We start from the raw sequence: 69,938 nt of genomic DNA on the forward strand, positions 1-69,938 counted from the left end.
GCCAGTACGTTTCTGTACGTGTGCGTTTGGTTCCATAAGGAACCTTGGGGAAGCCTGTGGAAAAATAGCTGAAGAAAACCAAAATGCCAAATGTTGGGTGTTTCTTTCCTTTCTTCTTTCCTTTTCTTCCTTTGGTTGTTTTAATTGTTCTGTGGTGGTTTTAATGGATTTGAGACAGTGGAGCAGCAGCTGCCTTTCTGATTTTTGGCTGCTTTTTGTGAATAATTTAAAAAGAAAATTTACATTTTGGAGACAAACCTGTGGGCTTTTTTATTGGTACAAACATTGTATTTAACACTAGGGGTTTTGTACAGTTTTTTGCCTTTTCTACTAGAAAACAATGTAAAGTGATTCACAATGTGATGAGAAAACAAATTGCCACTATGACCAAATGTAGAGTCTGTTCTGCAGTTAACGGGATTTAATCAACTCGAAGTCGTGGTTCAGTCGTAGAAATGCTTTTCTTTACCTTGTTTGAGCTGTTCCTTTTTTTTCTTGTTTTGATTTGCAAAACAAAATGTCTTTTTGTGTGAAATTGTGTTGTACTCTGTAGAGAATTACAGATTTTACTTTAATGGTTTAAAAAGCAGAGGAGCGCGTGTTGCTTTTCTGATCTGATCACAGAGTTTGTGTAGTGGATTTAAAAATGAAAAGATTTGTTACAGGTTTGGAACAAGCGAGTATGTGTTAAAGGAATTTTCTTCCTTTTGTGTGTGTGTTTTTTTTTTTCTTTTTGTCCCAAAGGGCAACTTAAAGCTGTTTTAATTGCACAGACACACCGACAACAAGTCATTTTGTATATGCCAAGTGTGGTACCTTCCTATGTTTATTTGCTATTAAACTGTTTGAGAAGAGTCCTTGTGTGTTGTATTTGTGTCTTAAGCTTGAGGTTCTTTTTGGGGTTCAAGTGTGAGAAGATGAAGATGAGAGACTTATTTTACAGTTTCTTAGCTGTGAGACACAAAAATATTCATGGCCCAGTACCACTTGTTCTGGATGTACAATATCACACTGGACTTTTGTTTCTGTGTAAATGAGCTACTTTGAGTGGAAATGGAAAATGTTTTCAGGTTGATATATGTCCATTTTGGATCATTTGAAAGTCAAGTCCTCCTTAGATACAGAAAAGCCGAGGATCTTGGATAATGCAAATATGTTCAACACTTAGGAGTGAGGAGTGGGCATATCCAGCCTCACAGAACTGGTGCCAAGCAATGACGTGCCTGTCCATGCACTTGTGCTTCAGGGTGTTTCAGGGGCTCAATACTTTGGGCAGAGCAGCAGCCCTCAGCTCTGCAGGAGCAGCACCAGTGCATGGTGTTGTGTGGGGTTAGAGAGGCACCAACTTATGCCACTCCCACAAGCTGCACACTTGCCACTGCCTTCTTCCCCTTCTAGGAGCACAGCCAAGCTGGCTGAATCTGTCCTGGTTCTGCAGCATCAGGTACCTGCAGCCCTCAGCGCTCCTCATCCTGGAAACACTACACAGGGAAACTGCAACTGGATTTGGATTACTTACTAGTGATAAGCAAAGGCTCCCTGCTTTGCTCTTAGAACTAAGATATATTTTATGATTTCTCATTTCAAATTAATAAAAAGTATTTGGCATAGCCAAAGCATTTAGAAACCTGCCACAATTTTGACATAATTATTGCCTCTCTCAGAAGGAAAGTACCACGATGGCCATGATTTTGCTGCATTTCTGAAAGCTCCTAAAATTCCCTGATGTTATTCCTTCCTTCTGCTGTCTTGCATCTTGGAGACTTGCAAGCGTTATTAGGACAGCTATGTTTCTCCTCCTTGTCCTTTTCCTGTGTTATCTGGGATACTCTGTTTCACCCCATCACTTCCTACATGATTGTAAATCTGAGAGCACTTGCAAAGCATCAGGATTCAGTGCTGCATTCCTTGCCCTGAGCACACCAACTGGGGCACGAGGCACAGAGCCACCTGTTACAGACTGCCCTGCCATCCCTGCAGTTAATTTGCAGCTGTTGAGGAGAGAGGCTGCAGGGGTTTCAATTTAGATACAACTTGAGGCCAAGGATGGAGAGAAACAATTGAATCAGGAAAAAAGGGTTTGTTTAGGCTGGATGGAAGATTCTAACTTGTGCAGAAAGTTTACTTACCTTGTCTTACACAATCAAAGCTTTGCCAGCTACATCTTACAGAACTGACACCAGATCTCTCTTGGGTCAGAGGGCTTTTTTTTTATTTTTTTAAGGCTTTTTATTCAATTTAAAAGGCCACCACCAATCTGTGTACAATCAAACTGCACCTAAGAGCCAGTATAATAATCTCTGAAAATAATCAGCATTTTCACATGAGTTGTTACATTTATCAGCATTTGTAGGAAATACATGAAGTTGTAGATGAAATCCTGATGCTGAATGTTCTAGGAGAAACCTTTTTCCTCTCACATCCACCTCCACCTTTCACTATTTGTTTTGGCTCCAGTCTTCCTGATTTTACCTGCCACATTCTGCTCTCTTCATGTGGCCAGGAGAACCTGAGGGCATTATGGAGAGCAGGGGGAGGAGGAGAAGCAGGTCAGTGTGGTCACTCTGAAGAAGTGAGTGCATGAGCCACTGCATGTATGACAGGTAAGATTCCCTAATTTGCTGTTGCCAAGCACCATTCAGGCTCATTTATTTGCACTTCTAAGGATAAACTATGGATCATTGACTGTAGAAGCTGTACCTGAATCTTCAATGAATTACAGCTATCTTGAGTCACAGACAGGTGCCATTTTTTTTTTTTTGAAGTAGCACAGGCAGGCAATGTTGATCTTTTATCCCTCCTTATTTAGGCAGCTGCAGCTGGGCTCAGAGTGGTATGTTCCATATCAGAGCATGTTCCTGGTTTTTTTGAAAATGACCCATTTGAACTTGATGGATTTAGCCCTTACTTTACTAGGGTGTTTTTATCTCAATAGGTGAGTTGCAAATTGATTCCTAAGAAACTAAGCACTGTTTCATAGTGCTCAAAAGCAAGGAGCTAAAGTGAGGTTAACAAAATGCAGGGCAGATCACCTCCTGTTAGATGGGTTTTGTCAGACTGCAAGGCACCCTCTTCATTTTGGCTATGCTGTGTGGGGAAGGGAACAGTTCTTCGTTGACCTGGTCCAAAAGAATCTCAGGATGAGTTTGTGTTACAGGCAGCTCACCTGTGGAAGGTTAATTTTGCAAAGTAGTCTGATCTACCAAGAATGATAAAATTTTTGTTTTCCCCATTCCTGAGTCCTGGCTTGATCTGTTACATGGCAGGCTCCAGTGGCTGCTTTCCTGGCCGCTTCTCCAAGTGTAGAAATCTGAATGACCTAACCATTGTCATTTTCTTCCATGGGGACTGATCTGCATCTTGTTTCCATCCCACGACCTACATCTAGAGAGACGTAGAAGAATTACTGCAAGGAGAGATTTTTTAATATTATGAATCAGACTTTTATGCAAATCCTAAAATCTATAAAGTACCTAGCTAATAATTTCAACAGTGATGCTGAAGTGCACATTAACCAGCAGTGCCTCACCATTAGTTTTCTTCAGGTTCTGTAGATTTTTCCATAATTTCTACTTCCAGAGTTTGAGACTACATATAATCTATGCTGAAATATCATCTAGCACATTACATCTCTGAAAAACAAAGCTAAGTTAAATAATGCAAATATCATACTGTTTATGAGCTCCCAAAAGAGAATCAGTCTTATTGTAGCAAAACCCTTCTACAATTTAAAACATTTTTCTTTTTGAAATATTTTTCTGAGGGAGTTTTGGATAAAGGACAGATGTAACCCCTTAAAATCATGAGTGCTATGATGTAAAGATTCTGGGTAGACTATTGTTCTTTATTTTGTGTCCTGCTTTCTTTAAGGATATTACCTCAGGAAGGCTCCCTTGGGTTTTTGTTGACAGACCGGGATAGTCTGATTGGTACCCTTTGAGGTGATTCTGTGGGTATTTACCTTTGCTTGGGGAAGAATTGTAGCCAAATTCACCAAGAATCAGGGAAGCAGCTGGAGACATGACTGGTTTTGCAGGCAGATCTGTTAAAACTTCAGATTGCTTCTCTTTGCCCAGTAAAAGAATCTCAAAACTGGTTCCTGGAACGTCTGCATCTGAAAAACATTCAATATCCCTGTAGCATTCTCCACCTGCCCCCCTCCTCCCAGGTTTGGTGTATCTTCTTAAGAAGGACTGAATAAATCTCTGGACCGCCAAGGCTGCAGCACGTAGGTGAGAGTATTAAACTGACTCCTAGAGGAACCAGTCTGATTTTTTCAACAGAGTGTGGGAGACATAAAGCTATCTTTTAATAGGGCTAACGCCTCTCCTGCAACCAAAAAGTGCAGATACCTGTTGTTCTGTGTCTTTATTGTTTTTATTTTATTTATTTTATTATTATCTTTTATTCATCATAAAAGATCATCAAGTTCTGGATGCAGAACTTAAGCAGTGCCATTGACAACTTCTTTTGGAAACTTTTGGAGGACTGCCACACTCATCTGATGACAGGGAGCAACATTCAGTCAAGAACAAAGGTTTTCAGCATGGTTAGCTCCTTGTCCCTAAAATTAGGAAGTCAGAGGTGTATTTGCAGCAAATCTGTGACAGAGCCAACCTATGTCCATAAAAACAGTCCATGATGCCAACTGAGGTCCTCAAAAGGGAGACTAATTTCATACCTAGCAAAGTATCAAGTACATTGTTGCAAGTGTAACACTGCATGTGTGTACACACTGAAGTTGCCTTGTTCACACCTGACTTTTAAGTCATGTATTTTTCCTAAAGCTATTATTCTACCTGAGTCTGCTTCCTCCCAAGCTAGCCCACCACCAGCAGTGCTTGTCTAAGGAGATGGCCAGAGAGGAAAGAGACAGCCGAGGCATCCCGAGGCTGTGACTGCAGCCAATTGTCTCTCCCTGGGGTATTTATAAGCTACATACCAGCAGGCAGGGGTGGGCAGTTGGCACCATGACCTTGGGAGCTGGGGAGCCTGACTAGAATTCCTGGGAGCCACGTGAGCTGGACTGGCAGGAGCAGCTGCAGCCAATGGGGAGGAGACCAGCACTGGCTGTTCAGATTGAGTTTCACTCCTGTGGCTTGAGATTTTTCTCTTTCTCTCCCTGTGGTGCTTTTGCTCTTTGTTTACGGGATTGGACAGATGAATGCACTGATGAAGCCCTAGCAAGCAAGATGTTTGCCTAGTGGATTTGGGATTCTGCCTTCAGTGCTGAGCAACCACTTCTTGCCATTGCCTACCACAGCTCCAGCCCCATGACATGGCTGGGCTCTCATGGCTCTGGGCCCGCTGAGCACACAACCCGCCCTCTTCTAGTGGGGCATTTTATGTTGTGCTCTCTTGTAAGCACATCCTTTTTGCTATCCTTAGAGGTCAGTGTATGAGGCTTTTTAATCCATGGGAGATGGGTCAGGACCAGACAAAGCAACAGATAGAGAAAGGACTCCATCTTTACCAGTCTAATCAGACCGAAAAGGCCCTGCGAGTCTGGATGAGGGTTTTGGAGAAGTCTGCGGATCCTGCTGGCAGGTTTCGGGTTTTGGGTTGCCTCATCACTGCTCATGCAGAGATGGGCAGATACAAAGACATGCTGAAGGTAAGGTGAACTGGAGATGAATGCATGCCATTGTGTCGCACCGCGATGGAACGTGGCTGGAGATCAGAACCTGAAGTGGGGGGTGTTCTGTGTGTAACAGAAAATACCAGCTATTGAGTGCATGTTCTGGGCTGCTGTGATCGCTGTGCTCACCAAGAGCTCCAGCCCACAAGATACACAGAATATGATTTTTCACTGGGTCTGGTTCAGGATTCCTGGGTTATTTACATTCTCTAGTTTACATCATTTACATTATTTACATTCTCTAGTTTTTCATGGGAAGCTGTCTTGATTATTTCCCACATACAGGCACACCATGTTATCAGGCTTCAGGAGCAGGTATGAGAACAGAGCCTTTGTCCACTACAAGCTGTTTATATTCTGTATGTCAGCATAAAAGGAGAAATCTAAGTGGATTCTGTAGAATAAGTATCATTCTTGTGGAGACATGTCTGTTATCTTGTTCAGCTTCTGGCTGATATCTAAAATAGATCTTATATTGGGGTTTTCTAATTGCAATTATTTGTTTGCCAGGGGGCTGAACAAGAGGGAAAAGAAGATGCTGTTTTGGTGAGGTAATTGAGACATCCCAGATGTCTCACAATTGAGGTCAGAGAGCAGCTTCTAGTTGCCAGGACAGTATAGAAGAAAGGAGGAAGGATATGGGGCTTGATGGAAGAGTGATAAAAAGCAGCTGAAGTTACATTTCAAGCACATGAGGATAAACAGTTTAATTAAATGAACAAAAAGAAGCTGGTATGTGGATCTGAGAAGTAAGAGGATGTGTACAGAGAGCAGCAGGCAGCATTTGGGAGGGCAGCTCAAGAATCTGTAAGACAAGAGAGTGTTGTAATAGTCTTAAGAAGCCATCCCAGCCTGAAATAAGGTCTTACTAAAGGGCTTTGATATCCTCGTCCTGATGTTTTGGGTTGTCTCTTACTAGACTGGCCATCATTCAGCATTTAGAACAAAATGTGAAAGGGGTGTCTACATCTCATTGAAAAGATTTTGGTAGCTCTGTTTGGATTTGGAGCGAGGAGAGGGGAGCACCTCACTGATAAAGCCATGCACACGTCAAAGCCCTATATTGAAACCAAATACTTAAGATGAAGAAGGAAGGAGGGATATTAATACACCTTGAAAACATTTGAAGACAAACAATTTTGTTAAGTGGTATGAAATTAGGTGCTGGCAAAAACAACAGACTGACTGGGGAAGAAAGAAGAAAAAAAAGGGTAAGATGTAGCTACCTGAAGGAAGTACTGAAAACTTCATGGGAAAAAAAAAAGGCAAAGGAGTGAGCTTAGTATACCCAAACATAATTCCTTCCCTGAGAAAAGAACAGAAAGTGGGATCAGAGTAGGTGAATTTTAGTTCTTCACAGCATTAGGAAGGAAAAATGGCTTCAGTCAAACTGAAGATTTTACAGAGCAACTGGTCAAAGGATAGAGAAAGGAGAACTTTAGCAATAAGCCATTGAGAGAGGAAATATCAGGAGAAAATGAGTCAAAATTAAATGCATGAAATAAAAAGTAATTTAAGAAGGGCTGTGATGCTCAACCTCTTCTGGAGAGGAAAAATTACTACACACCAAGAGAAGAGGCTGTGGCAACCAGGAAATACTGAAGAACTTTTGCAAAATTAAGGGAATGTGGAGAAGCATGAGCTAGCGTGCACCACTGAGTCCACATAGGAGCTTTCCTAAACTGTAATGGAAATGAGAAGATGATTACAAACCCAACATACACAGTTTATGGTTGGTGATGTTTGGGGGTTTTGTTTGGGTTTTTTGTGGGTTTGTTTTGTTGTTTTTTGGGGGGTGGTGGTTGTGTGTGTTTTGTTGTTGTTGTTTTTGGGGTTTTTTGTTTTGGTTTGGGTTTTTTTGTTGTTGTTTTGGTTTTGTTTCCAAAGAATGTAAAATATTCTAGTAGCCTAAATTATTATGTGTAGCCACTATATAAAAAGGAAGTAATTGATTCCTTTGGAATTTGCCATCCATAATCCTGATAATGTCTAATGAAAATTGCTAACTATTTACCTTTGCTAGTGATACTAATTCAAGCCAGCTTGAATGCTTGTGCTTGCTTCATCACAGAACATAAAGAGTTACTGCTTAGAAGAGTTTGCAGCTGGAAAGAGACTTCATTTAAGAAAACAGTATGCAACAAATCCTGGAGGTTATAGAACCAAGACTGTCAAGATCAAGACTGCAATTTATTAGCAGAAAATTCCTTAAAGAAGTAGCTTACTTTTTTCTATTAATAGAAAAAAGTATATTTTATATATACTAATAGATACTATTATAGATATTAATATATATACTAATAGATACATTCGATATATAATAGATATACTAATAGATATATTAAGAGATATAATAGATATTATTATATATACTAATATATACTATTAATATACTACAGTATATTAATAGAAAAAAGAATATTTTAATAGCTTAGGAATTCCAGAGAAAGTGGGATACATTACAATGAGTGGAAGAAAACAGAACTGCATTGTGTCAGATGTTTCCTGCTTCACCAGCTTCCCTTTAGGGCCATTTAACAGCTGTTTTCCCCTTACAGCCAGCCTAGTTCATCTTCCCTGCCCTGAGACTGTATGAAGAGAGGGAGAGGTTTCTTCTAAGTCATCATAGGCCTTTTAAACCACCAGATAACTGCTCAGTGCATACAATGCTTCTCCATGTGCTGATGGCCTTGTCTGCCCTGCTCAGAGATGAGACTCTTTCTCCAGTACAGGGTGCTACTCTGTGGGTGCTTGAGCTGTATTTAAATAAACTACACACTTTTGTAAACACTATCTTCTCTACTTAAAGTTTGCAGTGGTCCAGATTGACACAGCACGGGAGCTGGAAGACCCAGATTTCCTTACAGAGAGCTACCTAAACCTGGCTCGCAGCAATGAGAAACTCTGTGAATTCCAGAAAACAATCTCTTACTGTAAGACGTGCCTCAACATGCAGGGTACCACTGTGAGCATGCAGCTGAATGGCCAGGTGAGCCTCAGCATGGGGAATGCCTTCTTGGGCCTCAGCATTTTCCAGAAGGCTTTGGAGTGCTTTGAGAAAGCTTTACGCTACGCACACAACAACGATGACAAGATGCTGGAGTGTAGAGTCTGCTGCAGCCTTGGGAACTTCTACACCCAGATAAAGGTACAGTAACCTAAGGGACAGGAGGATGGTTGCCCCACAGATTCAGGGAAGCACTGGAAATCACGTGAATTTCAGCCTTTGTCTTTCCTATAGGAAGTGCTGAGAGAGCACTGTAAGCTAAAATCCCTTTGTAAACTCCAAATGGGGTACTCTCCTCCACAGTAAGGATGGGAGGATTAGTGTCATGTTTACACAGCACAGCAGAAGCAGCTGTGAATATGTGTGTTGAAAAGATCAAACTTAGCTTCAAAGAAGATCACATCAGAGACACAGGGCTGGCAGCCAAAACTCATGGACTCTCTATTTCTACCGCTATTGTAGGCAAATAGCTGCCAGCAAGCTGTAGGTAAAATCAGACAGGGACTGAGCACAGGGGTGATTTGCCAGTTCTAACTTCTAGTACAAACAGCAAAAAATAGGTTTTTCTCACAAAGTCCTGATTTCTTCACTTATAGAAGATCATCACATGAAGTGTGGTGACCAAAAATAAAGAAAATAACATTGTGCTGAACACTTTTCAGGTGTGAAATAAGAAGGGAGAAAGGAAATTTGAGAATCTGTGGTTTCCTTTCTGCATTGTGGAGAATAAAAAAAAATATGAGGACTTTTTCACTTCTGCAGTCTTATATAACTTACTTGAAAATGGTTTTAGATATTAAGATAAGTTTTACATAATTATTGTAAAATAAGATTTATTTCTAACATGCTTTTAATGTAAAAAAAAAAGATGTTTAAAATGTATTATTACTTTTTGTGAATTTGATGAGGCCAGGAGTCTTAGTTCCTCTTTCCTGCAATGATGGATAAAGAGCTTCTTGGAGATCCAAACTCACCGTTTAGAGAAAATGAAGGCTACATGTAGATGTTACAAGTAGAGATGATGTAAGAGCAGAGAAAGTTTTCAGCCTTTGCTTATAGAGGAGGGTAAATGGTTCCTGCAGAATAAAGTTGTGGCATACTACATAAAATTCATTTGCTGGGTCATTGCCCCAGTGTCTTGAACCCAGAGAATAATAAGGATTCAGTATATGGCAATTCCATCTTTCACAATTTGATATCCACCAAAATACTGCACACATGGAAGAGGAGCAGCATGAGTTTAAAGATGTGCAGAAATCTGGTAACTGTTGCAATGTTAGTAAATGAAAAATAGCTGGTCTTTTTCCTTCTCTCCTTTTTGCTTTATTTTTGCTGTGACTGCTGTCTGCGTGCTTGTTGCCTTACAGGACTATGAGAAAGCCCTGTTTTTCCCATGTAAAGCAGCTGAGCTGGTGAGTGACTACGGGAAGGGCTGGAGCCTGAAGTACCGTGCCATGAGCCAGTACCACATGGCCGTGGCCTATCAGAAGCTGGGGCGCCTGGCAGACGCCATGGATTGCTGCGAGGTATGGGGCACGGGCACGGCTGGGGGCTCTGCCAGGGCATCCTGCCATGCCCCTGCAGCAAGAGAGATACCCTGCCATCCACACTGCAGATCTTCCTGATGCCTTCCAGTCTTAGAGCTGTAGTTTCTGTAGCCAGAGGGCTTCAAAATTTGGGTCTATGAATGGTCCTTGGTTAGGAACATGTGAAAAATATTTTCTTTGCCTTAAAAGATGGTGCCATTTCTTCAGAGCTGAGCTTTTAGTGGCTGGAGTCCAAAGTCCCAGCCTTGCTGTTTTGAACCAGGAACAGGCTGTTCTACTGACCAGAGGCAATTTCTTGCAGGAGTCCATGAAGATTGCCCTGCAGCATGGTGACCGGCCACTGCAAGCACTGTGTCTGCTCTGCTTTGCAGATATCCATCGCAGTCGCAGGGACGTGCAGGTACAGCTCCTTCCTGCCAGGAAGGATGGGAAGAATAGCAAGAGGGCATGAAAAGAGTTCATAGCAAAACATGTGCTTTCCTCCCTGTGTCTGCAGACAGCCTTTCCTCGGTATGATTCTTCCATGAGCATCATGACAGAGATTGGGAACCGCCTGGGCCTGGTGCAGGTGCTGCTAGGAGTGACTAAGTGCTGGATGATCCAAAAGGAGCTGGACAAGGTCAGTTACAAAATTGTTTCTACAGAGGTTTGTAGGACAAGACTAGAGCACAGCCTTGTACTGCACAGTTCAGAAGAGGGTACAGTTCAGAAGAGACCTGTACCCCCTTGGTTCTACCAACAGGGTCTGTTGCTTGTAGAGTTATATTTCTCTGAATGGTCTCTCTCAGCCAGGGATTTGTTACTAATGGTAGGAACATGCATTCTGAGTCAGAGTGCTAAGTTACAGAATTGCCTCATTAGTCAATCCTGATGACTTTTAAGTTCTATGCTGAGAAACCAGCACTGGAGGAAGGAAGCCTTATGCTCTGAAATAGATTCCCCTGCCTACTTTTTAGTTCTATGACTAAGCTCATTGATGTGCTAATGATGTTTAGACAGCTCTACAGCTCCACCATGTGCTTTGCAGGCAAATGTGGCATAAAATTCTTGGAGAAACTGACGGTCTGTAAACTCTGATGTGAAACAGAGGAATGAGAGCAGGAATTTATTTGGGGATAGATAACCAGTCAAGATAGAACAAGGGGGTGAAGTTACTTATAAAAAGGCGTAGACAGTGTGTATGTGTGTTAAAGTCCAGACTGCAGTAGATGCAGCACATTTGCATGGCAGGAACATTACTCAGCCATGGAATTAAATGCTCAATGGTTAGCCCTGAACTAGCTCTGAACAACTGTACACAGTGCCACATCAAGATGCTGGTTGGGTCTAAATATGATGAAATTTCACTCTTATCACTCATATTGAGACACCAAGAATTTTAACTCAAATGAAGCAACCCGTGTTGCTGGACATCAGTATGTCCAGCTAGACATGTTCAGGGTGCTGTCAGTATCAGAGTGCCTCCATCAGGGAATCAGTTGGGTGAGACACACGGTGCAATCTCAGTAAGTAAGCACAGTGTTTGTTAGCAATGGGAAGAGAAACTGTGGACTTGAAAAGCTAGCTCAGTATCAAAAGAATTGGACAGGACACAGCAGGTAGGCATCTGCAGGAGACAATATTCAGAGCACTCATCAAACTCTTCCATTCACTGATTCTATCTCGAGCCACTGTCTGATATCAAGCAGCTCTCACTTGTGAGAACATTATGTGGGCTTTGCACAGAATTCTAATCTCACCAAATCCCACAGAAGAAGAAAGTGGAGGAATCTTGTATTCTGTTCCAGGCAGTAGAGGGAAGTCTGCCCTGTTGGGTCAGGGACCTTATGTATGTTGACCAAATGTGACTTCCTTAGATGTCACATCCCTGAATATTCACCCAAGCATGTTCTTCAACTTGGCAGGCCCAGTTTCCATTTCTCATGCTACTCATCCCTGTATCAGTTACTTAATAAATCAATTTGCTAACTTTCCACTTGCAGATTCCCTGTTTTTGCTCAAGCTTCTTCCATCTTCCCAGTCTCTTTCATCAGTTAGTCCATTTCATTTGCATGTAATGTAATCAATGCTATTCCAGATCCTCCGAAGCTGCTCACAGCTTGCTTGCCCTCATTCTTGTGCAGTCCAAGACAAACTGTCCCCTAGACTTTTCAACATCCTTTCCCTTACTCCACACATTTCACTTTGATTCTTGTTCACAATCATTAATTTCAGGAGTTTTCAGTACACAGTCTTCCTAAGCACAGTTCTCAGTTACGTTCTCCCTGCTGGCCTTTAGTTCCTGCTTCCCTCTCCTACATTTCCTTATCCTAGGCTGTTGCTGCCACCACAAGTCTAATGCCATCTCCTCTGCATTCACAGCACATTTTTGCATCTCATCTGGTCCTCTCCTCCTACAACAGCAGTAATGCCAAATTATAGGGTAGAAATTTTATAATGTTCCTCCTGAAAACTACTGCATCACAAGGGAGACCTCTTCTTCCCCTTGGACAAATAGGAAGCAGATCTCAATAGCTCTGGAAAAGAGAGACTAATTATCAGAACAGCAAGGAACACTGTGACATCTAGGTGAAAGTAGGGAGTCATTTGGTATGACAGCTGCTATGCTAAATATTTCCTTCAGATTTTAAAAATGGGTAGCAGAACACTCCTACATCACACCATGTGTAAGTAAGGCAAGGTGGATATGTGAACAGCAAGGAAAAAATGGATAAGTGTGGTGCATTGGTGCTGGTGATCCTTTTCCTCACCTCTGGTACAAGTGAAATTGAAGTTGCCCAACAATTATTGAGCCTGCAAGGTAGCATGGGGACAATGCTTGCTTTGCCATCCCAGCCCCAAATGAGCATGTGGGACTGAGTTTAAATAAGTCTGTATTCTCTCTGCTTGGGGACCAGCCTCTGCCAACACTGACACTGAGTGTCTGTGACAGAAATGTAGCTCTTGCATTACTTGTGGTCCTTCAGAAACCAGCTTTTTCTTACGGATTAACTTTTGGTAGGGGAGGGAAATCTGCCCTCCCAAAAAAAGCTTTTTTGATTTTCCAGTGTTACAGGGATACTTGTTAATCCAAATTTTACTCTGTACTTCTTTACCTCTTTTTTAAATAATTCTTATAGGACATTCATAAAAGCCTGGTTTTCATATATTTGGCTGAAAACTAACAACCAGTGCTCTCAATTCACAGGCTCTGGAAAGCATTGAAAAGGCACAGGAGCTGGCAGAGGGACTAGGGAACAAGGTAGGATCCTTTTCAGCATTCTTCATAGTCTTATGTCAGGCAATATAAGATGTCAAACATTGAAGGCTTGTCGTTGCTCATTAGCATTCCTATTAACCAGTGAGTGTTTGAGATTTGCTTTGTCACTAAGTGTTTGGTTGTGGGCAGTTGCACAGATAATCATCAGTATGCAAGTCTGAAAAATGAGTGAGGAGTCACAATGGGATAGGCAAAGGAGAATGAGAAGCAGTGAAAATGGGGTGTGAAACAGACAGAGAACTAGAGGATTAGAAATCTCTTCTGAAATACATTTTTGCCCTGAGCAGCTGCTGAACTGTGTGCTGGCTGGAGGCAAAGGAAAGTGATGTATGTCAGGGGTAGCTCAGGGAAACCATGAGTGGAAGAGCTGATGAGTGTCTCAAACCTGGTGTTTCCTTTTGTGACACAAAGAAGAAGGGTTAATGACAGGAATTGTTGAGGCCTGCTGATGTTTCTCCAGCTGGCTGATGGGGCTGTGGTGTTCCCACTCCTGTTTCTGGTCTGTGGTCACCCTGCTGTTCACTTGTCTTACGTTTCTGTCCTTCACCTGCAGCTCGGCCTGCTGAAGCTCCACTGCCTGTGTGAAAGGATCTATCGCACGAAGGAGCAGCAGCAAGAATTGCGTGACCATGTAGTGAAGTTCCATGAATGTGTGGAGGAGATGGAGCTGTACTGTGGCATGTGTGGAGAGTCCATTGGGGAGAAAAACAACCAGCTCCAGGCACTACCTTGCTCCCATTTCTTCCATTTGAAGTAATTATCTGGAAGCACTAAAATTATCATCATTACATTAGTCATAGAAAAGAGCTGCTTAAGCCCACAGCAGTCCTATGCACACTGTTCCCCAGGTCTTTGTCTTGATCCTGCCTTGCAGGATCCCATTGCAGTGCTAAGAGTCTCACAGCCTTGGAGGGTGAGATTTAGCCATCATATCCATCACACTCCCACTTGTCCTCTAAATAATTATTTACAGATGTCCTCACTTTGTAGGTGGTCAGCCCAGTTCACAAATTCTTATTTGACTCCTCCTGGGGAATCAGTTCTTCACTCCCAGGGGCAGTTTGGCTTTTTCCCACATCCCCTCACTTTCTCCCTTGGCTAGTGGCCAACAGAGGTGAAGAAGTTGCTCAGGCTGTTATCATGCTACTGCCATGAAAGAAGTTAGCTGCACCATCATTTTACCGTAGGAAAAAACACGCGTGTTACAAAACACTCTGAAAACTAATCAGGAAACTAAGAATTTAATAACAAAGTTTCACACTGACACCAGAATTAGCATCAAACTACTGGGCAGTGAGAGATGTCCGAAGAGCTCTGGGGACTTGTCTCCAGCAGTACAGAACAGACTTTTGCACAGGAATTTGCCCAAGTGCCTCCCTGGAAGGGATGGGGAGGAGATGCAGTCTCTCCCGGTGGCGGGAGGGCCACGGGGAACAGCTCTGAGGTGTACAACAGCCGCGGAGCCGCCCTGGGGGAGCCTCCGGCCGCGGAGAACCCCCCGACCCGACCTCCTCCCGTTGCAGGTGCCTCCAGACCAACGGGACCCGCGGCTGCCCCAATTGCCGCCGCTTGTCGGTGAAGCCCGGCTACGTCTGACCGCCCGGGCCCGGCGGGGACTGACGGAGCCGCTCCCGGGCCCCCTCCGGCTGTGCCTGGCGGGGCCGCCTCGCAGCTCGACCCCCCTCCCCGTCCCTTCCCCTCGCTGCCGTGTAGGGGCACTGGCTGTAATAAAGGCTTTCTCCGGGACACCGCTCCGTCTGCCTCCAGCGCCGCGCCGCGCCGCGCCCCGCCCCGCCCCGCCATGGCGCCTCCGCCGCCATCACTCAGCAGGTTTGGGAGCGGCACGTGACCCGCCGGCCGCTCCCCGCCCCGCCGGCAGATTCGGCACGGCCGCGGGCGGCGGGGGCCGCGATCGGGGCGGCGGCGGCAGCGCCGGGGGAGGGGAGGGTGCGCGGAACCCCCGTCCCGCCCGTGGCGCCGCCCCCGCCCCGCGCCGCCGGGAACCGCAGTGCGGAATCTGCCGCGCCGAACCCGCCGCGCCGTGCGCGCTCCTGCGGGCCGGCGGAAAGATGGCGTCGGTGTGGGATGAGTCGGAGGTGAGGGGCCGGGGCCAGGGCCGGGCCGGGGGCGGCGGGGCCGGGGCGAGCCGCGGGCCGGGCTGACGGTAACGCTGCCGTTGTGCCCCCGCAGGACGGTGTCGGCGAGGAGGTGCTGAAGATGTCCACGGAGGAGATCGTGCAGCGCACCCGCCTCCTCGACAGCGAGATCAAGGTAGCGGCGGGGGCCGCGCCGGGCCGGGGAGCGGAGCCGGGCCGGGCCGCCCTCCCGGGAGCTCTGTGCTGCTTTTGTTCGGGGCGGGCGGGTTAGCACAGCCACGGGGACAGCAAAAAATTAAACACGGTTAATTGAATCGAGAACGGCAGATTGAGGAATACTGAACCGCGAAGGTAGGGAAGAATCACTGGAAGAGCATCGACCCGAGGAAGCTGAGGGGGCGGCTGTTCGACGCAGTCATGGATGCTTTAGCTAAAGTTGCACAGGCAGAGGGGAGGGGGAAGTCTCTTCTGTGGCTGAGTCGGGTAGGATCTTCGGGTAATTTAGATTGGAAGGGACTTGAGCAGACCTCCAGGCCAAACTCCTTCGCAAAGCAGGGTCAGCCATAACTCAGGCTACTCAGGGCTTGATCCGGGTGGATCTTGAAAGCCTTTAAAGACACATATTGCACCGCTTCACAGGGTGTTCAGTGCTGTTGCTTGACAGACCTCGTGAGGATAAAGATTTGCTTTGCTACAGTCTGAGCCGCACCTGTTTCAGTCTTTGTTATTTCATCTGCCCATTGTGTATTCCTGTGAAGTGTCTGGTTCAGTCTCTGATACCTCCTTCCCCAGCTTTTCTATTCTCCAGCTGAACAAACCCACCTCCCTCAGGGGGGCCCATGCTCCAGCCCCCAGCCATCTTGGTGGCCCTATGCTGAACTCAGTCCAGTTTATCAATGCCTTTGCTGTATGGGGGGAGACCAAAACTGCACTGAGTGCTCTAGGTAGGATCTAAAAGTATTGAATAGAGGGGACTCAACACTTCTCTCCATCTACTGCCTGCAGTCCTGATAGTACAGCCCAGGATGCCGTTTGCCACCCTTGCTGTCAAGGCACATTGCTGGCTCCTGTTCAGTTTATTGTCTTATGGAGACCCCCAGGTCCATTCCTCAGCCAGACAGTCACCAGCATGTGTCACTGCAAGGAGCACTTCCCTCCCTGCTGTGTGGCTTTACATGTGTCCTCGTTTTTTGTAAGGTTTCTGTGTGGCAGCTCTGCCTTTGAACACCGAGACTACGCCCCCCAATTTGGTGTCATCTGCAAACACGAGATGAAAACATTCCATCCTCTTGCTTGTTCATTCATGGAGATGTTAAGCAGATAGACCTGTCTTGTGATAGACATGTTTTGCATAAAAGAGCACTTACAAATTTAGAATGTTTGCTGCCCAGTGTTAGCATTCTTGAGATAAAATATTTCATAAATTCTGTAGAGTAACTTCATCCTATACTGCTTCAGGCTCCACAAGTAATTCTGACTTACTAATGTACTTTATTATTCTTTAAAGACCGTAAAGGTAAAACTGTGTCTTATTTTTAAACTGCAGAATACAGTAAGGAGTAGAAGTAGCCTTCTTCATTTCATAGTAAGAGCATTATATATGCAAAATGTTTGTAAGAACCCTTCCTTCAGGCAGTTTTCCTTTAATATTTTCTAGGCTGTTTTATTAAATCAAATTTATTAAGTTTTTTGCATTTTTATTTCACAGATTCTGCATTGGCTCCTGTTACAGTTCTGTCCTGTGAATGTGTTACAGCACAGTATTATGCTTAGGAGTAAAGACTTTTAAAAAGATGGTTTCTTAGTGAAGAGTGGATTTCCCCATTGAACAGAATCACACACACCAGTTCAGATGTGAGCAGGTCTCCTGAGATCTCTTGGTGCTCCAGTCCCTTCAGTGGGGATCACAAAGTGTTGTTGGCATGCTGTCTGACTAACCAGGAAAGGGAGGAGAAGGCCTGTCAGTGTCAGCCAGACAGCACTGCAGACATCTGTGTTGGGTGCAAATGTACTCACTGTTGGATGGGGAGTACAGAACTTTTTTTGTTAGAGGATTTTTTTTTTCCTTACAGTAAATACAATCATAGAATAGTTTGGGTTGGAAGGGACTTCTAAAGGCCAACTCCTGCTGTGAGCAGGGACATCTTTAACTAGACCAGGTTACTCAGAGCCCTGTCCAACCTGGTCTTGAATGTTTCCAGGGATGGGGCAACCATCATATTTCTGGGCAACCTGTTGCAGTGTTTTATTATCCTTACTGTAAAAAAATCTTATATCTAGTGTAAATTTACCCTCTTGTCCTGTTGTAACGGGTCTTACTAAAAAATATGTGCCCATCTTTCTTACAAGACAGCTTTAAATGCAGAAAGGCCACCATGAGGTCTTCCTGGAGCCCTCTCTTCTCCAGGCTGAATCATAGAATGCTTTGTGTTGCAAAGGACCTTAAAGATCATCTAGTTCCAACCACCTTGCAAAACATAACTGAAATAGGTGTGTGTATGTGGTTACTTTTGTATCTGTATTTATTAAAAGATCACATCCAAACCAAACAACAGTTGCCATATCTGGGCCATATTGATTAGGCTGAGGCTACCAGGTGACACTGGGAAGAAATTATTTGGGGTTATTGATTAGTTAGAGACCAGAATGGACTGTATAGCCTTGATTCCTAGCAAATTTTGGCCTATTTGCTGGCTTTGCTTTTTTTTATATTTTACATTTCCCTTTATTCTTCAGACTTAGATTTTTGTAACGGTTTGCTTTTGGAACAATCTATTAATTTTATCTTGCCTCAGTTTTTTGACACTATTCCTTTTTCTTTCTTCTGTGTACCAATTGCAGATCATGAAGAGCGAGGTACTGAGAGTGACCCACGAGCTCCAGGCCATGAAAGACAAGATCAAAGAAAACAGTGAAAAGATCAAAGTGAACAAAACTCTGCCATACCTTGTCTCCAATGTTATTGAGGTGAGGGTGGTGGGCTTTTACATAGTGATATGAGAAGTGTGTGCAATTTATAGTGTCGGGGAGAAAGGCAGGGAGCTCATCAGGGATTCAAAACCTGGAGTATTCTCAGACTACCAATGCTGCCAGAGCCAGGACTTTCAGGGTTTTCTGTTGGTTTTATCTGTGACCTGGAAGTGCATGTCTCTTGCCCACTTGTTCTCTGGGTCATTCTTTAGGCTTTGGGTACTGTTCATCTGTACTTAACAACCATCAGAGGGTGGCACAGCTCTTCTGAGTGTAAACTTGAGCATCTGAAATTGGACACATGCTCTCTGTAACTTGTGAAACAGCAAATGAAAGGCCATGGCTCTGTTACTTTATCACATTCCTTTTGTAGTTCAGTAATTCTGATGATAGGAAAAAGAATGCTCATAGTTTGCTATTAAAAATGAGATTGCTTTGTACTACTGTTTAAAAACTTAATGAGCTTAAGCCTTAATGTGAGCTGCTGAATGGGAGAAGGAATCAGTGCCATTAGCTACTACTTTGTTCTGAATTTTGTAACATCTTTCTATGCACTGTTGCATGCTGCTTCATAAGGAAAGGAAGAAATCAATTTTTACAGGAGGGCTTTAATGCTTTCAGGATTCTACTGCTGATGGATGATGGAAAGTTTTATTTCTTCTAATGCACGTATGTTAGAAGCATTAATCCTGGGATCATTCTGCTAGCCTGGTTACATTGTTTTGAACTCTTTCACCCTGGTTTTCAGCTGCTGGATGTTGACCCAAATGACCAGGAGGAGGATGGAGCAAACATTGACCTGGATTCACAGAGAAAGGGCAAGTGTGCTGTGATCAAGACCTCTACACGTCAGGTAAGAGCCATGTGCCCAGCCAGGTGTGAGGAGTGATGCAGAGGATCTTCTCCCGGTACATCTGGTTTTGATCACTTTGATTTCTTTTTTACAGACATATTTCCTGCCTGTTATTGGGTTGGTTGATGCTGAGAAGTTGAAGCCTGGAGATCTGGTGGTGAGTGATTCTATTGTGATAGTTGGATATGATGGTGGCCAGAAAATTGCCTATGTCTTGCCTTTAAGAAAGAAGACAAATCTGTCCAGATTTCCCCAAGACCATTTCTCTACTAAAATTTTCATAGATAGGTATTATGGGCTCAGTTACTACAGTTTGTAGTAAAGAAAAGCAGTTTGAGGTGTGTGTCTTTTATACATACATACAATTAGGTGCTGAAAGTTTAGAGACCACTTAGTAAGTTTTTTAAACCCTTTTAATTGTAAATAAACCGGACCACTCGTTTAAAATGTGACTGTGGCATTGTCCACTCTGCCAAGCTGGGGTGATTTGATGAATGCCTGTGTCAAAGCTGGTTATTCCTGCATCCTTGAGGTCTAGTTAATCAGCTTTGATTGCATGTTTATTAAGTGCTATCTGAGGGAACCTGTTAAAAGCAAAGGACTTGTGTTTACAGGGGGTGAACAAAGACTCTTACTTGATCCTGGAGACTCTGCCTACTGAGTATGATTCACGAGTGAAGGCCATGGAGGTGGATGAGAGACCCACTGAGCAGTACAGTGACATCGGGGGGCTGGATAAACAAATCCAAGAGGTGATACTTTATGTATAGTTTCTGCTGTGACTGTGGACAGCATCTTTTAACTTCCAACTCAAAAGCAGACAGCCTGGATCTGTGGAGAAGAATGGGTTTATGTATTAACATTTTTCTTTTCTTGTAGCTTGTGGAGGCCATTGTCCTGCCGATGAATCATAAGGAGAAATTTGAAAATTTGGGTATACAGCCACCCAAAGGAGTCCTTATGTATGGGCCTCCAGGAACAGGGAAGACACTTCTAGCTCGAGCATGTGCTGCCCAGACCAAGGTAAAAGGAACCTGTGAAAGTGTGTGCAGCTGTAGAATAGTACCTGACAAAGAGTAAGAACACCTCCAGGGGAAGTGAGTCATACACACAAATTGGTGTTACAAAGGCTGGGATTTTCCTGTCTGTTTGCTTCCTTGCTTGTTTTTATTAACGGCTTCTTATAGTACTCAGAAGTGACCCTATTGTAAAATGAGGCCTAGGATTGATTCTCTTTCACCTCCCAGGCCACGTTCCTGAAGCTGGCAGGTCCACAACTTGTGCAGATGTTCATTGGCGATGGAGCGAAGCTGGTACGCGATGCTTTTGCTCTCGCGAAGGAAAAAGCTCCTTCCATCATCTTTATTGATGAACTGGATGCCATTGGCACTAAAAGGTGAGCTGTAGTCCATGTTGTAAAGTTCTTGGGAGCTGCCTAGCAGCCTCCTTTGCCTGTGTATGTAAGCAGAGCCTTTTAAAGCATGGCTTACTCAGAAAGAGAGTGTGAACAAAGTCACAGATGGATAGCAGTTGCCACAACCCTTGGGCTCAGGAGCAAAGTTTGTCAGACTTGGGATCTGTCTGATAGCCTCCTGCTGTATAAAACTATTTTCTGATCACTGCAGCAGGTACCTGGAGATGTTCACCCTCATTTACTACGTAGGCCTGGACAACATAAGCCCCATTCAGCTGTAAGGACTAAATAAGTCTTAGGTGCTGCTGACAGTTATTCTAGTTGCAGTCCTCATCATGGTAGAACTTAGTTTCAAGGAAAAATTTGGAACACCTCAACCAAGGAGCATGAACTACAGTAATTCTGTGTTTTGATGTGATTAAAAACATAGGGACAGGGTGGTCAGGTTCATACTGATGGTTTTACTCTTGTTTCCCCTCAGGTTTGATAGTGAGAAGGCTGGTGATCGGGAGGTGCAGAGGACCATGCTGGAGCTGCTTAATCAACTCGATGGTTTCCAGCCCAACACACAAGTCAAGGTTGGGAGCTAGCAGGGAGTGCTGCTGAGTTCCAGGGCATTCTAGCAGGGGATGGAAAACAATGTCCAGGGAAGAAGCTTGGTGAATCTTTGGGGAGAAGAGGCCTGTCTTCCAGGTGCCTCACAGTGATGATCCTACTTGTACTTAGGTGATCGCTGCAACCAACCGGGTTGATATCTTGGACCCAGCTTTGCTCCGCTCTGGACGATTAGATCGGAAGATTGAGTTCCCAATGCCTAATGAAGAGGCCAGAGCCAGAATTATGCAGATTCATTCACGCAAAATGAATGTCAGGTATGGCCTTCTGGGGCTCTTTTTGTCACTTATGATGGTACCTCAGGGCTGAGAAGTGGTTGGCAGTCACTTGTTGGGAGCTCACTGTGGGGCTGAGGAAACTCCCTACGTTGCTTTTTCTATTTGGTACATGTTCTCAGACTTTTTTTCCCATTTGCTCATATTAGCCCTGACGTGAACTATGAGGAACTAGCTCGCTGCACAGATGATTTCAATGGAGCCCAGTGCAAGGCTGTGTGTGTCGAAGCGGTAAGTATTCCTCCATAGGAATAGCACTGATGGGAGGCAATGTGAAAGCTAGAATGGAGCAGCTATTTGGAACTGGTGCGGTGTGCACATTCCTTCTCTAAATACTGTCTCGTTGGGCAGGGGATGATTGCCCTCCGCCGTGGAGCTACAGAGCTCACCCACGAGGACTACATGGAAGGAATCCTGGAGGTTCAAGCAAAGAAAAAAGCCAATCTGCAGTACTATGCCTGATCCCTGCCCAGTCAAGGTTGTGGCCTTGGCAGAGGACATGAATAGACTGAAGTGTAACACTTACTTTCTGTCTGGAAAAAATAAAGCATTTTTTCCCTTTAAAAACAAATCCATGATGTGTTGGGGCTGTTGCCCTTGCTCGGTGGTTCTACATCTGTGTAAAGGCAGGCTGAAAGCCTCCTGTGCACTGTGCCCACCATGCTGCCTTTGGACCCTCCTCCAACTAGCAGTGGATTAAACCCTGCTCTGATACTTCCTCATGAGGACCAGGAGACTATACTGCAGTAAGTGCACTGTGATATTGATGACCTGCAGCTCAGACAGCATCCCCGGTTCTTGCCTGCGCAGCCAGTGAACAGCCTGCAGCATGGTTAGAGTTTGAAACTTTTGAACACTCACTTTGCAAGGGTGAACATAATTCACAGATGAATGATGTTTTAACTTAGTTACGTGAACTTAACTCTTGAAGCTTTAACACTGTTGCTGGTATGTGTATGTGAGCTCTCTGGGGAATCAGTCAGGTCATTAGTCATAAAGAATTTGAGGTTTCATCCACCGAGCAAGTCTTTCAGTACTTTTAATGCCAGTTGAGAATTACAACTTCCATTTAAAAATTACACTTTTCATAAATACACTGACTTTAGCATTAAGTATCTTACATGCCACTGTATTGTATTTTAAATACAATGTAAACATCTCCAAATGCTGGCCATCTCATCTTTACCTGTGCAGTTTTTGGACGCTTGGTAGAGGGGTGGGGATGTAAGAAGGAAAAAAAGAATAGATGGATGAAAGAAAAATGCACTCCAAAGTACTTTGGCTGATGTTCCTGAGTTAGCCCTAGTACTTGTGCTGGTACCAAGGTCCTTAGTGCTCATTTTGGAGAGGGATCTTGTTCCAGCAGAACACGCGTGTTCTTGACACGCTGTGCTCAGGGCATTTGACAGTGGAAGGGGCAGAAGCCACGCGTTCCTGAGGAAAATACACTGTGGTTCCTTTGGACACTAATGTTAGATGGGGCTGTAAATCTGCTATTTTAGCAGTACTGTTATTTGAGCTCAGGGAGAATTACTCATCTCCTTTCACAGAGCAGGAGTTGCACCCAGAAGTTAGTTCAGAAGTGAAAGTTGATCCTGGCAGCTCAAACTATGACACATTTTGAAAAATGTACCTCTGGTGGAATAGTTAAAAGCTGCATGTTGCATACATCTCCCCATTAAAACAAGGGTATGTTAGTTAGCCAGATGAGTAACCTTCACTGTGTAAGAAGCTGAGAAAAACTTTCCTCTGCTTTCTCAGAATCTGTAAGAGTTTTCTTGGAGTCTTGCTGCTCAATTACAGCTAGCTCCTTTTGGAAACAGTTTGAGTAGTGAGTAAATAGCTGAATCCACAGCATGGAATAGCACAGGTTTCTGATTTAAATAAATTAATACTAAGAATGGGCTAATTCTTTGGCCTAAACCTCAGCTTAGATCAAGGTTCTTTTGGGAAAGGATGGCCTGAGCCAACACAAGACATGCCTGTTGCAAAAGTGTTCAAGCCAACTTCACTTAGCTCCTTGCCCTAAATTGGGTCTGAATTACACAGACCTGCAGCAATAGAGTTGGTGCGTAAACATCCCTTACAACTGGACAATAATAGGACCATGGAGGTACAGTTCAAAAAACAGCACAAAAAAAGACACAATCTTGGACTTAATCCCTTGTAAACAGAAGAAAAACAAATTGAAAGAACTGTCCCCCTTAAACCATCAATGATCAAGTTGCCAATAATTCAGACCTGGAGTTACTTGCAATGTCCGTGTCTGACTGGAGGCTGTAGCAGCGTCCCATGGGCTGGCATTCCGACAGCTCTGGCACTGCTCTCCACACACTGACATGCCACCTCTTCCTGGTGTTAACCCACAGCTCTGCCCAGGCTGCGCTTTCCAGAGTCTCTCCTCGCTCTCTCTGGGGTCACACGGCCCCATTTTCTTGTCTGGGTTTTTGTACAGATGCCCGGGAGGTGTTGAGTGATGGGGCCAAAGTGCAGAGGAACCCAGCCAGCAGGGTGAGGCCCAGGCCCCCCCAGGCACAGAACATGGACCAGCCATAGCCATGACTGATGTCCTCTGGCAGCCCATAGACGTAGCGAGGATAGCGGGATAGCTCAAAATTGATCCCAGCTACGCATGTGCAGAGTGAGATGATACAGCAAGTACCTGCAGGAGAAAAGCAAGAGGGTTCTACACTGCCCTCAGACAGGTTAATTATTCTCTGGTTTTTCCCTCAGTATTTTCAAAGTCATGCATTTTCAAAATCAAGAATTACCCTTAGGGGTTTTTCTGCAGTCATACTGGCCACTGTCCTTATAAGGCAGAGAAAAACAAAAAAAAACCCCACAAAAAAAAGAAGGGAAAACATGTAGGACTACAGGATACCTTGCTTTACAAATAACCAGTACTACCTTAGCACCTTTCATTGCAATTTTGAACTCAGTCATAGTGCATCATGCTTTGATTCTCCTGAGACTATTTCCAGTGTCTAATGTCATCAGGTTCCAGACAGTACTTGGCCAGTTTCTCTTACGAAAGGTAATTAGCTCACTGAATCCCAGGGCTGCAAAGTGCAGCACTTTTTGGTTTCCACTAGGAGCACCCACATTTCTGCCAGCTGTACCCTAGGCCCATAAAGCTTGCCCAGATTTTTGTCATCTGCTACACATTCACTGAACACCTGTATAGAGGAGAAAAAGCCTAAGAAGACACAAGGCACTCCAGTATGTTTAATGTACACTACTACACTAGACTCCAGGTCTATACTGCCCATTTTCAAGCTGAAAAACCAAAGTTCAGAAAAACTGGTCATACAGAAAGGCTGCTCCCACCCAGGACAAACAGATGTAACGCACCTGGCAAGCACTGAGCTCACATCCTTATCACTGGGCCAATGTCCTCCCAGGCTTGGCTGGTTTGGACCTAATCATTACATGAAGATCTAAGCATCTTTGAGTACCAGAAAGGTGCTCCACTTTAACTTATGTTTTTTTGTTATGATTCCTAGGGAAAACTGGGCTGAGCTGTCTGACAGGAGCCACAGGCTGCACACTTGGAGCAAGCCAGAGGACTGTGCTATTTGTGCACATGGTCCCCGTGGCTACACACCAGCCCTCTAGAGCAGAAGGCTCCTAGACACACATTAGGGTCTACCAAGAAACATGCAGTACCCACGCAAGCACAGGTCCTGCCCAGTGCTGGAAGCAGTAACTGCACTGTGCTGACATTTTGCTGCACTAAGTAACTGCTTCATGTAGTTGTGGTGGGCTGACATTACTTTTATTTTTACAAGGCAGCAATAATGTGGTGACTTGAGGAGCAGAAGCAAAAGGCTCTCACCTCCCATTAGGAAGAGCAGCCCAGCCACGTACTGCATGAGCTCCTGCTGTTTGCAGCAGCCCAGCACACCAATGATCCACCCAAACAGGATGATGGAGACTGCCATGCCAATGAAGCCAGCTGTCATCCTCCGCAGATCTGAAGAAAAACCAGAAAAGGAAGACAAAAGACATGAAGATGGCAGTACCTAGAGAAAACAGCCAGTGCAGAGGCCAGATGTGGATTTACTGGTTCTAAAGTTTATATTTCAACCATGGACTTCTCCTCCCGTAGCTTCTTTGAGGTAGTTTGCCCATTACACTGAAACTAAGGGAATCCATCTAAAATGGCTCCAGTGTGCTGCACACTGTGTAACTGGAGAGCATTTCTGTCCAAAGTACCAGCCAAAGCATGGGACAGAAGGAAGGGGAGAAGGGGTACATCACAAACTCATGTTAGTACTGCAAAGGCTGCCTTTTTTTTTTTTTTTTTTTTTTTTTCTGTGACATCTTTCTTTGGGATAGAGTTTGTTGGGGGGAAAATTTTCTGCTGAAAATGGAAAAGCAACAGGGGACACTGGAGAAGACTAAAGGATTAGTGCATGGGAGGCACACAGTGTGAACTGAAAAGAGGAATAGTGGGAGGACAGAAGCAGACAGCAGATCAATACAGTATTATGGGAACAACTCCAGTAACAAGCTCTAAAAAAAAGCTTGGGTACCAGTGTCATGAACAGCACTTTGCTTTCCATAGTAAAATTGCCATTCTTGTCTCCTCCTAGTTCAGTCTCCAGCTGAACTAGGATTTCCTTGGCACTGACTCTCACATGACAGGGGCTATGTTGAATTATGTAAGCAATAGAATAAAAAAACAGAGAGAAGCAGGAGCAAAAAAAAACCTGATTAAATCATTCTCAGTCACAGGCTACAGGTCAGTTATCTGTGTGGGAAGGACTTGGGCGTAAGGCAGCTTGTGGGCCAGGTGCTGGTGCAAAGACAAACTGAGATGTTCCCTAAAAGAACTGGTCACCAGGGGGTTGAATCAGGTCACTGGTGTGCACACAGAAAATTGCAACAGGATCTATACAGTGATGCAGCACTCTGCTGTAAGCCAGCTAGGAACTGTCTGTGCTCAGATCCAGAATACGATGACATCTTGCAAATCACTACATACATCTGTATTCCTGAATTCCCAGCTTTAAGCCCCTCCACATCCCATGTCCCCTTCCAATCATACAGTTGGCTGCTTGCACTTCCTCACTAATCAATGTGTATCTATACTTAGAGCCCAGTGCCATGCTTAGATGAGGTGATCCTGAGCCCTCAGCTGGCACTGCATTAAGGCATTCAGCGATGCAAACATTCCTGAGCCTGCTCAGGGCCACTTACGGAGCGCGTGCCACTCATCCTGCCGGATGGTGTTGGTGATGTTGATGGGCAAGTTGCGAGGCAGAGAGCTGGAGGTGTAGTGGTACTTCACAGCCGTGCAGCGCTGAATAACTCCTGTGAAGAGACATCAGTGTGAAACAGCAGGAAAGCCCCCTAGCCTTGCACATGCTGCTGGGTTGGCTAGCCCAGCAAACCTTGCACAGGGGAAGCCTTCGCTCAGTAACAGGGCAAATGTAGCCAAAAAAGAGCTGTTTGCTTCAAAGGCTTTGGGATTAGGAGGGGAGAGAATCTACAAAGAAACACTGGCAAAGCAGGAGCCAGGTGTCTCTCCAAGCAGCAACAGCTGAAGTTAAACAGTAATGAAAGTCAGGAAAAACACGTCTAAAAGCTTTCTAGAGGAACTGCTGTGATCTTTTTTTGGGATGTCTAAGGAGATAAGAATGTGGCCAAGCACCAACAGGACCGCTTCATCTCTAAGAAGACAGAATTGTAACACTTTGAAAATTTTGAATGAATGCTGGAAAGTCAACTGCACTGGAGAGAATCTTTTGAATTCACTCCAATAGTCATTGGCTCTTTGCTTTACTTTCAGGGAACAGTAGTATCCAGGTAGAATACTATGTTTCCATAATAGCTTAAAGAAAAGCTGTACCCCAGATGTAAATGTGAACTTACAAGCATGCTCTTCTTGAAAGGGATTTTTAATTTAGAAATTGGGGGAGAATAAACATGGATGGTGGAGTAGAAGAGAGCAACCAGAAAGATAAAAGAGCTATATAGTAGAAACAGTTCTTCTTAAACAGTGGCTACAGGGCCATTACCACTATTTGAATGTTAGAGCAGAAGAACCATTCAAAAACAATCAACTGGCCAGTGAGCAATTAAGCTGGTGAACAATCACTAGCAGAGAGCTGCAGATTCAGTGATCAGCTTTGCAAAAGACACTAGAAAACCCAGAAGAATCGAGCTTTTTGTGGCTCCCACAGCAACGAGAAGCTTGATTTTGTTCTCTAACAATATTCACTGGGACTGTACTGACCTGGTTTCTGCAAGGATCTGCAAAGAGGAAGCCCTCATTTCACAAGATCAGAAGCTGCATTTGAGAGGCCCAGGCAATTCCAGCCAACAGGCCAGGGAGGGAAAGGTGATCTGAATTTCCTCCCATTTCAAGTGGGCTCCAATTCTCAGCTGTGCTTCCCACCACCCCTTCCCTTGCTGTGGCTCCCTGCTGCTTCTCCAGCAGCTCAGAGCACTTCCAGCTGCACACAATATACAGAGGTGCTGCCCTTCACCTGCAGCCAGTGGCCCTCTCCTGCTGAGCAGTGCTCCCTCCTTGCACCTACCTCAGGACAGGGCCCCCTGAGCCAATGATCAGCAAGACAACCCAGTGTCAGAGGGTGCCAGTGCATTTGCAAAGGCTGCAGACATCTGAGTTAAGAACTTAGGCCATATACAACATACCACAGTATCTAACCAAATGTCACCTGTGACTGCTGATTGAACTCAATTTCAATATGGACAAGATTTGCATGTATTGTTGAGAAATATGTAAATAGAACAAACTAATGACATCAGATTTCAGATTATAATGCACTGCATTCATTAAAAGTATTATTTATGCACTTACATTTCCTGATCATAAAAGTAGTACATATAAAGCAGCATTTTAAATAAGAGCAAGGATTACTATTTTTATAGCTCATTAAAGAAAAAGCAAAGACTAGAGACATACATCCCTTATGATCAAAGCTATGGACTTCTCAGCTAAGACATCACTAAGAAAAATATTGGCTCTTTATTATTTCAAGAGTTTAACATGTAAATTAAAACTAAAACCTCTCCACCTTCCCATACAAAACTAGAAATTTTTGGATATCAATTAATTCTGCCTCTGGTTTAAAAACTGTACTCCTAATCCTTTCTTCCCCAGAATGCAAAGTGATGATTTTATATAGTTAGCACATAACAATTATATTAAAACAGCAAAATTGCAAAAAAAAAAAAAAAGCTCAGGAGTGCACAGATTTCAGGGCTTTAGCTCAGTGCTGACCTCTAATCCATAGGCTTGGTAACAGCCTTTGATCACACCAGCACAAGCTCTTTTTCCAACAAGATTCCATTCTCCTGAGAGCACAGACTGGACCCATTCTAATGTGAGCCACCATAGGCAAAACAAGGGAGGCCTCTCTCTGCAGATCTTCTAGAAAGTTGAAATAGGCAGGCAAGAGAGTCAGGGACTTGGAGAAGCAGTGAGTGTGATCTCAGCTGGACACCTAAGCCACTTTCTCCCAGGAAATTTTAACACGCACCCAGGCACCCTTCAGAACCTCAATTTTGCATTTATCATCACTAGTCTGTGTTTCCCATTTTCTGAGTGAATCTCTAAGTCTCACTTGAAGAGATGCCATGTACTCAAATATGGCCAGGTACTCCACAGGACTGCATTTTAAGTCATATAACACCTTGTTCTCCAAGTACTCAAGAAAAAAAGTAAAAATCAAAATCAGGATTGCAGTCTAAAGTTATTGTTAAGTAAAAGGTGTTTCAAAGGTACTCCAGTATGTCCTTGGACCTGAGACTTACATACCTGAAATTGCAGTCTATAAAATAGGGACAGCATCCTGCCCTCCATTTCAGAAACCTGCTAGCAAAGTGATTTTCTTTTTTTTACAACACACTCAGACAAGTACCGTAAGAAAGCCTGTCAAAATTAAAACTTTTGCCTTCAGGCAAGGGCTTGAATAGAACAGAGTCATGCGGTGAACAAGTGTGTGTTGTCTGTTTTGGCACACAAGTACATTGGGAATACAGGACAGAAGGAGGCAGGTGCTTCCTTCTCCTCCAGGTCATTAGTTAACCATAAAGCACACATCCAAGAAAAAGGTTAGATGGACAGTCTGATGCCAGCATTTCTAAGGGCTTTAACAGAACACTGTGAGAGTCACACTGCATGTACAATTTTCTTGATTAAAAAATAAACATGAACGGCATCCAGCAGTGTCACACTGACACTTTCATGGCCCAGCTACATTCCTGTGCCTTCTCACAGCCAGCATTGTTTCTAACACCTCATCCTCAACATGTTTTTTTTTTACCCCTCAGGATTGCAACTGCAGACAGGTTCCCCTTGGAACTCACACAGCCCTTGGAAGAGTATACATGAGTGTCTCTGGATGAGTCCTTTCTCCTGACTGAAGACAAAGGATGGGAAAGGTCAGAGGATGCTTGCTAGACTAGCCAGATACCCAGGCAGAGCACAGGCCCCTTGTTCCTAAGCTTCCAGAAACATGGAAACACCAACCCTGCTGTGATACATTCAGTCTGTAATCCTGGGCTTAGCACACCCTGATTTTCAGTTTAGTTTTTGTCTCCAACGTTGAGACATGCAGGTTTTCTTTACACAATGTGCGAGAGGTTTATGAAGAAATGGAGGGGGTCATTTTCAATTCTGCTATGTGGCCCAGTATCAGAGCAGTTCAACTCTCACACAGCTGGGAGAGACCCCCTCCTACTCATGAGCAGCCACGGCCAGTTAGCAACTAAATACCATGTGAGGCCTGGCCCTCCCCTCCTTCATGCCCCAGGACCAATTGGCCATTGAAGCTTCCAGGCATTTTCCTACCATTTCTGCCCAGGATTGTAAGGAGCACCACGGCCATGCATTCACTCTGTCCACATTGTCACCCAAGGGCCACCAGATCAACTGAATCAACCTTTCTTTAAAATACCACAAGAACTCTTACAGATCCCACTGACAGAACATACTTACCAAGGACCATGACCAAACAGATCAAGTTTATTAAACGTGCCACTATAATAGATCCTCTACAGACCTCACAGGCAATCCTGTAACTCCTCCCACTTCTCATCAGTGAGAAAGAATGGGAAGTATAGACACCAGGACTGAGCAGTTTTCTCTGAAGGGCCTCACTATGGCCCCAAACTAGTGTGTTCCTCTGCTTTAGGATCCAGTGGCTCTCCTCACTTTCTCAGCTACATTGTGGTACCAAGAAGTCTTTTCAGTATATATGAGATGTACCAGTCCCACTCCAGAGACTTTTCAGAGCAAGCCTGAAAAACAATAAAATCCCTGGTTTATCAACAGTGATGAACCTTTTATTTTTTAATTCCTTCAGTTTAGGGATGTTAAAACACATGTTCAATGAGCCCACCAAGTCATCCAAAGCAGCCTGTTAGAATGGATCTTTCCCAATTCATCATCTTCTACTGTCACCATTTTGTAAGCAACACTTTTTTACTCTACTAATAGGTAGAGAAGACCCCTAAACAATATATAATGAACCCTTGCAGGACCTCACTACTTAAGAACAGTCCATGCAGATGGTTTTTGTAGCATCAGTTATTGAATGTGGAATCCACATAGCACAGGCTCTACAAGATGACGTGTAGTGCTCCTGTTCTTACACTCAGAGAACCTCCCATATGTGCACAGAGATCCTCTGTTTCCCCACCAAATGGCTCAGTTCTTTGCCTTCTATCTCTTACTTCTTGCTAATCTCCATTTCCCCCATGTGGTTTTTACATCATTCCTTCTTTTGCCTTTTAATTGTATTTTTAAAATGAAACTGTATTTTTTCACAGTTCCAAAATAGTCATTTTGCATTATAAGAGAAATCTCACATATCATTCCCATCTTACATTTAAACATTTCCCACCTCTCAGTTTTGCACTACATTTTCTGACTAGTTTTTTCCTTTTAAATATATGAAGTGAATATATTTTGTTTTTTTAAATATCCCAGATATATAAATGTATATGCATCATTAGCTACAATGCTCAAGTATGCAAGTTTCCATGAAACTGCTTTGTATTAATAGCAGTAGATTAGATGGACTAGAAATCTATGGAATTATCTATATGAGTATGTGTATTTATGGACTTAAGTCATTTATTCAGAATTCAGGAGAGATGCAGAAAGAAAAGAAATCTTATTCCAGAGAGACTAGAAAAAAATGGAGACTATAAACCCAAACCAAAATTACCATAGAACTGTGGGAAAAAATTTACTCCTCTTTCACTAGATTAAGGAATACTAGGAATAAAGAAAGGCACCACACATCACCAAAGAGCTAGCTGAAAACTTAATGCAAATTGAGGAGGAATAGGATTTTCAGCAGTGCACAGGAGCAATCTTCAGGTCACACCAGGGGAAAAAATACCAGCTTTTCCTTTTCAGAAGCACCAGATCTGGTATCATGCTACAGAGAACAGCTCAGATGCAGCCACACCTGACCATCAGTCAGAAAAGGCTGCTTAATCACAGTTGTCAGAGAAAAGACAGACACAGTGGGAACGAGGAAAGGCTGCTAGTAAAGCAGGTCAGGAGAAGGGATAAGAGAGTCATATCTATTTAAAGATCTGATTCTACAAGAACTATTATTAATAATTTCCCTCTGTAAGATGACACATAAATCTTTACAGTAGCAACTGCAGACCTAATAGGCAAAGAATATAAGGGGGGCAATGCTTTTTGTAGGGAAAGGCAAGGTCTTTTATTAGAACAGCTGGGGGAAAAAGGAAACAGAGTAGACAGAAAACATTTTGGATTTAGAGTCCTTCCAGTTTTACCCATCAAACACTAAGGAAGACCATTCACCACCCTGTAATGGCCTGCATACAGAATGCAGACTCTAGCCTCTCTATGTGACTTGTTGTGGTGTTGGGAAAATACCTCAGAAAGAGAAGTATTGATGACCAAACTAGTATTCTTCCCACCTGTTCCCCCATCTTAGCTAATCTCAGTGGGAACTGAAAGCATTTTGCTTGATGTGAAGCAGAAAAATAGATAAATATTTTACATGACAGCCACAATTAATAGAAAGAAATTAATGAGTTCCCTTTTAGTGAAAGGAGTTCAGCATGGAAATAAAAATGAAATGACATAAAATGGATCCTAGGAGAATAAATTGAGAAAGAAGCCAGGCACACAGCACTAGAGTTTCGAGAAGTAAGAGTCACTGCTGTGCATTGGAAAGAAGGGACAAAGACGAGCTGAGATTCACAGTGCCAGTCTATCCAGCCTCTGCTGTGCAGGACTGGCGTCACAGTTGGAAGCCAAGCTAAAGAACTGCTCTCGCTTTCTTAAGATAGCATTTCCATTTTGTGCCTCAATGGAAGCACTTTTCCCAACTCCTACTCTCTCTGTGCTAATATGTACCTGCTGGAACACTAAGTCCTGTTATTTATCATTAACCGTACATAACCCATTGACTTCATGGGTCAGCCCACTACATTATTTGTACCATCAAATGCAGGACTTTTATTTATACTTCATGGCCTGCTTGGCTTTGTACCATGTGCCACAATAGTAGAAGATCCATAGCTTTCTCTCCTTTCACCCTGGGGGCCCTGAGTGACATCTGCCACCATGAAAGCCTGGCAATCTTCTGCAGCAATGAGAACTCCCTCATGCTAGAATGGGAATAACAGGTCCCTTTTCACCTTGCTGTAAAAATCACAGTGCTATCAACAACACTGCATGTTTCTCAGCACTCAATTAGAAGGAACTGTCAGGGTTAGGAGGCCGCCCACTGAGTCGGGCCCTGCACTGGGCCCCCGAAGGGGCTCTCTGAGGACGCGGTCCCACCCAGCACTGCAGCATTTCTAGCAGAGAGGGAGGCGCACAGGACCCGGGATGGGGTCAGGGCCGCGCTCGCCGCTCTCTGCACGCCAGGGACACCGGGAGCCACGGCTCCACCGGGCTCCATCCGCGCCCGCCCGCCGGCCCGGTCTCGCCCCGGCAGCGGCAGACGCCGCCCCGCCCGCAGCCCCGGCGGCACCGCGCTCAGCACCACGGACAGCAGCGGGGCCGCCACCGCCCCCAGCCCCCGCACCTTTCCGGATGAGCTCCTCGCTGTCCGGCTCGTAGCCCGTGCGGTGGCAGCGCCTCCAGAGCCCCGACACGGTGGAGTTGAAGCGGCGGCCGCAGTGCGAGTCCAGCGCGGCGGAAGCGGCGGCGGCCGGGGCGGGGGCCGGGGGGCGCCCGGGCAGGAGCGCCCGCGGGGGTCGGGCGCGGAGCGGCAGGTGCGAGCTGGGCGCCGACATAGAGCCGGGCGGGTCGCTGCGCTTGTGGCCGAAGCCGCGGCAGCGCTCGCGGTGCCGCCGCGCGTCTGTCTCGTACCAGGAGTCGGTGCCGATGGCCACGGCCAGGAGAGCGAGGGCGGCGGCGGCCAGGAGCAGCCCGGTGCCGCTCAGCGCCTGAGCCGCGGCCGCCATCTTACCGCGCCGGGGGCGGCAGGGGCGGGCGCTTCCCTGCAGCCGGGCTGGGGCCGCCGCCTGCGGCACCGCCCCCGGAAGGGACGAGCCCGCGCCCCCCGCGCCCCCCGCGCCCCCCGCGCCGCGGCACCGCGCCGGCCTCGGTCCCCTACCGCGGCATCTCCCGGCACGGCCTCACGGGGGTCCCGGAACCGCCCCCGCCGCGGCGCCCGGGTCCTGCTCCGCGGACCGGGGGCCCCTCCCTCGGCGGAGCCCATGTCCAGGGCGGTGCGGGGATGGCCGCGGGCAGCTGCCGGGGATGGATGACCGGAGGAAGGGGTGAACGGACCCTCCGAGCCTTTCCGCGGCCTCCTCTGGCCTGGCACACGCCCGTCCCGATGGCTCGCCCGGGGCAGGGCAGAGACCAGCCCTGCTCAGGCCGCGGGAGCCAGCAGTTTTTCAAATCTACACGAAATGCAAACACCACCCGCAACATCATTTGTTGGCTTTTGGATTATGACTTCTCCTCCACCCTTCATTATCAGCTAATGGAAAATAAGGCCAGAAAAATGTCCATCTATTTTATGCAGTGAGAAGCAGATTAAATCCGAGCCATTAGTTAAATGCAGCATTTATAGGGGCACAAAATCCATTCTGATCCCGCTTGTTGTACAGGGCTTGTTCCTCCGGCTGCAGCACTACCACTCAGTCCCCAAAGCCAGTTGTTAGGGCATCGTCTCATCAATTGTGGCCTCCAGATAAAATGACCTAGTGATATGCTATGCCTAAACTACTAATTTAAAAACCAATTTTGAAATCCTTAGCTTTGGGTGTTTTTTGTTAGAAGTAGTTTTAATTGGTTCCCAGGAACAAATGCTCAACCGTAGGAGATTCTGATCCTTTCTCCCTGCCACCACCTTCCCCTTGACACTTCTTGGTCTCTCGGCCACACTGAGCACAACCTAAACACCCTCCCCAGTCCCTCTCCCAGCAACACTGCCCAGCACAAGGTACTGCTTATCTCCCCTGAGCACTCTGCCACAGCTAAAGCTTGTTCTAACCACATTTCTGCATGATCCTCTTCCGCAGTTTGCACTGGACAGATGGGATTACCATCCATGCAGCTGCACACTGGTGCCTTCAAGGCAGACAAATTGAAAGGGCTGCTGTCAAAAGAATTTTCTTACACATACCAGCTAAATTAAGTCTTCCATAGCAAGAATGAAAAATAATTTTCAAATACAATCACTGCTCTAGCTAACATGGAAAAATCCTTCAATTGTAATAGCTCTTTCCTGGAAAGATCCAAATAGTCACATTTCCTAAGTCTGCAATCCTATTATGTCACCTTACTCTCCATGTGAGCTGCTCTGGATACAGTTTCAAAAGACAGGGGCTTCAGCAACACCATCATCTTAGAAAGTTCCCATGAATTAAATAAATTCTAATTGTTCTCCTTTCTGTGCTACTGCAATTGCATCAGAGCCATCCTTCCCAGAGCCTGTGAAACAGATAGCTGATTATTCATGATAATTTTGATTGCTTTTGAGAAGGAAAAAGGGATGAGGGAGAAAGGCTCATAGCACAGACCTAAGGGCAGGAGTTCCAGCACAGCCCAAGAGCACAGTGTAGTAAATCCAGGGACAGAGATTCCAAAATGTAGATTGCTGGCAAAATCCACAGACTGTGACATTATGCCCTTGATCACCTACCTACTTTCATCTTCTTCCAGCTCTTGGGTTATGGTTTTCCTTCCTTTTACAGAAGACTTTGGGTAAGAAGAGATATAAATGCACAATTTATAGCTGAAAATCTTCCAAATGAAGGGTGGGATAAGACATTTTCTGAACCCATGTTTTTGAAGAGTAGAGAATTTCCTCTTAGTCCTTTCAGGGCAATTGGAACACACAACCTTTCATGATGGCATCTTTGTCTGACATGGCAGGTATCCAGCTTATTGTTAACTGAAACCAGACAGGCCTTGAGGTTTTTTGATTTTAAAAAATAACTGATTACAGTCAAGTATGATTACAAAACTCTCTGAACAGTAAAGTTACCATGCAAGCTTTCCCCTGAAAATATTTGATGATGCTTTTCAGGGAACCCAGAGCAGCACTCAAGAATTATGATTCTATCACACTGCTCCTGGACAACAGTTCCATGGCAGCAGAGAGAAGAAACTGGAATAGAACTTTTTCTTTCAGCTGTGTAAGTCTGGGGAAAGTCTGACATTAACCCAGAGTCCAAACTGCTCTAGACTAACCCAGAGATATGTCTGTGTAATTCAAATGAAATTTAAATTGAATTTTTAAATCAAAGGAAAGTAGGAACTTAAAAAAAAAAACCCTAAACCAACAAAATAAAATAATCCAAAAACACACACCAACATGGAAAACCATTTATTTCATCTCTATTGTCTCCATGCAGAGCAGACCAATACAGATGAAGGGAGAAAATGCATAAGAGCAGCTGAAAAAATAGAGCTAGAAAATACAATTCTCTCTGCATTTCCAAAAGTGACAAATGTGGTGGAGTGATGCTCCATTTCCTCCCAAGGCTCTCAATCCTCAGCCCCAGGGCTGATGCAGTAGAAATCTACTGAACCCCTCCTTCCCACAACCCCATGCTACCTCCTACCAGGGTATCTTCCCAAGAACCACAGACTATCCATGCCTGTGATAGCAGCCAAGAAAAACAGCTCAGAAATTCTTTGTTCAGTGTCATCCACTTCACATTCCTGAACGCTGAGTATAAAATCCTGACTGTGGTTTTCAGTCTTGGCAAGGCTCAGTGCTGATGCAACAACGCCAACTCACGGGCACTCACCTGGCAATGCCTCAACTTAAATGCCAGCCTTATTTTGGGAAAGACATCTTGAGGAACAGCAGGCACAACTTTCTGTGCAAGCCTGCTTCCTCCAGAGCCCTGTTACAGGGTCTGCTTAGCTGCAGTCCCTGGGCAGAAGGAACCCCCAAAGGTAGAACCAGAGGGTTGGAAGACTCCTCCAGTCCCTGCAGGATAACTGGATTAATCATCCTTCCAGGAAAGCAGGAAATGAATGCTACCTTCAGACCTCATGACAACTGAATGATGGAGAGAGTAGCTGGCACAAGAAGACAACTTCGTAAAGAGGAATAAACAATTGCACTAAGCCTCCCTCCTTGCTGCAGTGAAACTAGTTACTAATGTAAATTCAGGGAAAGGAAAGCTGAAAAAATTTCAGACAGCAGTTCCTGGGCAGACAGAACTGCAAGCATGAGCTCTCCAGCACTCACTGAAAAGTAGGACAAGAGCTGTCATAAAAAAGAACTGTGTCAACAGTTCAGGAATCTCTTAGGAAGTAGTGCCTCTGCTGTGGGCAGTATACCTGCCTTGCTGCTCTGACCTTAATTGCCCTCTCAAGGCATGAGTTCTCTTGGTAAGGCCCTGGGCAGACTGGAGAGCTGTACTGCTTCACAAAAGCTGTTATAAGACTGAGCCAAGTTGGTGTAAATCACACTGTGGCACCTGTTTTATGTTCAGTGACTCTGTTAGTTCAATTAGACCTGTTTTTAAACAAATTTAAGCAAAGTTGAGTTCTACAGAAGGGATGATGTAGTAATTGTGCACATCTCTGTGGCATTAAAACATCCCTGTGGAATTATGGCCTGGTCAGCCCTATGAGCTGGGATGGAGGAAAGCACTAGAAATTTTATTAATTTTTATTGGTCTCAAATTGCCAAAGATTTTATCCCAGGCATCACATAATAGAAAACTCCTCTTAAAGCATACTCATTGTCACCCTTTCAAATCCCTTTCTCACCTTAAAAATATTTTCACCAGCAGTTTCAACCTTCCCATCTAAAAGCTGTCAGTATTATTTCTTATTCATTCATCCTCAACAGATGAACTCCACTGTGAGGTCAAAACCCCAGAAATAGGCTGCCATCTACAGCATGCTCTTAAATAGTCTATACTGAACAGAGGAAAAGCTAACCAGGAGTTATCAGTTGCTGACCAGGCTGTAGTGTTCAAGCACCTCTGCCATGACAGTCTAGGGGGACTGCAGCCTGCTGGGCAGGTCTAACATGCTACACCTCAAGAAAGCTCTGAAGACTGTGTGGGGCAGATGGTACATGAATCAGGTCTCATGAGCAGGCTCAGAAGCATGTTCATCTAATGGTTATGAGGAGAGGGAGCTCAGTCACAACAGCTACATGGCTTTCCCTTCAGACATGAGCGAGCTGGTAGCTGGCAATTGAAGAAACATTTACTGATCATTTATCAGATAAACAGTTGGGCTGTGCTGGCTACTGGAGTGGTTAGGGCTGAGGCAAGTAATCTCCAAGCTGAGTCATTTAATTGTAGTGACCTACCCTAAAGTGCCTCAAGCTTTTGGCTCAATTTCAATGTAAACAAAATAGACCAAAAGAGCTGAACTGCTGAGGCCAATACTACCTTTAGGAACAAGTGGTGTCAATGAACAGCTGGAGATCAAGTTGGAAAGGGTCTCTTCCCCTCTATCTCATAGCACCATCAACTTCTCATGGGTAGGGGGTTCTGGCTAAAGCTTTGTCATGCCTGTTCTGCCTCCAGCCCTTAAAGTGGTAGGAAAAATCCTTTATCTTCATCAGCTACAGGAATCACCTCTGCTGTTTTCACACAAGAGCTTGGGAAGTGCAGTTCCATCAGAATGAACCAAATGAAACATCATTCACTCATAGTGGAGCAGTCATTCAGTTCATTTCTGCCCAGTGTATCTTTTGCTCCATAAAAACCAACCAAACAAAAAAAGAACAGAAGCCCTCATGTGTGGATTTTAGCAGAACAGGGATAGGAGAGCCAGGGAATGAAGTCTTGCACAGCCAGACCTCTCTGTCACCCGCTTCTCATACTAGCAGCCAGATCTGCGCGCACACACGTGGGAAGTAACATTAGTGTTCCTTATTGCTTTGTAAAGCTCAGAGTCACTGTGGTGGCTCTGGGAGGCATCATGAGGTCTGCGCAGAGGTCACTCAGTTGTGAGCGCGAGTAGCACCATGACTGTAATGCCCGTACACAGGAGCAGAATTTGCTGCAGGGAATTCCTGGGAAAGAAACAGCAAAATTAGAAGGAGCCATAAACCAATCCCCATAGGCAGCTGCACAAAGCTCTCCAATGATTTATTGTTTGCCTTTTCAAATTTACCACGTGGAGAACAGCAGCTGTATGAAGTCACTAACACAGATGAGAAGACCTTCCCAGTACACCCAGCAAAGGAGTTGTCTATAAACTAGCATGGACTTGGTCCACTCAGCTGCAAGGCCCAACTCCAGGCTTCCAAATCAATTCAAGCTGATTCAGTCATGCAGCTATTCAGATACATATTCATGGCCTTTCACTCACGAGGAAACCAGCGCTTATACAGCATGTGCACAGACACTTTAGGGACCTCATCCAGCTAACAACTACAGTTACAGAAAAAAAAAAAAGCCAACAAATTTGGCCATTCTTTTAGCACTGTCTCGGGTTTATGTTGGATTGAAGTGACTGTGTACCTCCCACTTCTGCATATTCTGCCAACAACCTCTGCCAACACAAGAGGTTACCAACCCAAATTAACATTTCTCCATGAAGTTCCTACCTCCTCAGAAAGAACTGTGGAGCTGGTTTTTTGATCACTGTTTCAGTCATAACTAACTAGGTGAACCAAGGCATCTTATTTAAACTACTAAAGTTACTTGTCTTATTACAACTAAAATAGGAGGGAACATTCAGGAGCAGCTGTGGCAGCAGATCTGAGAGGGCCTTTACTGTGGAACAGCTGGATTGGACCTGCTACAACCTTAATTAGACTGCAAGAAACTAAAATAATACACGAGGGATACCCAAATACATTGGAATATATATACCAATGCAGAAGAGAGATGTCTGAGGTGGAATACAATGACAGACTATGAAATGCTGAGTGATAAAGAGAAGCAAACTATTATTTTTCTACTCACACAGCAACACAGTGAAACCTAATAAAAAAATCAATACGCAAGAGTGTAAAAAACAAATAATAAGAAGCATCACTTAACAGTAGAGTCAAACTCTGCAAACTGCTGCCAAAAGGAGGTTGCAGAGGTGTGAATTAATGGATAGGGTCAGAGAGAGAAGCATGGAAGAATAGATTCACATGTGGTTATCAGACATATAAGCCTCTGTGGGGCCCTGGTTCAGACAGTCCCTACACCAGTATGTACTGGAAGCTAAAACAGACTGGGCAGTGGTGTCCTTACTGGACATGTTTCCCAGGAATTTTCTCTAGCTGGCCCTACTGCATGCTGTGCCAGCACAATCTCTGGGACTCACTCAGGTGAAAGCTCTCATTTACAAAGGGTCTTTTTAGTTCCACAAATGCAATAGATAGCAAGCAGTCTATTTTGATTACAGCCTTGTCCATAGGATTTGGAAAGCTGGCATTCACACACTTCCAAGAAGAGGCACAGGAAAGGGTTATATCCCTGCCCCCTGGCAGCATAAATTGCTGCAGAAGAACAGGAGGGAGCACTTACCAAGGATTCTTTTCCTCCAGGAGATCAGGCACAACATTTACCAAGGCAATGTACAGAAATCCTCCAGAAGTGAAAGGGAGGATCCAGGCTACTGTTTCTCCTGCACAAATACAGAAAGCTTCAGTTATTACTGAGACAGAGCCATGGGACCCAACAGAGAAGGGAAAGAAGATACAGAAGGATGAAAAGCACTGCCTCCTCTCCCATTTCTACAGAGGTCCCAGGGAACCTTACCTGCTCCCTTTGGTGACTGAGCACATATTGCAAAGCAGGCTCCTAGAATTCCCCCCAGAGCTGTGGAAAGCTGCATCTTGGCTGCACTCCAGCGGTCAAAGCCAGCCCGAAGTAGGATTGCAAAGTCTCCAACCTAAGAAAACCAAGAGCTGACGGTTAATGAACTTGAATACTAAATTCCCAGTTACAAAGGTCATTCACAACAAGGCCAGTGCTTTAAGACTGTTCCTGGTTTTCAATGTTGTCAGTCTTCCCAGAGGGAGCTGCCTTCAAGTAGACAAGAAGATGTCAACCAGACCCAGACCTCCTCTTAGTAGATGAAGCACAATGTAATCCCCCTCACAATGGCAGGATACAAAGCCCTCTCACCTCGTGTGGGATTTCATGCAGGAGAATGGCCATTGTGGTTAGGAACCCAACCTGCAGTAGAGAGAAACAGATTAGGAAACAATTCCAGTATTCTTGGATGAATCTCATCAGGTCCCATACACTTACAGGGCTCCAGCTGGAGCAGCAGATACCCCATCAGTGCAGGGCTGACTAGGAGTTTATCATTCTCACAGTCATGGTCGTCCAGCTCAGGGGAATGGACCACCATAGTCCATCATCAGTGTTGAAGACAAAAGCAAAAATGCAATAAACATCTCAGCCTTGTCTATGTCCCAGTTTCTGAGGTGACCATCCTCATCATGTTATTTCTGGACTGTCTTTTGAGTAGATGAGGGTAGATGAGCTAATCCATCCCCTAATGCCAGTACAATTGACTAATGTGTCCCCAATTCAAAGAAGCTCTGCATCAGAGGATCAGGATAGGGTTGGGCTTTACTGTAGCCTGCTTTTTCTCAGAAAATTCTAGCAAATAGGAAGGAACTCCTTGCATTTTTTGGCTGTTTTGCATGTTGTACCATACTTGAGACAAGACCTCTCCATTTCAATACACAGCTGGGGACAGAAACCTTACCTTTCTGCTAACCAGGAAGCTGGCTGCTACTGCCAGGCCGTGTGTGAAGTTATCAATGGTGTTGGCCAGCAGATTGAGGTATCCACTAATCTGCAAAGAGAAGGAAGAGCCCTTGATAAAGGGAGAGATGTAAGAAGACAAAAAAACCAGCTTAGACATGGGTGATGCAGTCACAATCAGATGGGAAAGGACAGAGCACAATGCTTCTGCTGAAAATCTTGAACTATGTCAGTGCTTCAGTAAAAACTACATGTAATTTTTGGTTTTAGAGTAAAATACCTTTTAGGGCGGGCAAGTATTGTCTGAGATTAGAATAATTACTATATGCAAATGATGAAGAGCTCTAGAAACAGAAAAAGAAAGGAAAAAGAAGAAAGCCAAAATGCAAGAATATATTTAATTCTAAGTTGAACCAATTTTAGGTAACACTGACTAATTTACACAGGTGACCAGCTTCAAACATGACTTAATCTTGTTTTCAAGTCATGTACTTTAATATCCAACTGTTAAATATCTCCTCTTCAAAAGCTGGCAAGAACAATTCAACAGAACAAATGCTGCTGGAATTGCTTTCTCTAACTAAATAAATCTTCAAACATTGTACCAAAAAAGTCTGTGCTTGTGGGTTTGCTTTCCCTTAACAAAGAATCAAAAGAGAAGATAGTGATGACAGTCACCAAAAAACCACCTACTAGAAGGCTGGATAGCATGTATCAGCATTTGCATATAAACACATTTCTTAAAATTATAAGCATAAAGCAGCTGTCATCCTCACAAGTCCATCTCCAAGTTAAAATTCCCTATCATTCTAACTAGGGTCATCTCCCGACAAAATCTGAGTATTTGACCTAAAGTAATTTACAAGGGTACCACCCCAGCTCTTTAGCTCACAGGTTTTTGGGGTTTTTTCCATCACGTTTAACAAAAACTACTGCATGTTGGTCCTGAGATACTGCACTTCACTATATGGGACTTCAGTTTAAATTATTATCAAACCAGCAGTTAGCCCATGTATCAGGCCATCTCTGGACTGCAAGAACTCCAGATATAGGGCAGTATCCAGTGAGTGGAGACATTGTCTGGAAACTGTGAAACTCTTACTTCACCACAGCATCAGATGCCAAAGTTCAGCCAGACAACCACAAGTGCTGATGGACTTCATCAGCTCTTTCTGCTCTTGTGCTCTTCCCTGTTTCTATCAGCTCTGCTTGGGGCATCTTGCTATCATTTGTATGCCACAACTCAGGAGCCTTCTGTCAAACCTCTCTCTCCAAAGCACCACCTCTCTGCAGGGCATTTTTACTGCACCATCTTGGGGCACCATTGTAGCCTCTAAATTTTTTTAAGTGCACTCATGATTAAATGCAAAAACTAAGAATTAAGCAAAGCCTACCCCACTTTTAAGTAATAAGCTAAGTAACATCTCCACAATGAATGCAAAAAAGATCCCTGCATGTTTTTATAAGAAAGGAAACCCAAATAAATGCATGCAGGCAGACACAAAAATGGAACAGTTTTACTTCTCATTCTTCATACTCTCATTCCTAGACAGCCAAATATGACTAAAATTCTCCTTTTCATGTTTTTTTACGTGATGGCGTTTTCCCCACAGGATAATAATAATTATTCACAGAAGTTTTACACAAAAATGCTTTCCCATATCACTCTATAGAGGAAAAAATAGGCTTCATGATTAAAACATTACGACTTTTTGTTGTCAGTGGCTTGGGCAAAAGCTGTCACTGAAAGAAGCAAAGCTTTGGAGTGCTCAGAAATAAATTGGGTTGATTTGACAGTTATGAGCCTCTGACATTTACATTCTGCGAATCCCTAATAGGATGTTCTCATTGCTCATAAGGAGCACAGCCAGATGAAGTGTTTATATTCATGCTTCAGAATTAATGTCACTGTGTAATAAAACATACTTTCACAAATCAACCAGGACCCCATGTATCACAGGGAGAAAGAAAGAATAAGCAAGGGAAAAGTAGTGTACACAATGTTTTTACCTGTTGAGGGAATAAGGCTGCAATGAGGGACAGAACTAATCTATGTCTGCATGCAAAGGAAACCTCCCATCTGCCATTTTCAAGCTAGGACAAATTCTAGCAGCAGCTAAAAAGCAGAAGTTCTAATATATATATGTGGACAACAGTCAACTCACCACAACTTACTAATAATCAAGTCCTGAAGGGTGACTTTGTTCATTTAAATAGTATCTTTCCCTTTTTGTTTGCTGAAGAAACAGGGGTTTCTGAGTGAACATAAGAACTAAAATTTTGTCATGCTATGAATTTCACTCCTTCCTTCATGAGTACCTGCTCTGCTCACTCCCAGCACCACCACTTCCCTGCAGGTGCCCTGCCCAGCACACATGGTGCGGCAGCCCTGTCCCCAGCTGCAGCCGTGGCACCCCAGTTCCAGCTGCAGCTTTCAACAGAGCATCCCTTTGCCTTCCCCCTCTACTGTCACACTGATTTTTATAGAACTTGCAGAAATCTGATCACCCTCAAGATTCCTGAACTCTCCTGAACACAAGGAAAATTAATTATGGGTTCAAAAGTTATTGAAAATGAAGGGCAGAACAGATGGACAGACAGATGGGATGACTGCTTATGTTGTTGCCTAAGGAAACAGGCTAACAACGCAGGAGTATCTTGGTAGGTTTGATAATTTCCACCCTACCAGGAAGACTATTAAAATATTCAGATTAAAAGATCAGAAGTTAAAAAGTTAAAACTACGCCCGTTAAGTTTCTAATTCATGCATATCAACAACCATCTGTAAAATTGAACAGATGTGTCAGGATTTTAAAGCTGGAAGGTTGCCTAAACCTTCCATATAACACAACTGAAAGAACTTAATTTAATTTGTGCACAAATTTCATTGTTTCTTAGGCTATCATGTACTCTGTAGAGAGCAGCTTAAACCACAGCTTGCAGCTCACAAGTGACAAAAAATCTGCTGTCTCTAAGGCAAGTTGTTCCACTGGCAAGCTACCCTCAGTTAGAGAGTTGTCTCTAAGTTCTAGACTACTACTGTTTGCTATAGCTGTCACTATTCAAATTTAGTCATTCCTCTACAGGTATTTGTATACTCTAAGTCACCCTTGATCTGCCATGACTACAGACCTAAACTAAAGAAAGCCACTTATCATGTACTACAAACTTAAAATATTATTTCATCTCTTTCTGGGCTCCTTTGCAAATTATTAGTAGTATTCTGGATATTTGGAACAGCCCTACTGGAAAAAGCCAGATAGCTGTTTCACTACTGATATACAGAAAGAGGAACTCTCACCTCTCCTCTTACATATTATTTCCTACTCACCCATCCTTCTGGCTGTAGCACCATGAGGGAAGAATGTGTTCAGAAAATTTCCTACTGTAATCCTCACATGTTTTTCCAATGCATTGACTAACTAGAAACTATCCCTATCTTGTAAATAGGATCTGAGGTCTCCTTCTTAATCTATTCCTTATAATTGCATGTATCAAAACCTGTTAAAAATTCAGCACTTTTTTCTGATGAAGTTACTCAGTTTAGCTGCTATCGCTGACTTCATGCAGTCACAATGTGCCATTTATGTAACGCAGTACCTGCAAATGCGAAGATATACTATTTTTATAAATAATAACTTGGAAAAATAATAACCCAAACAGATTTGAGGGGGGCTGCATTAAACCAGCTCCTTTGGATAACATCAAATAACAGATTTTTAATACAGCTAGTATTAGCAAAGTTGATTAGAATGGGGGAGAAAGTTGTGTTTTATATACATTTGTCATGACCTTTATTAAACAACTTTATGCCTGAATAAGAGGCAGGAAAAATGTCTGGTTGATAAGAATGTATTTATCTTACATAAAATCATATCAATTAGCATTAATTACATTATTATTTTTTATATTAGGACCATGCCCTGAGCAATTGTATCACCTATCTGTGTTTCATTTCTACTTGAAATCAGTAGTCTACAGTTCCTTATATAAACCCTTCCAAAATTAGGGCACAATGTTTCATAACCCAGTAATACTAGTGTCTTCACTACTACCACCTCTAGAAACAACCACGTGGCACCTTACAGTGTTATGTACAAATTACATGAATGTGACAGATGTCAAAAATACTCAGTGACCTCAGCATAACTTCCATGTTCTGTAGGAAGAGCTATAAAGTTACAGCAAAACAAATTTAAAATAGACTGAAGAGCCTCTGCTTGACCACATATCCAGCTTTGAACTAGTTCATGAAGCACACTTTCTGTCCATAGTTACTCTCATACAATCTTGCACATTTTTATGGGCTTTCAAACTCAAATTGCAGGGCCTCCTTCACCAAAGCGGTTGTTTACTCTCTCTCTTGTAATGCTCACCCAAAAAAGGGTTTTCAACAGTACAAAGATAGTAACATGGAACAGGAAGCAAAGCCAATGTAGAGGTTATCCACTTCCCCATGGTGCAGGACTCTTCCTCCACCTCCAGTGCTATGAGCCTGCTGATCTCCCTTATCCCAGCACTACAGGCTGCCTGTCTGCATGCCAAGCTGATTCAAGAAGTTAAGTTAGGAGAGAAATAGACCAGGGGGTGGGAGGTGGGTGTGTGGGTGTAGACAAGCAAATTCTTTGCCTGTTTAGCTCCTTGAATAGGCTCACTGTGAGGTCAGATGAGATCCAGTGCAAAGGAAGCAATGGGAAATACAGGTTTGGAGACAGAAGTGGACAAGAAGTCCTTTTTGGCAGCAGGTAAACTGATAATGTGAGAAATGGAACTTTTAAATTCTACACTGGTTAGCTTCAACACACTTCCTAAAGGTGTCAAAACACTTCCAAAAGGTGCCTTAAAAGGAAAAGTGCAACTCAGAATCGGTACAATCCAGGCAGTAGAGAACAGAGAAATCATGGTGCAAAAAATTAAGCAAATAAAGACATATTAACTATAAAATATAGAGTAATAAAACATGAAATTCTGTATTTTGGTAACAGAATTCAGCCAAAATGCACATCATCACACTTGTGCCTTTATAATATTGATTATTCCTCTTCCACATAAGCTGCAGTGCAGATTTTCTCCAAGTCTGCTATTTCTTCCCTGCTGTGACCAGGACACACTTTGACAGAGTAAAATTAAGCACAACTCAAATGCTGAGTTCCCCACTCAAGCACAGTCTTTCCACAGACAATTCCTGAGTAAGAAGTGAAGGTGAGTTTGTGTGCCTCTTACCTTGATTCTGTTGTTTTTTGGACCAGACTGGAGAGAAGAGCCATTACACTGAGCTCGTGCTCTTTGGGACTGACAGGACCCCTTCGGCAGGGGGCAGCCACTTCCATTGGGAATCTTTCCAGACGGTGCTTTGGAATCACAGTCCTTAATTAGGGGAAACAAACTTGTCACTGATTTTTTTTCAGTGATGAATGAGCATGAATCAGGATCAGAAATCCAGCCTTCACCCTTAATCCTTTTGTTCTTACAATGTGACTCAGCAGGTTTGACACCCCAGTTTAATAACAACTGCCAGAAATGAGACAGATTCAGAGACCATTGTGACATCTGCCCTGAAAGACAACAAGAGCTAACACCTCTCAATCCTCAAGAGAAATAGAAAGGGGAGGAATTGGAGTCACAGTCCCTTGGCATGAGTCAAGTTCCACTAGAAAGATAAGGGACTGAGCCTGCGCCTCCTGATAGCAGCTGCTGCCCAGAGAAATACAACTCCACCTGGGCAGGAGATGGGGAAAACAGTCTTGCTCTCCCCAGTGCATCAGAACAACTAAGTCTACAGAATTATTCTATAGCTGGGATCATCACCTTCCAAACAACAAAATATTTATCTATGATTTCAGCCTCTCTCTGAATGAGAAGATGAAGTTCCTTTCGGGCATTGAAGACTCACATTGAGTCAAAGTTTACACCTAATTGCTCTTATGTAGTGCCTGACCTACAGGTTCACCTCTCAAAAGTCATGGCACAGCAAGGACTGAACAGTCTAAAGGAGCTGCAACTAGGAGTTGTGCAGATCTCTGAAGACTAGGTGTTCTCCTCTGTCCTGGAATTATCCTCTGCTACCTCATCTACATCTCCCCTTTGCAGCTGGGTGACTCCTTTGAATTTAGGATTACCTGTCCAGTCACAAATTCCTTCTACCACAAAAAGTCACCCAAACAAACACCTGGTCCAGGACATAACCAAGAAGAAACATCTTCAAGAAGGCTGGCCTTTGTCCTGACTGAGGACCCAGAAAGAGAATGAGTCACGATGGGTCCGTGGAACATGCATCAGCAAACTGTCACCCCTCAAAGCTTACTTGAGCAAAAGTCTGGTTTGCAGAGTGCTACAGCTCCCAGCCCCCACAGAACAGGAGCTCTCTTTTACACTTACCACATAAAGAACAAAACCAAACCAGAAGTGAGAAATCTCAGTTAAAACCACAAAACAAAAGCCTGAAGATGAAATCTACTCCTACGGACCAGTGGCAAAGAAGTGGCAAAAAACTCCCAAAGGGCAATGACAAGGTACTCACAGCTACAGGATAATTTCCTGACACTGTCAGATAGGACAGATGAAGTATTTAGTACAGAGCTTCAAATATAAGAGTACTCCCCTGCCTCAGGCTGCTAACTTACCACACCAGGATACTCCTCCTCTTTCTCTAAGAAGATCTTCTCTAGCACCAGGAAGGTCAGGAAACCAATGATCACCCAGAGACCCAGAAGCTTCTGCTGCTGAAAGCTCTGCCCTTCTCCTGAAGGTCAAAAGAGAAATCTTCATGTCTCAAATACATAGCTTTTCACACATTTCCAAGACAAAAAAATAAATGACAGTGGAAAAACTCCCTGCAATGTAGGAGGAGTAAACACATCTCAAAACAGATTAGTTTAACTTCCCCATTCTTGATCTAACAGATCTCATCATCTCGAGACCCTCAGAGTGAGAGCTACCATCCCTTTTTCCATATCAGCTCAACCCAGAATATTTCCTGACAACACTGGGAATTTCCCTGAGCTCCAGAGGCAAGTGAATATTACATCAACAAAAATCCAGCAGCTGTACCTACTGAGAAGCAAGCCCTGACATGAATTCTGCCATTAGCGGAGTTAGAAACTCACCTTCCCCCTTCTGCCACACCTCAGCAAGTTATTAAGCCCAAAGCTACAAACTTTCTTTTCAATTACAGTCATGCTTGTGAGATAATAATCCATTCAGTCTCACTGCCAGAATTGGAAACTGCACTGCAATGGAAGAACAGAACGACTCTGTACCAGGACTTACATGGGTCAAGGAAACCTTTACACTTCAGGACAGTCTGGCAGAAGCAAACAAGCTTGAGCAGGAAGACAGAGTAATTTGGGAACCACTGTAGAAAGGGTGAAAAAAAGTACGGGAGGTTTTGCTGACAGTGCTATTGCTGTGATGAAGAAGAGCACTAAAGGCCTGGCAGATTTGAAACCCCAGGACACAGGTGCAAGAAAGTCTGGGAAACCCAGGGCATCATCTTCCCTCTCTCACATTTTCAGTAGGAAAATGACTTCTTGGTTTCTCAACAGGTGGGATGCAGCAGCACTTGCCTTCTATGATATCAATTTGCTGAAGCAGACAGATACAAACATTATAGGTTTCAGCAACCCTGGCTATTTGAGGGATGAAGGAGCTACACTGATCCCAAAAGGTCTATACCAACTCAGTGTTTAGTTTGCTGGCAACACAAGTTTCTGTCACCTCCATTTTCTTCTTCTCCCCCTGCCCCACCCTCCAATCTTAATGGTGGCTCTATAGACAATGTTCCATGATTTCTCATGGAGCAAAGACTGCAACACATGAGCTCCCATAAATCAAAGCATCCAACAGAGGGATGGGCCCCAGTTAGTGCCAAGAAAGAGGTTCTAGGAGTAACACTGTTTTAGGGACAGATTTGTAAAAAAAGTGCACCTGATCCCCAACTAAGATGGTGAACATGTTCATGTACCAGATCACATACACAACCATAACCTCCCATCAGCTTAAAGAAGCATTCCCTTTCCTTACAGAAGGAACAAAGGAAAATCAACAGAGATTTACAGGAGTCCAAGACATGATAGGAAAAGTCAATAAACAAGAAAACCATTCCAAGGTACTAAACATAAAGAAACCATGGCAAATTGAGGAAGCCTCTAATTTCAAAGTCTTTGGAGGATTGCTGAATACAAAGATGAAGTATTACACGTGTGGTTTTTTATTCTCACATCATTCCCTAGGCATTTGCTTTTATATATTACTTGAAAAAGGAAACCAGCCTAGACCAGTTTTTGGGCTGACCCAGACTGGCTGGTCTTGGGCTTTCAAGGCAGAACAGACTCAAAACAGGCACAGCACAAGCTGCTTCCAGGCACATAAGGCTCTCATACCTGTTGTTGCACTGCATGTGTAGGCCCAGGCTTCAGGAAGCAGGTGGAGAAACACATTTCCCAGCAGTCCACCAATTGCAAAACTCAACAACTGCTTCAAACGCTGTGACCCACCTAAAAAAAGAAAAAGAAGAAACAAGAAGAAAAAAACTGATCACTACTCAGCTAGGAACCAAGACATCTCCAGCTGAGATTTTGCATGAAGAAACCAAAACTGGAAGCATCTGCAAAGCAAGCTTTCGAAAGAGAGAGAACAAACCAAATGGAGTGCAAGAAAAAGCCCTGACAGCACTTGGTTGGGACAGTAGTGTGTGGGTACTGAACCAAGCAGGGTGGAAAACAGTACTCTTTGTACAAGTTCCATCCACGGCTTACATTTGTCAAAGGACTCCCTTTCAAATTCATTAAAGGTTCATTAAATTCATTAAAGTACCAAAACCAGACTTTTTATTTTAGAGAACAACATTTCTGTGACAAGGTCCTGTTCAGCACTGTGCTGCTGTCACATCCCAGGACATTTGGCTTCAGAAAGGCCAATGCAGCTGGCAGATTCACCTTCGGAGCACAGCGCAGCTCCCGTCTCAAGGGGGATCACCAGCAAGGGGAAGACCCCACTCAGCCCCACCATGAAGGAACCGATGAGGGAACAGATCCAAGCATCCAGCCGCTCGCTGCTGAACAGGTGTCCCCAAGAGTCTGCCTCCTTGTCACACACAGAACCAGAACTGGCAGCAACATGACTCCTCGGGAGCTGCTGAGCTTCACAGGCTGCGATCAGCAACAAGGAGAGCGTCCCATCAAGCAGGAGTTTTTGTTTTGTCATTGCTAAGTGGTCTCAGCCGGGCTGGCCAATCTCTGAAAAGATAAGAGGAAAGAAGACGTGGAAACACGTTCAACCCTCTGTTCCACCATCCCAGAGGAAAAGCCTTGGCCATACCACACCCTCCCTTCAGTGTCTTAGCACAGGTATGAATACCCATGAGGAACACCTGAAACTCTTCTTGATTTCAACACAGCACTAAAGGGCAGAGAGGCTGTTTATCAATGGGGCACGAAACTGAGACATCTGGGGAAAGCATCAGGCTTTCACTATTTCCCTTCAGATGGGCTGGACAAGGACTACAAGTACCCTTGTTCTTGCCCTTCAGTATCCCAAGGCTTCAGCAAAAGGTATTGACCAGAGATGCTACCAGGTAAGTCTTCTCTTTGGTATGGAACAGCACCCCTGTAACAAATTAGGATGCAAGACAGGCAACATAACAGAGGTCTGTAAACTCATGAGTGGTGAAAAGATGGGGAACAGGGTAGATTATTCACCATCTCATCAAACACAAGTGCTGACATCCATCCACATGGAGCCAGTGAGGGTCAGCTTCAAAATAAATAAATATGACCCTTCACCAGTAGGTAACTTGTGTGATAGCGCTTCTCCAAAAATGATGAAAAATTTTACATGCACTCATCTGAAGACAGGACAAGTACTAGAAAGACAAATCTATTTATTGTTAAGGGTTAAACAGCTCACATTAGACTCAGAAATTCCCTGATATGAGAGGAGTGGGAGAATGGAAGTGTTCTTGAAAAATACCATATCTACTTCTCCTGATTTTATCCTTTTGTAGAAGGATACTGGATTAGATGGTCTCTTAGTCAAAATCAGCACAGCTGTTAGTAAGAGCTCTGCAGTCACAAGAAAACTGAAGAGGGCATGTTAGAAGAGAAAAATAATTACAGTCATTGACAAAGCGGAAAAGAAAGCAAATGATGTAAAGGCTGAAGTACAAATGTTCCTTCAATCTCCAGAAGAAAAAGTGAAATGTGACAAGCAAAAATAATTTGGAAATGGGAGGAAAGGGTGGGTTAGAAAAAGACAGACCTAACAAATGTTCACAAAACAGCTCAAGAGGCAAAAACAGCATTCACCCAAAAGCATGTAAGAAACCAGTCTAATCTCTGAAGCATCAGTGACCATCTTTGAAAATTTACAGGAGTATGGGAAGGCCACAAGAAGGCTGGAGAAGCATCATGCCTCACCTACCTTTATAAAAGCAAAAAAAAAGGTGGGAGAAGTTACACACCAGTAACTTCAATCCTCTGAAGGACTCTTGATCAAATTAAATGATCAGTTGGTAGTTACCTATAAGATAAGAAATTGATAAAGATATCAAAGCATTAAGTAACAGCCAGATAGAAAGGAACCTGAAACTCTCAAGATGAAATTCAGGATGCTGGAGCCAATCTAAGGCTGTGGATGAAAAGGGATGAAAAGGGCAATGTTGCCCCTTGTCCCCCCCTCCTTCCCGAAGCATCACCTCTCCATGCTCACACCAGACTCCACCAGTGAGCGGCATCGGAACAAATGAGCAGGAAAAACTGCTTTTTTAAACTCATGGCCCTTTGCCAATTTCAGTCCCTGAACAAAAACACTGCAGGAGGAAGGCCAAGCTGCAATCAAAAGCAATCAAAAAGAAATCAAGGGACAGGGTCCCATGGCTTCTCTGAAGGAGAACACCAATCTCCAAGCACAGTGACCATCAGGAGCAGGGATGCAAGAAGGAATCAGTCAAGACACAGACTTGGCTAGTTGATCAAGGACCACTAAAGCTATCACTTTTCTCTTACAACAAAAAAACTAAAATCCCTCAACACAGCAAGTTCAAACCAGCTCAGGATTTTAGGGAATGCAGTGTTTTGATCTGGCTGCAGGAACCCCACACTTACCTACAACCTACTATCAAATTTCAGTAAGGATCAGTAAAAAACAGTACACTGAGGGCTGGGGAGGCAGGTGTGAAATCGAATGCAAATGACAGAACAGTAATTGCAACATGCCACAAAGAAAAAGCACACACTGATTGAGAAATTAATTCCAAGCCAGCGGGCTTATGTTGCTACAAAAAGGGTAAAAGTTATCCTGGGACATAGTAGGAGTCACGCTGTGGGTGTCACACAGGTGAGTCTTTAGCCAACAGACCACATCCAGCCCCACATATTCTTCCTCATAAAACACACGCAAAAATCCGAGACACTGCAGTGGAAAGAAAAAAAAACTAGAGTGTAGAGAGCATGACCTGGAAAAACAACCAAAGGACCTGGGTGTGTTTAGTCTTAAAAAGATAACACCAAAGGAACAGAACAGCCTGCATACATTAAGAGTCACAAGAAAGGGGAAAGTACTCAACTATTCGTTCACATCAGTTCAAATGGTAAACAAGATTAGCCTGAAGATGAAGAAACAAATATATATAGTGCCAAACTGGGGATATACTGAAACTAGTTATCTAGGATGCAGAATTTCCAGCACTATTTTTTCTTTGGGGTTTGTTTTTGTTTGGCTTTTTAATTTTGATTTTGAGAAAAAGAAACAGCTGATGCAGATACCATTCCATTGCAAAGATTAGATCCCTTCTTTGAAGTCCTTGAGGCCTCCACCCCTTCCAACCCTGCAGTGGGCCTGATGGATGTCCTCATCTTTTATGATTGGATTAGACCTATAAAATGACTGAGAACTTTGTGAGGAATACACCAAAAATAAATCAGAATTTATACAACTGTACATGCCTATGAAGAAGCAACACACACACAGCGCTCAGCAATGATGGGAAGCAGCACAAATCTCTTCTGTAACACTTCACAGCTTTTGAGAATCAATCTGGAAAAGTAAACACTGCAATTGATTCAACAGGTCGATTTCTTGCATTTCATTCTCCACACTCACAACCCACAAAAGCCCCAAGGGACACCTGAAAGGGTCTCAGAGACTGAGATGCAGTAGCACATAGGACAAAGGTCATGTCCAGGACTCTGAAAGAGGTTTGCATACTTGGCTTCATGGGATCAGGTTCCTCAAAAAGGGGATGGTGGTGGAAAACAAATGGGTATAAAGTGTAGAAAACTGATTCTCCTAACTCACATTAGTGTTGGTTCAACTTTCAGTGGTCCACAGGTCTTTATTCTGCTGTTACTCACGTGAGGAAAAAGCAGAACATTTCTTTATTTCTGTGCAGCCAGACCATCATTACATCATGCCTCAGGAACAACCCCATATCTCATGCAATAAATTCCTTATGTTTATAAAACACCTATGAGAAACTTAGTGTATTGTTCAGGACACACCTGAACTGCTCCTTGTGTCCAGCTAATTGTTTAGAGCATATTCCCAGCATTTCCTTATTCCTAACACATCATAACCACTTGCTAAAAAAAAAAAAAAAAAAGGACTTTTTATCTCTACAAGCTTCTCGCTTCTCCATCTCATTAGAACATTAGCAAAGTCTCTAAATTCAAACATTCAAACTGGTTACCCCTATGGCAAGTATTTAAGAGGAAGAAAATAAGCAGTGAAGATGTAGTCATAGGAAAAAAACTGCTCAAGAGGAAAATAATACCCTGTCAGAAAACAGTTGCAAAGGGTGGAGGAAGTCTATATCTACCCTTAATTTTAGACAACAACATCTGTTTTAGGAACCCGGTCAGAGAATGTCTTGAGAAATTTCTAGAGAAAGCACTGCAAGCTCTCAGAGACATCTATGGTCACAAGGCAGAGGCATAAACAGGTTTAGAGATGTGTTTTCTCAAGTAGGGTTTATCACATACTTAAGAGCATGCAACTCTGGGAGAAAAATAGCCAGCAGGTCATTTATGTATCAGGTTTGTCAATTCTCTGTCTGGGACCACCACTCCCAGCTGTGCCTGATTCACAGCCTGGTGACCATGACCACTGGCAGCACCCTCCAGGGCACTACCTGTCTGAGCATGCAGGACTCAGGTCTGCTCAGCTCATCCTGCAACAGCCTCAGGACTGGAATAACCATTAGGTTTTCCCAGCCCAGAAAGAACAAGTGAATGAGAATTTGCCATTTACATGCTCCTGAGCGGGGCAGAGGAAGCTGCACACCAAGCCAGGAGATCCATGAGGCTCCCAGGGCCTCCCCTACCTCACAGTCCTCATTGAACTTCTCTGAAGCAGGCAGTGACTGAGAAAACATGGACAAAATGAAAATGCCAAGGCAAAAACCTACTGGAAAAGAGAAAATGAAACATTGACGTGATGACCATGCTTCTATCTATTACTCTCTTCCTCAACATTCTGCCTTCTCAGACCACACAATTTCTTCTCTCAGCGCAGTTGCTCATTGCCACATAATAACACTTCAGATGTTGTTGAAAGGAAAAAAAGTTAAAAGAAAATGCTTTTTTTACCAGTGTTTTCCCTGGAAGCCAGTTGCCTGGTATTACAGTTGCAAAAGAGTACTGCATGGAATGGAAAAAAGTTTTTTTCCAGGGAGGAAGCATAATTTTCAGCCAAAAAAACTGCATGAGCCACCTCCCTCCATTAGCCCCGTGGAGAGTTTTGAATTCCTCCTGGAAACCCTGACCTCGGCAGAAGCACAAAAGGTCTCCAGTACTCCCTGAGTACTCCCTGAGCACTCCTTTCTCTCTGAATCACTGCCCATCTCTAAGGAATACACGGCTCTGGTGGGACCCTTCCCTTTTGCCCCATCCCTCTCATAAAAAACCACTCTGCACAGACTGCACTCACATTTCTGCAAATGACAGTGTGCGCAGCTAAAAGTTGGGGATGCACAGGATTACAAACAATGGGTCGCAGATCAGAAGAGATTACAGACCCGGGGCAAACCTACGAGCTGGCAAGGAAGGCATTTAAAAGCGACTGAACACTAACGGAGTTTGGGAGACTGCGACTCCTTCCCCATTCTGCATCCTTTCATCCCTAGGATGAGAGGGAAGTTTGAGCACCAGGCAATGCCCTTCGTTCCCCCTGGGCTAGCTGGGACGTCTCTCCTCCCAGCCCGCTCTCCGTGCAGCCCGAAGCACAGGCCGGGCAGACCGGCCCGCTCCCGCTGCCCTCGCCCAGCCCGGGCCGGGCTCCGGCCCCGCTCTCACCGCAGGCGATTGACGCGGCGGGCCCGCTCGTATCACTCACTGTCTGTCACATCGCGGCGGACGGGACACACAGCGCGGGTTTTCCATTAGAGGAACGCTGAGCGATGCAAAGCGAGACATGCTTGCCGCGGGGCGAATTAGCAATGAGCGCTGCTCCCGCACCTTTCTGGAGCGGCACACTGGCTGCCGCCCGGGGTCCCTGTGCCAGTGTGGCCGCGCAGACCCGGCCCCCCCGCTCCGCGCGTCCCGCGGGGCAGCCCCCGCGCCGAGACCTTCCCGAGGCATCATCTGCCGGAGGAGGGACTTCCAAAACTTTCTCGGCTGCGTCCCGCGGGGACTGCGCTAGCAGCCCCGGGCACGTCCGCAGCGGCAGCCGCCCGGCGCCGCTCCCCCGGCGAGCTGCGGCAAAGGCGGGTGCGAGGGGGGACGCGGCCCCGGGAGTCCGGGGCAGCCGCGGCCCCGGAGCGGGCGGCGCGCAGCCCACGGTCCCGCCGGGCCGGGGCACCTCTGCCGGCAGCAGCGGCCCCTCCAGGCGCTCCCCGCCACGTCTTTCCCAAAGTTGTCCCTCGCTCGGCCGGGACAGACCCCTCCAGAGGGGGGGGGGGGTGTCGCTCGCTCGGCTGCGCTACGTGTGGCGCTGCCCGTCCCCGCTCACCCCGTCCCGCCGGCCGAGGTTGAGCCGCGCTGCCGCACCCGGCCCCGCCGTCCCCCCTCGCACCGCAGCAGCGGCCGGCCGTGGCCCGGCCACCCCCGCCCCCGAGCCGCCCGCCGCAGTTACCGTGCGCCACCGCCGCCGCGCCCCGGGCCGCCGCTGCCATCCAGCCGCGGCTCGGCGCGGGCCTGCCCCGCCCGGCGGCCCCTCGGCTCCGCCTCCCCCGGCCGGCCACGTCGGTCCCGGCCTCCTCGGCTCCAGCGCCGCCGCCCCGCCGGGCACCCGCCGCCGCCGCCGCCGCGCTGTGCTTCCGGCCGCGCCGCTGTGTCCGGCCGGGCCGGCGGGGCGGGAGCGGGGCTGCCCACGGGCACGGCCAAACCAAGTGCTGGGAACGGCCCCTCGCGGAGCCGTCACGGTGCGCTGTTTGTGCACATCGCCGACGCGGGCTGCGGGGACACGCGTGCTGTGCGAGACCCCGACTTCTGGAACGTGCTTGCTGAGATTTATTTTTTCTTTATTTTTTAATCTCCCTAAATGGATAATAAATTCTTTGGGCTGCAGATGTCTAGAGACAAGCACAGTGTGAAACCGGGGTTTGAGCAGAACTTCTGGAAGTTGTTAAAGCAGAAGATGTGGCTGAAGACTGAGCCTCGAAATGCTTCTGAAAGATACAATGACTTTTAAACAAATTTGCTTCCTCCTCACAGGTTCACTGCAACCTTCACGATAAATCGTGAACCACCAGAGCTCCTTAAGCACTGGTGCCCTCTTAGTTACCTCTTGTGAAGGTTACCCACTGTTCTTGCAGAGATTTGCAGAAACTGCGTGTGCTTAGGAAACTAGGTCAGAAGAGAATAAAGATTTACCTTTATACCAGCCAAGCTAGGTTGGACCTGTGTTGTTTCCAATACAGACACTTTCCAGAATGTACTGATGTACCTTTAAGTTCCATCTCCTACCATTTTCCCTGAGACACAGAACTTGATTCTCGTTCCAGATTTCAGAATGAATCCTATTTCCCAAGAAGGCAGTGCTGATGTTGGTGCTTCTCACTACGGTTTCACCCGATCTGATTACATCACAACAATGTCATGCCCTGGAGCAGGAGTTAGGAATTAAGTCAGCCGCAGTCGCCTGCAATGGTTTAGCGGCTCTTCCTGCATTCGTGTGAGAGCAGCACAATCCTACAGGCTGCTGCGCTGCAAATGCAGTTAAAGATAACTTGTAACTTTCCTGCTTACAAGCAGAACGTTTATATAGGAAGCTGAAACTTTTAAGATATTCTGCATTTTGCTCTCAAATTGTACAATTTATAGGTTTTGAGTTTTACAGCTGCCTTCCTACTGCTATCCTCAGCCTTCCTGAACCTTGCTCCAGTGACACAGTTCTCTGTGCTGATGGATCATAGCTGTTATTATCACAGTTACAACAGGCACCCCCTCAGGTAAACCAAACCACACAGAGAATTTCAACTATTGCAAGCAGTACGGGTACCATGGTCTCAGTGAAATGAGTGGGTTTGCTTTTGACTCCAGTGATGCAGGAATTCACTCCAAGGCTCTCCATTTTTATGACATCCTGCTGTAAGTCAGCACAGGAAGTATTCTGGATTAAATGTTCGCTCTGTACCTCATGTCAGGTGTCAGCTGCTGTGCATCAAATGGAGCTTTTACACTGTTGGTGGCTGTGCAGTGACATTTTCAGTGATAGTCTAGAGATCCATATGAAAAAATCAGGGATCTGGGACCTGCTCCTGACTCCCCCAAGCCACAGAATCACTTCAATATCATTTATCTGAAAATTACTTTTAAGTTTCTGTATTCTCTGCTGAATTATTTCCCCAGCTGAGGGTAAAAAAACCCCAACAGATCACTTTTAAAGGTAGACTAGCAAAACAGTCACTATATATTCAGTTCTCTTTGACTTGTAACTGATGCTCTTGCCTCCCTAATGTCCTTACCTGAGTGTCTCCAATGCTTACCCTTATTTACAACCTCTGTAGTCTTCTTGTATCAGTCTTGCAGGAGTGGTACAATGATGGAACTAAGGGAGCTTTCCAGAAGAGAGTTAAAAACACAAAAAGTAAACCCATTACAGTTCAGTGGCACCCTGAAGGCAGAGACATGGGATACACCTCAAGCACAGCCCTGAAAGGCTGCTATGCTGCACATCCACAAAAGGCAAGAGATAGCAGTGGAGCACGGGACGTACATTGGTTACTGAAAAAATTAAGTCACTCAAAAGTATTAGTCAATTAATGACAAATGCTACATACACATCGTTATTGTTATTATCTTTTAAAGTCCTACATTAATTGATAAAGGAGTATATTATTGGCTGCGTCACCCATATGAAAAATCCGTTTACAGTATTTCGCCTGAAAAAAAAAAGGTTAATAACTATAAAAGGAAGGGCGGAGAATCAGTTTTTCCCGCTGTCCCGGCCGGTTCCCGGGAGTGCTGGCCGCAGCTCGGGAGCGCACCGAGCCCCGCGGCTGCAATGGCGCGGGGGCCCCGCGCGGCGGCGCTGCCCGCCCGCCCAACGGCGCCGCCGGGAGCCGCGGGCCGGGCCCGGAGCGGCCTCGGGGGGAGCGGGGAAACCCGCCCGCAGGGAAGCGGGTGTGGCCCGGTGGGTGGGAGCCCGTCTGTGGAACACGAGCAGCTACAGCTGTGTGAGGCGCCTGAACGCCGCGCGGAGCTCACGGCACCTGAGCGGCGCCGCGGTTGGCCCTGGGCGCGGCACCGGCCTCGGCAGTGCCCGGCGGGCGCGGGGAGCGGGGCGGTACCGCCGGTGGCCTGTACCCACGAACGCGCCGCGTTGTGCTGGCAGGACACGAACAGCCCGAGCTCAGGGATGGTGTCACCTTCCCCCGGTCACTCCGGCGCCATGGGAGGCTTTCCTTTAGCCAGGCACAGCCTCGAGTGTCTCAGAAAGCCTGGCAGGCTTCTGCTCTGGCTGAAGGACGGGGCCCTGCAGAGGAGCCTGGCTCCCTGGCCACTGCAGGGGAGTCTGCGCCTTCCCCAGAAAGACATTTTGACAGCTGAATTTCCACCACAAAACTTGCTAATAAAGGGGTCAGAGTGGCTTAATAAATTCATGCTTTCTCACACCTAATAGTACTCTCTATACTCTGTCCTCGGGACCTTCTAAAACATACTTTTTCTTGTGGTACAGTAAAAAGCTCACTTTTGTAAAAGGGTGGGGCCTGAGCACTGCCCTGAAACTGCACTTGCTACAGAGAAAAGGTACCAGAGCCCCAGCAAAACTTCTGGAGAGACCACATCAAAACATCTCTGGAAGGCCTGCATGTGGAGGACTCGATGTGAAGCACTGGCAGAGGGCATGGGCAAGCTGAGAAACAGGGCCAGACCATGACATTTAAAACGACAGGGCAGAAAGATTTTTAAATTTCCCAATAAAGGTGGTCAGACACTGGAAGAGACGTCCAAGGTTTCTGTGCTATCTCTTGGAGATTTTCAGCAGTTCAGCTGGCCCCGACCTTGAGCAACTTGATCTACTTGTGAAGCTTCAAGCAGGAGACTGGCCAAAACGACCTCCTAGAGGTCCTTGTCAACCTAATGTTTTCTATGATCCTCTGATTCAGAAAAAAACACTCTCAAGGGTTAAGTGAATCAGAGGGAGCCCTCAAAGTATGTGAAAGGAGCTGTGAGGCCCCAGCAGAGGCATTTTTGCCCACTGTTTGGTGGGGCCAAAGGCAGTAACACTGTTGCCTGGAAGTCCTGCTCTGACTCATCCCAGGAGACATTTCTGCAAGGCACGGCAGAAAAGGAGAAGTGACTGCTGAGCCCTGAAGGGGGGTGGGGAGGGGAGCTGGCCCCATGGAAGCTCAGAACAGGGAATTTTAGTCTTACTCATCATATTATTTTTGTATTTGGGTTTTCAGATGTAAAGCTCAGTATTTCTGTCAGCATATTAACTCTGTGTGCGCCTCAAGTTTGTCCACTTGCAGCAGTGACTCCTTTTATGCCTGCTACCATGCACAGACACACAACTTCCAGCTGGGAGCTCAGTCTGACTAGCACTTTACTGGTGTTTGTAAGGAATAATTGAGCTGCCTGGTCAGTGCTGTTTAATCTGGGCAGAACTCAGTGCCATTCTGGAGGAAGAAGAAAAAAGATGGGCCTGGTCTGGGAAAGCCAGAGAGCAGGTTAGGGCAGATGAGAAATTTGGCACATGAGAAAAATGTGGCAGATGAGAAAACATGAACAATAGACAATTTTCAAAAGTTAGAATGGAGATTCATGCTGATTTACCTCATCTTGACAAGTGTAAGCAAGAAATATAAGGGAAATCTATGGAATCATGGAAAACAAACAGTGCTGGAAGGTCTAGCAGAATCTTAACCTCTAGCAGAAGACCAGCATGTGTTTGTTCCTCACTAGAGTTTCAGACTTAAATAGCGAGGTCACAATACTATCCTACCAAGCTGGGTATGTGTTTTGTGTTTGATACAGAGTTGTCTTTGTCTTAGCTCTAAATGTAGTTAATGCTGAGTTCTGACCATGAAAGAAGGTTTCCTTATGTTTTTCAGTGCTCAGTAATGAAAAACCTGATTTCTATAACCTAGCACAGCTTCATGTCTCCAGGGTAGAGACCCAGCTCTGGTTCCTGCCCTTCAGCTGGCAGAGGACAGGCTGCAGTTGTGTATGCATGTTTCAGTATCAGTGCTGCAGGCATACACATACTTCATAAGCAACATTCACACTTCCAGGCTCTGCACAGCATGTGATCTACATCACTCCCTAGTGAGGGCCATGTTCTGAATGCTGGTGCCAAGATTCACACTCTCAGCTACTATGAGTAGTGAGGCCTGTGCTGTCACTCAGAGCTACTGACTGTAAGTGGAGGAGCCATCACTTGGCAGAGCTCTAAGAGCAGTGGTTGTAAGGCTTGGTGTGAAGAGAAGGTTTAAGTATCAGGCCTCTGTAATGAAGGGGTTGGTTGTAATGAAGGATCTCCAAAGCTACTACTATGGTTCAGAACAATGCCTACCTCAAGCTAGCAGAGGCAGCATTACATTTCCCAGCTTCTTAAATTCAAGAGGATCCATTATTAGCATTGACCACTCAAAATTTAAGTGCAGTTACTGCAGCCTAATTTTTTTCTAATGAGGAAGTCACAACAGTGTAGAGGTCAGGGGTTTACAGTGTCCTTCCAGACTCCTGATGAATCTATGCTGTCTCCATTTGGGTAAAACACAGAACTACTCAGGTTTGCAGGCTGGTATGAATAGCTCTGTAAGAAGACCAAGGAGAACATCTCCTGCTCTGTTTCAGTCTGACATCCTACATTATGAAATTAAGTTCTCAAAGACGGAAGAAAACTGTGAGATCAGGGTTTTTCCATTTCTGTTTGTCTAAGGTGACAGAAGTTGTATAAAGCTGGCACTAAAAAAAGTGCAATTGATAGCTAAGTTCATCTGAGGTACTCAAAGTAGGTGGGGGAAGCCCTTTTTTTTTTCTTTTCTGGTTGACAAAGAAGCCCAGGACTGAAGTAATAGTGGGAGTGTCACAGGCAAGACTGAAACTTAGTGGCAGATATTACGGAGCAGGATTCAGAAGAAGAATAGCAAAGGGAATTGTCACTGAATCACAACTAACATTCATAAGAACATGTTACCAGTAATCTGAGGAAACTTGATGTTTTGGTTAAACAGAACAATCTACATGCAACATCAAGATGAGCAATCCAGTACACAGCAATGGTTTCCTGGTGCTAGGATCAAAGATAGAAATGTCCAAGCATGAGTCAATTTAGCAAGGAATCAACAGGTCTGATAGAAGAAGGAAACAAGCACCTTGGGGCAAGAAAAGATTGTGAGAGTCCAACACAAAGTAAACCTTAGGAGGAGAAAATTGGCATGAAGGCATAGCATCTCAAAGATAAGGTCTGTAAAACTGGTCTTAGTTGCATAGAGGTGGTATCAGATACAATAGTGATAAAGATAGCTGAGGAGAGTTATGAGACACAGTACTGCCAAATCCCTTTTCAACACACAACCTCATACTAGGTGTTTTGTATTTCATCTTTGTTTTGTGTTCTCAGAAGCCAAACCTCTTGACATAGCAAGAGGTCCTATGGAATCTCAGTCTCTCTTTGTTTCAGAAGTTTTTAATTAGGTAGCTTGAAAAATTTTGAAACACGAAACTGACAAAATTGAAAAAAAAAAAAGAAGGCAAAAATAAGAGCCCGAAATTAATATTTCAAGTATCTAAAAATGTTTTAACCAGCCATGACATTTTTAGGCTCATCCCATGTTTCTGAGCATCACCAATTTTGCACTATCAGAAATGGGCTATGCTCTGAACACTGTGTTTTTTCCCAGGTCAGGCATTTATTTACACCATGGAAATACATCTGCTGGTTGGCAGAGCCAGTGACCCCACAAAGATCACAGATCCTGAGTTTGAAAGTTTATCTACCACCCTCATTTCTTGCTAATACCACAGGCCTCTTCTCAGCAGTCTGGGGCTTTGCTGCCCACCCCTGATAACACAGCTGAGGAGCCCGGAGGAAGTTGTACAAGATGCTTTTGTCGACACTCCTTCCCGCATAGACCATCTCCCGTCTCCTTTGTTACTGTAAATTGACATCAGAGCTGCTGAATCATGATAGGGGAGTCACAAAAATGTTATTTATGTTGTGGAAACAAGGCCCCCTCCCTCTCATTGTTTCCTGCTTGTGTCAAAATGGAGTCACTGATTTTTGTCCTAGCTCCTCCTGCACTGGCACTTGAGATGAAGCACTCTGAGTTCTCCTCCTTTGGGTGGGATAAAATCCATGTACAGATACAACCAAGATTTGATTCTGGCCTGTGAAAAGGTACCCTTGCTGAGCAGACACTCTCTGGACAGCTCATCATGAAAAGCCATTTGGTACCAGTTTCTAAGAGATTTGCTTACAAGGTCAGAGCCCCAAGGGAGTTTTTCAAATGAACCACCGTGCGTTTGAAAAGCTGACCTCCCACACAGAGGGCTTAGTTGAACTACAAAAATATTTTGTTAGGGTACTTAGTTGCAACAAGATTTATTTACAAGCCTGTAGATGGAGCTGAACTATGGTTTGCCTTTTTAGCCCTGTAACAGAGTTCCCAAGAACATGGTGTGGAAGAGAGAAAACGATGCTGTGTCTGGAAAGAAGTGCATGGAACAGGATGTATTGGTAGCTTTAGACATCATAGAAAGACACAAGAAGGACATAAAAAAAAGACAAGAAAGAGCAGGAGGAGATACTGATGACCAAAGACAAGAAGTTACCAAAATATTAAAAATAGGCAGGGAACAAGAGTAAGTTATGTCAAAGGGGAAGCCTGAGAGGCCTGGCAAAACATAAGAAAAGGAAGAGATCATTAGTTAACTGTCCAAAAATTTCATGATGATCAAAATTTTCTGTGTATAAAGTCATAAGCATTTAAAAGTTTTATGTGCAGATAAATACTTTTCAAAGACATATTTTCATAACCCAGTGAGATTTAACTTTTCTACTTTAAAGTAATACACAGGCCCTACACAGAGTTGCCAAAATATTTAAGGGAAACTTCCAGACTTTTACTATACAAAAAATGTACCAGGATGAAATACCTATTGATGTCTTGCAGAAATTCAATTTAAAACTACAACATCAGTTAAAAAATCTAGGAAAATTCACAAATTAATGAATTTAATTTACAAATGAAAAGAAAGTTTTAATTTCTTTCACCAGAATCCTATTCCTCTGCTGTTGTCTTCCAAATTCTTATTTTCCAACCAACTAACAAACAAAGTTGTAGTCTAAAAGAAAATATGGAAAAGCAATAGAAATTTCAGTTCTTCATTCACTGAGTCTTCCCCACTAACTATGACTCACCCTAAGATTATCAAAATGCATGATGAATTCAAAATAACCAACTAGCCTGGAATTATGACATTATGTAGCCAACACAAATCACTGACTTTTAAGGCATTACAAAATTGTTATTGTTCCTATTATTGTAGAAGTAGGTGAGAACAGTATCTGGCTGAAATTATACCTGTGCAAGAAAAAATACTGTAACTTAGTTGGAAATCAAATTCAAAATGTGAATGACAGAACCTATAAAAGAAATTATTGGAGAGAAAAGAAGATAAATCAAAAAATATGCTACTGAATTACATTAACTGTGTGACTTAGGTCATGTGAAAATTTTTTTTTTCAACAGCAAATGAAATCATCTTTCTTGCTCAATTCAGCTGCCATTGTTTGGCTTATAACACACTAAAACAGAACAAAATTAAAAATACTTGCATAGTCATTACTAAGTGTCTAGTTAAAAACAGACCATAAAACTCTGCATAAACTTCCCTATCATGTGCTTTATGTATTTCATAGTTTCAAACATATCCATCCCAATTCTATTGAGAAAACATCCTGTTGTACCACTGTTATACAAATGTTTATAGAACTGTGCTGAAATATCACTGGCTGTTGAACTGCAATCTCTTTGCAATCATTAGCTAAGTAAAGTTTACACCGCTTTTGCCACTGCATTTCCATTAAATGTTGGGCAGATTTAAGACCAAGTGGGTGATTTATACTCCATACCTGATAAAGGGTAAATGGTAGCAAGGACAGAGGGATGAAGTCTTTCATTGGACTTTTTTTTTTCCTGGACTTGCACGGATTTTAAGGTCTGTAGCACAGTTTCAGCTGACTTTTCATTTTGGTAAGACCATTTAGCGCTGGTATTGCTGCTTTTTTTTTTTTTAATTGACAGATCTCAAAACACTTAATTTTTTAGACACTGTGTTTTACTTCAAGGCACTAAACATGTGCCTGGGTTGACCAAGAGGGAAGATAAAGGCATAGAGGGTGCAAGTGGCCAGATAATGAGTCAAGGAGTCAGAAAATTAACTCAATATCCTAGATTACAAACCAGACTCTAAACAGTGGAGCATGTTGTCCTGTGTCAGCATTTGCTATTTCATTTTCTTTCATGAAATCTGCCTTTCCAGGAATGTAATTCAGAGGTTACTGTTAGCTAAAGTGACATTTCTGCAAGTATTTGAAGACTGAAAGAGAGCACCAAAGTAGTAGCAGAGGTGGTCAAGGAAAGAGCACAGTGATGGCCACATCATCTGGCTTTAATACAAAGATGGGTAAAGACGAAGCAGCAGATTAATCATCTTTCATTTTGGGGAGGAGTTATTTATAGCTCTTTGTTTTCCACATGGTTTGCTGTGCGACTTGGACAGAAAACACATGGTTTCTATGTCTAACAATATGGAGAAGATGACAGACTGGGCTTAAGAGCCACTCAAGTCTTCAGACCTCTGATTTTGCCAGTGCATTTAGATGTTTTCCAGCTGCAGCTCTTCACCAAACATCCACTGTGTATCTTTGGTAGTTTATAATAGGGTAAAATAAAAAGCTTTAAATTTGGATTGAATATTTTTCCCCTCTGAGTTGCCATGTAATTTATCCAGTTACGCGTGCAACATATACTTTGGAATGAGCAAAATGGAAGCTTGACAGGTCATTCAAATACAAAGGATAGGCCTGTTTCTGTTGCAGGATGGAGGCAAGTTCAAATTAGAAAAGGTGTGGCAGAGACTGATATCTGTAAAGGCCTTTTGCCTGAGTCTATTTAAGAAGACAAAATCTTAAAGCCACCCACATGTGTCATGGAGGAGCTGCTTTTTCAAAGTCTGCTAAAAGGAGGCTGGCCCTGCTAACAGTCAAGGAGATGGTCTCAATGCACTAATGGTTCTTTCCATCCAAATTTCCTGTGTGTGTCACAGCTGCTGATCTGTGCAGCTGTCTCTGGTGGTTTAGGTTTTTTTTTTTTTGCCTACCCCCTCTCATCTTTATAGACAGTTTATCATTTTATGCTGTATATCAGGGAAGTGAAGAGTAAGAAATACTATTCTGATTCCTGCAACATATTGATCATGAAAACCTCAATGGCCAAGTATCTGTCCTGTTTGTTGGTGATTAATAGTAAATACCAACACACTCTTACTCAGACAAAACTTTACCCATGGGCTTTAGATTTTCCTTTGTTTTCTCTTTGTTCTCCAGGCTTATGCAGTCAGGGATTTATCCCTTGCCAAAGGCTTTAGAAGGTCCCACTCTGCTGAACTCCAAATGCACCTCTCTCCCCCCTATAGCGATGAGTTACAGAGAATGCATAAAAGGGTAAAATAGTTTCCCTACTTATTTGTGGGGTTCAACAAATTTCAATTCATACGTGGAGTGATGTGACTGTGTAGTAATGGAACTTTAGAGGGGCTGCTGCCAGCAACACATATATATCTGGGTGCAATACAGATTGTCCCCTGGGACTGGGGGGACACTGGTTTTAGTCATGGGTGCCTTCCGGCAGACTGGAGCAGGTGTTATCACCCTCTGATTCCTTCAGCTTTCTCTCACCTCATTCAGTAGTTGTTAGTCAAATTCACTTCTCATCACCCAGAGGTAAAGACAACACCTTGGAACAAGACAAAAAACTACTGATGAAAAGCCCCTCTTAAGCTCTCCAAAGCTCACATACTGTGGCAGGCAGTAGATTGGCACTGGTTTGTGAGAGTATTGCTCCATGATAGTCCATGCACTGCCCACCCATCTTATGTTTATGTCATCCTCCTTTTCCTGTTCCATTCTTTGGGCACATAGACCCCAGTTGCTGAGTGTTGCTTCAGTGTAAAATAACACGTGGTGCTTGTGGTGTGGGAAGGAAGCTGGCTGTGAGAGATAAAGGTCTGAGGTTATGAGCAGACTGGCTGTTATGCTCCTGGGGCTTTGCTGCTCTTTGTATAACCTTAGTGTGGCTGAGTGATACAAATCAGCACTACCTTTTTTGATAAAATCCATCTACCAGAGGCAAGCAGCAGCCATACCTCCACATCTTTTTGTAGTTTATTACAGTCCTGGTGTTCCAAAGGGTCTGGATGGGTCAAAGGTTAGTTTTCCACTATATCACTGGAAGACAGCGACCAAGTTTGGTTGGGGCTCAGAGACTTAGGAAATAAACTGAAGGAAAAAAATGTATCAGGGAACTTGCAAGAAACAAAAGCCTTCAGGGAAATTCCAAGATTGCCAAAGTAAAGAATAGTTGCTGAGAATATTTGTGCAAAAGCACCATCTTCATCCTTCCCAAAAGGATTAGTACAACTCACTTTGAAAGAGAAAGAAAGAATCAAGAAAGCAAGAAACATTTCACCCAGCTGTCCCTCTCTGCAAAGCCCCACTGCTCTACTTCACCCAAAGCAGCAAGCAGAAATGCAAAATCATGCCATTTGTGATCTACAGAAACAAAGCTCAGTGTTTGCATGGGTGGGGGAGAGAGACAGTCAAGCTTATCATCAACTAGAAAAAATGCCAAATAAAAATGCTTTGGTTGCTCTTTAAAACCTTTTTCTTTTTAATTATTTTTTCTCTTTGTACAAACTTTAATTATTTTTGTTCACAGGAAATACAAATCCTAAATGAAGCTTCATTGCACATAACAATAGAGATTGAGCCATAGTTTTGAAGACTAGAGAACAAAAGTAATGGTTCTGGAAGGTGATGAACCAAAATCCATCTTTAACTCTTCAGTGGAAAATAATAATTAAAATTAAGTCAGGAAGCATGGAAATAACCATAGAATATCTGATTTGATCTCCTCCAAGTGTTTCTTAGCCTACCTTAAGAAAAATCTTCTTCCTGATTTTCTGAAGTTCTATGCAGTAAAGAAAAACCTTACAGTCCTGAGTGCTACAGAATAAGCAAGGGTGGGTTTACCAGGCAGGTCTATGGCAGCTGTGGTCCCTTCTTTTGCAATGTCCAGAGCAGAACAGACATTGTCCTTAGGCAACCTTGTCCAACCATTCTGTCATCTGATTCAGACTCAAGCTGTCTGCTCAAAGGGAAAAAGTAATGTGGGCATCTGCATAACTGAAACCTGAGGCAAGCAGAATGTTAAATAAGTCTAGAACTGCTAGAAATTTTCACAAAGAAGGGAAACAATAATATTCTTTTTCTCTGAGGTCAGCTCTGTCCTGTACATCACTCTAGCTGTGTCACATAATCCTCACATAAGGAAGTTACTCCAGCTAAGAAAATTTGGTGGACCCAGCATGGAATTGGCATGTAGAAACCCTGTAATTGAAAACATAGAGTTTGAATATTTTGGATACTGATTTTGTTAAAGCTAATAAAGTACATCTGATACTACAAAATTCTTTGTGGATCATATTCAGCTCTGAAGATTATATTATCTATTGGTAAAATGTCGAGTAGTCTAAATGTTCCAACAAGCGCAGGTGAAATCAATAGAGCTAAAGAACTGGGAAAATCAAGTCTGAAGTGTGTAAGAGAAGAACAAACTGTCTGCCTTTCACACTGTAGAAACTGTAAGTAGTGAAATTAAACAAAATTATGCTTCAATTGATGTGATAAAAATATGCTTTGATTTAAGGTTGAATTGATAAATTGATGGACTAAAATATATGTTATGCTGAAAGTGATGAAATTGTGTTTTGAGTTTTCAGCCTTCCTTTTGTTTTTCTCTTTCTCCATGTTCCAACTATTTTTTTGGTCTTTCAGTTTTGTCAATGAATACAAACAAGCAAACAATGGAATAACCAAATAAATCTGAAACATATTTCACAAAAGGAGATCTGAAGAGTTCTAGCTTAGCAAAATTAGGTAATGAGGAGTTAAAAGAAGTTGCTGACTGGTGAAAATACAGTAAAGATACCAAAAAAACAGAGTAAAAACCTTGCCAGTGAATTTAAGAGAACAAATGAAGGGACAGGATGAAGTGTGCAGGGTGATTTTTAAATAAAAACCCAGAAGGGTTTGAAGTAAGAAATGTGTGTTAGCAGAGAGCTACTGGAGAAACGGTACTTCCTCTTCCTCTCAGTGAGATCCATAAATCAAAGCATTTATGGGCTTTACTTAAGGCAACAGCTGGATAGCAACAGCTGAAAGGAAAACCAGAGGAGCCAGCTCAGAGACTGCCCAGGCAGAGCCATAGGCAGGAGCGATAGCAGCATCTTGCAACTTTGAAAAAGTTCTCTCTGAAAAAGACAGTAAGAAGTAATTGATTGAAATCCCATCAAATTTAACTAGTGTAGCCTCCTGTAGGACAGATTTTGTTCTCCAAATCACTTATCATGTCCATATTTTAAAGACTACTTTTCATATTCCAGTCTGCACCCACATGATGCAGTT

The 69,938-nt window shown here is 44.2% G+C and overlaps 4 protein-coding genes across 7 annotated transcripts; 2 read left to right on the top strand and 2 right to left on the bottom strand.

The window, feature by feature from the left end:
- Nucleotides 1–5,398: 5,398 nt before the first annotated feature.
- Nucleotides 5,399–15,148, top strand: RAPSN (receptor associated protein of the synapse). 4 transcript variants are annotated; one of them, XM_066551275.1, is made up of 9 exons: nt 5,399–5,614; nt 5,924–5,953; nt 8,448–8,786; nt 10,013–10,171; nt 10,494–10,592; nt 10,689–10,811; nt 13,380–13,433; nt 14,005–14,204; nt 14,975–15,148. In XM_066551275.1, the coding sequence occupies exons 1-9, from the start codon at nt 5,399–5,401 to the stop codon at nt 15,045–15,047; spliced, it is 1,293 nt and encodes a 430-aa protein (XP_066407372.1). In that variant the 3' UTR covers nt 15,048–15,148. The 4 variants fall into 4 exon arrangements, with proteins under 4 accessions (XP_066407372.1, XP_066407373.1, XP_066407374.1 ...); XM_066551276.1 differs by lacking the exon at nt 5,924–5,953; XM_066551277.1 differs by lacking the exon at nt 5,924–5,953 and having other exon boundaries at nt 5,423–5,614; nt 8,448–8,627.
- Nucleotides 15,149–15,417: 269 nt separating this feature from the next.
- PSMC3 (proteasome 26S subunit, ATPase 3) lies at nt 15,418–22,245 on the top strand. The gene is made up of 12 exons (XM_066551273.1): nt 15,418–15,547; nt 15,642–15,722; nt 18,389–18,514; nt 19,266–19,370; nt 19,465–19,527; nt 19,985–20,122; nt 20,250–20,393; nt 20,618–20,766; nt 21,266–21,362; nt 21,511–21,656; nt 21,824–21,905; nt 22,026–22,245. The coding sequence occupies exons 1-12, from the start codon at nt 15,521–15,523 to the stop codon at nt 22,134–22,136; spliced, it is 1,269 nt and encodes a 422-aa protein (XP_066407370.1). The 5' UTR covers nt 15,418–15,520; the 3' UTR covers nt 22,137–22,245.
- Nucleotides 22,246–22,695: 450 nt separating this feature from the next.
- Nucleotides 22,696–34,117, bottom strand: LOC136557442 (transmembrane protein 178B-like). Its single transcript, XM_066551279.1, has 4 exons — nt 33,731–34,117; nt 26,877–26,990; nt 25,510–25,647; nt 22,696–24,336 (listed from the first exon to the last, which is right to left on the bottom strand). Exons 1-4 carry the CDS (start codon nt 34,110–34,112, stop codon nt 24,092–24,094), a joined length of 879 nt encoding a protein of 292 aa, XP_066407376.1. The 5' UTR covers nt 34,113–34,117; the 3' UTR covers nt 22,696–24,091.
- Nucleotides 34,118–36,475: 2,358 nt separating this feature from the next.
- On the bottom strand, nt 36,476–56,931 carry SLC39A13 (solute carrier family 39 member 13). Its single transcript, XM_066552740.1, has 10 exons — nt 56,871–56,931; nt 50,741–51,040; nt 50,186–50,299; nt 48,428–48,546; nt 47,028–47,171; nt 41,806–41,895; nt 41,214–41,264; nt 40,845–40,977; nt 40,611–40,710; nt 36,476–39,157 (listed from the first exon to the last, which is right to left on the bottom strand). Exons 2-10 carry the CDS (start codon nt 51,006–51,008, stop codon nt 39,082–39,084), a joined length of 1,095 nt encoding a protein of 364 aa, XP_066408837.1. The 5' UTR covers nt 51,009–51,040; nt 56,871–56,931; the 3' UTR covers nt 36,476–39,081.
- Between the last annotated feature and the right edge of the window lie 13,007 nt (nt 56,932–69,938).

The sequence above is a fragment of the Molothrus aeneus genome, chromosome 6 (assembly GCF_037042795.1).
Source record: "Molothrus aeneus isolate 106 chromosome 6, BPBGC_Maene_1.0, whole genome shotgun sequence".
In the NCBI taxonomy this organism is placed as follows: domain Eukaryota; kingdom Metazoa; phylum Chordata; class Aves; order Passeriformes; family Icteridae; genus Molothrus; species Molothrus aeneus.

What these genes read in the sequence shown, in the direction of transcription:
- RAPSN (XM_066551275.1), top strand. Translation starts at nt 5,399, where the DNA reads ATGAGGCTTTTTAATCCATGGGAGATGGGTCAGGACCAGACAAAGCAA. An exon ending in ACTTCTACACCCAGATAAAG is followed by an intron (nt 8,787 to 10,012) that starts GTACAGTAACCT and finishes GTTGCCTTACAG; the next exon opens with GACTATGAGAAAGCCCTGTT. An exon ending in TCCAAAAGGAGCTGGACAAG is followed by an intron (nt 10,812 to 13,379) that starts GTCAGTTACAAA and finishes CTCAATTCACAG; the next exon opens with GCTCTGGAAAGCATTGAAAA.
- PSMC3 (XM_066551273.1), top strand. Translation starts at nt 15,521, where the DNA reads ATGGCGTCGGTGTGGGATGAGTCGGAG. An exon ending in TCAAGACCTCTACACGTCAG is followed by an intron (nt 19,371 to 19,464) that starts GTAAGAGCCATG and finishes TCTTTTTTACAG; the next exon opens with ACATATTTCCTGCCTGTTAT. An exon ending in TGAAGCCTGGAGATCTGGTG is followed by an intron (nt 19,528 to 19,984) that starts GTGAGTGATTCT and finishes TTGTGTTTACAG; the next exon opens with GGGGTGAACAAAGACTCTTA.
- LOC136557442 (XM_066551279.1), bottom strand. Translation starts at nt 34,112, where the DNA reads ATGGCGGCCGCGGCTCAGGCGCTGAGCGGCACCGGGCTGCTCCTGGCC. An exon ending in GGATGAGTGGCACGCGCTCC is followed by an intron (nt 25,648 to 26,876) that starts GTAAGTGGCCCT and finishes GTTTTTCTTCAG; the next exon opens with ATCTGCGGAGGATGACAGCT. An exon ending in GCTGCTCTTCCTAATGGGAG is followed by an intron (nt 24,337 to 25,509) that starts GTGAGAGCCTTT and finishes TTTCTCCTGCAG; the next exon opens with GTACTTGCTGTATCATCTCA.
- SLC39A13 (XM_066552740.1), bottom strand. Translation starts at nt 51,008, where the DNA reads ATGACAAAACAAAAACTCCTGCTTGATGGGACGCTCTCCTTGTTGCTG. An exon ending in TGCATGAAATCCCACACGAG is followed by an intron (nt 40,978 to 41,213) that starts GTGAGAGGGCTT and finishes TGGTTTTCTTAG; the next exon opens with GTTGGAGACTTTGCAATCCT. An exon ending in CTGGAGGAAAAGAATCCTTG is followed by an intron (nt 39,158 to 40,610) that starts GTAAGTGCTCCC and finishes TTTCTTTCCCAG; the next exon opens with GAATTCCCTGCAGCAAATTC.